This window comes from Periplaneta americana, chromosome 5 (assembly GCF_040183065.1).
Source record: "Periplaneta americana isolate PAMFEO1 chromosome 5, P.americana_PAMFEO1_priV1, whole genome shotgun sequence".
Lineage (NCBI taxonomy): Eukaryota > Metazoa > Arthropoda > Insecta > Blattodea > Blattidae > Periplaneta > Periplaneta americana.
In genome coordinates, this window is record NC_091121.1 from 79,164,241 (window position 1) to 79,236,329 (window position 72,089).

A 72,089-nucleotide genomic window follows, 5' to 3' on the forward strand; every position below is an offset into this window, starting at 1 on the left:
CATTGAGAGGATTATAGCATTCGTGGAGGGGGATGACGTACTTTGCTAGTTCATGGAATCTACACCGGTCAATTTACAACGGAAGGGTAGTATTCACGAACTTGATCTGTATTTGTTCTGTAGAAAAAAAAAAGTGTTTAATACCGCTTGATTGCAAAATGCTATTTTATTTTTTTTAGGTCACAGAATACATTACATTTACCCGATTCAAAAGTGCTGAATGTTTTCTACTCTTCTTACATTTCAGTTGCTTGTTCGTCAGTCATTGTAAAAATTGACCATGATATATACAGCTGAAGAGATGCGTATGAAAGCATTTTATGTCTAGCCTCTTGTTGCTATGTACATACACATGGCTCTTGGTACCTGTATTCAGGACACATTTTGTTTTTCAAAATGCACTTTCCGTTTCCGTGTGGACGTACAGCATTATACAACAGTGTCAACATATTTTTCTCGTACAGTATTGTTTAGAAAATAAGAGGAAAGCAATTTTATAATAGTTTCACAATACAACAATAGGTTGTTAATTGTTCGAGAAATGCCTATACCGGTTCTTACTTCGTGGCCTTATGCCTCGAATTTCGGCCATTACATAGTAGTGGTTCTCGTGTACTAATGAAGCTACCGTAAATGAGTAAAATTAATTGTGGCATATTATTGAATTGTACATTCCAGAATCATTTATTTACTAAATTGTTTCTTTGGTTTTGGTTACAAGAATAATTTTATTAACATGCAATTAGACAATGAACATAGCCTGAACAATGCTGGATATGCGTGCGCATAATTGAACGTGTACCTTGACATCTCACCAGTTTCAGATGGTCCAGAACGGACTGCAGCTACTAGATAAGGAGTAATAACAAGCACTACTAGATAAGCAATAGTAACAAGCAATGAAGAACATTACCAGGGGGAGTAAAGTAACTTTCATCCGGGGAGTATTATGAATAAAACTTTTTTCATGGTTTCTGAAACTGCAGAATTAAACTGTTTTACGTATATATAGGTAAAGTACCATACTCCCTAAAATTAAATGAGGAGGCAGGCCTTTTCTACTAATCTTAAAAAAATAAATATTTTGAAAGTTTAATACCTTCGCAAAAATAGCAAATTCCAATTCATAGAGGGAATATACGTATGAAGGTAACCCATTATTTTGTATCGCTTCGTATAAATAGGAATTAAAAAGACACTATAGAGTAACTCTTGAGATTAACTACACCATTATTAAATATTGATAGTAGGAACAGCGAACATAAGAGTAGAATTCTAATTATCCGAACTCCAAATATCCGTACCGCCAATTATCCGGATCACGTTTCAGGACAGTTTGAAATTGTTTATTCAAAAAAATTTGCATATGTTTAGGCTTTTTTATTTCGTCTATTGTACTGCCATACATAAGTAAAGTTCTGTTCTGTATGGAATATGAAGAGTGGGTAAATAATCTTAAATAGGCGTACATGTTTATTTATGTACTAAATGTTTCGTTTGATAACCCAATATGTGCTTCCAATTGTAAAATGATGCATTTAAAATGGAAAGATAATTAAAACATGCTTCATTTCACACTTAAATGAGGAACGATATCATACAGTATGCATATTTTAATGAAACATGCAAACACAATAATTAAGGCAGCATTAATATTCTTTCACACTAGGTGAACGTGAATTGAACTTATAATGTCTAGATTATTTTAGTACTGGAAAAATGAAATAAAAATGCTTCTTATTATAGCTGTTTAATTAAACATTACGTACATTCTTAACAGCATATACAGAGAATAAGGGAATGTAGGCCCATTACGTGCATTTTAAGATATTTCTAGAAGAGTGAAGAACAGTTAGGGATAACATTTATTTTTCTTTCCGAAAAAAACATATGTATGTATTAAAATATTGATTTTAAATTACACGAAATTATTCAAAACAGACTTTTTTGTACGGTAGTGTAGAAGCTATTTATCTTTATGTTTTTGTAGTAATTTAATTGTACAAAGTACATGAATTGAATATTTCCCTAAAATGAATTACAAATTTGACTTAACTCAATATTTTCAATAGATTACTGATCGTATCAGAAATATCATTTCGCAACATTTTTCGTAATAACCTGATGTATAATCCTTGCAAATTACTGTAATACATAGTAATACATTTTAAGCAATCCTGTTATTACACCCTAACATTGCAGTGGTACAGCAATGTGTGTTTTTAAGTTTTAAAATAGGAATGTCGCTTGTGAGATAGAACAGTTTTATATCAAGGGAAACTATTCTTCACATTCTGCTGTTACGAATACTTGTTTTAAATACGCAGTGTGTTTCAATGAGAATTCTTCTTCGTTTTATTTCAGATTTTTCTCACCACGAAGACCAGTACTTAATTTACACGATTTTTATTAGAACTAGAATTTTATGACAAAAGAGCCTTCAGTTTTATCTGAATTTCTGTCGCCGTTTTCCCAAGCGAATTCTCTCATTTCTTAATCGTATTTCTGAACAGATGACGACAGTACAGCGACACATTGTGATTTGAAATTTTGTAATTAACCAAGATATGGTGTTCGCTTTAGAGCAGCGGTCATCAGCACAGAGCACCCTGGGGTTAGCGTCTCTTACCTACGGAGAACACACTACACTATGGTGCACTCGTAGCTGCTAGCGGGTATGCTCTCTACCCCTTCCTGCTGCACGACGGGGCATACAGGACGGCTACGCTTACCCTTTACCCATTTCAACGAGTGCTGACGACCACTGCTTTAGAGTGTAATAAGTTCTCTTGCACTGCCTTCGTAAATATGACTTTTATGTTCACCTCGCTGTAGTTCATTTCTTCAAATACTGATGTTATTGTTTGAAAATAATCCTTGTAACAACACACAGTATAAGACCTAACCAAGTATCCCATGTGGTGAGGTTTTATTATGGGAGATAAGGTAATTTAGTGGCAAACTCCTCTAACACAAATTCAATTGGTTGCTTTAAAAACACTGTTCTCGTGGTAGTTTTACCGTTAATACTCAAAATTCGTCGAAACCGGTTTCAAGTAGTAAAAACTAGTTTAAACAAATGCAGAAAGATAGAAGCGACTTTTCGTAAGGTCTAGAACAGACATCCCCAGCCGGAGCAACTCTAGTCTTCAAACGAAGTGCGAGAGTGACGTAGAATATCTTTTATGCGTGTGTCTGTACAGTATTCTGAGATTCTATGTCACTATTGCACCTCGATTGAAAACTTTCAGATCTGCTCCGGCTGGGCATGCCTGGTCTAGAATCATTGACAGGTAAGGTTTGGTTTGTTTAGGCTTTTGATAGGCCTTTCATATACGCTTTTTGTCCATGTTTTTATTTGTTTAAACTAGTTTTTACTAGTTGAAACTGGTTTTGACTGTAAGAATATTAATTACTTTGTTTTTGGAAACCTATAGTCTGCCGTACAATTAATAAAATAAGATGATTAAGTTTCCTTCTTGGTTTTTATTAGGTAGCTTTAACCAATTAATTTCAATTACTACTACTTTGTAAATGTCGGAGTTTATTTGCTTGATTTTTGTTACCGGTACCTCAAGATCAGACAGCAGTGGCTTACTTATAAAATCTGATTTGGATCCCTTCTGTTAATTTTATTAAGTAACTGCTGTAGTTAAAGAAGTCTGTAAAACATAGCAAACTTTACGCTCTCGAATTCAATTTAATGAATCTGGAAGTAAATAAGATGAATGATATTGAATCATTGTGCCATTCCTGTTTCTCACATTTAGACTCTTCACTGCAGTGGAGGCGAACAACAAAAACTCGTTTATTTTTCACAACTGCCTCTTGATGTGACTAGTCTTCTATTGTAGAGTGGACTGAAAAGCAGGCACATCAAATGAGCAACGCTTTTACAGCTGTAGTATTTCTGAAGTGTACTTTACCGTGCCGTTGCCATTCAGCGGTGTGAAGTGTTTAGATTTAATTTTACCTGACCTTTACACGAAGTGCACAATTTCAATTCAAGATTATTTGCATGTTTGCATGATATGAAGACCGTTACTTTCCAGTAAATCTGAAATCGAACAACCTATAGTGAGCTTTTGTACCTCGATTGCTTAAATTGAAACAAATCTTAACCCATACATTAATCATGCCACCGTTCGACTTCTGTGATGTTCTATTAAGTGATCTCAGCTATGACCTAACTCAAAAATTACAGTTTGTCCATAATGCCTCTGTTCTATTTACATGTAATAAACTCTCTGTGATCATATCTGATCGTCTTTCAATAAATTGTCTTGGCTCTGATTCACGGTCACTTCTCTTTCTCGCTCTTGCTTAATTTCACTGTCTCTCACTCACATTAGTTCTTTGTCTCTCACTCACATTAGTTCTTTGTCTCTCACTCACATTAGTTCTTTGTCTCTCACTCACATTAGCTCTTTGTCTCTCACTCACATTAGCTCTTTGTCTCGCTCACATTAGTTCTTTGTCTCTCACTCACATTAGTTCTTTGTCTCTCACTCACATTAGTTCTTTGTCTCGCTCACATTAGTTCTTTGTCTCTCGCTCACATTAGTTCTTTGTCTCTCACTCACATTAGTTCTTTGTCTCTCACTCACATTAGTTCTTTGTCTCGCTCACATTAGTTCTTTGTCTCTCACTCACATTAGCTCTTTCTCACTGTCTCTCGCTCATATAATCTCTTTCTCACTCTCTCGCGCTCATAATAGCTCATTGTCTCTCGCTCACATTAGCTCATTGTCTCTCGCCCACATTAGCTCTTTCTCACTGTCTCTTGCTCACATTAGCTCTTTCTCACTGTCTCTTGCTCACATTAGCTCTTTCTTATTGTCTCTCGCTCACATTAGCTCTTTCTCTCTACCTCATATATTTGTTCTCTCTGTCGTCCTAATCCACTGTCTAGTCGTACCATTTCTTAAGGGGTTAGGTATAGCTTACAGCAGTAAAATTTTTGGAAATATTTAACATTTTTTTCCTCCATTACTGTATCTTGTACAATAATGAAAATTGGTGTGTGTAAAACACTATCCTTCTGCTATATGAAAAAAAAATGTTTGTGATTAAAAAAATATTTATATATTTTTTTTCAAAATTCAAAGTTCACTGTGCAGTGATGAAACGTTTCCCTCATAACTCATAAACTTGTTAAATTTTTCATCTTCTCTCTCTTTTATTTTATTGCTGAAACTCATGTTTACAATATCATGCTCATTCAACTACATTCCTTAATAAACAACATTTTTTATTTATTTTGTGTTAGATATTTGACCATTTTTTAAAATGGATTTATTGTTTACCAGACAATCTATCAAAGGTAGAGAAGTGATTTTTCTCCATGTTGTAGATATGCCATGCATAAATACACATAAAAAATTTTATCACAGAATGTTGGATACTTTTTGAGTTGATGGAAACGCTTCATCAGTGCACAGTGGACTTCGAATTTTGAAAAAAAAAAAATATATATATATATATAATTTTTTAAAATAGTATAAACAGGTTTATCATATAGCAGAAGGACAGCGTTTTACACAAACTAATTTTCATTATTGTACAAGATACAGTAATGGAGGGGAAAAAAATTGAATATTTCCAAAATTTTACTCCCTTAAGTTGCGCAATTGAGAAATTTGCAAATTCCTTGATATTTTGACCCATGTGTAAACGAGTTACTCGCCGTTCGTTAGGCTACTAAATAGTTAATTAAATTTTATACGAATTCAGAATTGTTTTTCATTTAAGTACATTGACAGCACTTCTTTCCAGGTACCCTGAAAACCCGGTACAAACTTACCTTCGCTGCACTTGGACTCCTGGGAGTAGCCATCTTGTATGCATTGAGAGTGAACATGTTGGTTGCTGTAGTAACCATCGTGCTCTATCGTTTGCTACCCGTTGTTTATATGTCTGCTTCCATATGCGTTTCATATGCCTCGACATTCCGAATTTTCTCTCTTCACTCAATTTCACTCGCGAATTTTTTCGATTTAACTTGTCGATTGCTGGTGATTGCTCAATTGAGATTGTGGCCTGGTTCATTACGAATCGTTGACACCACTGCGAACGTTCTGTCGCTTCGCATTCTCGAATTACTCTACCTCGGCTGCCCGCTCCAACTCAAGATCACGTTGGATATATTAATCCATCGTCTGTCGATCGCCGTTTACTTCATTGGAATATGTAGTGTAGTTTAGAAATGATATGCGCGACAAACCTGGCCTGAAAATGTGTCGGTTGACTTTCACGGATGACATCCTAGTACTGGATTGAACTTATACCTAGACATTAATAATTTTGCATTGCTGGACATGGACGTTGAATTGGGTTTTTCATGTACTAGTTTGTAGTTTGCTAGAACATATTTCTGTTAGAAACAGGTATTGGATAGCTGGTTGATTAAATTTTATTTCAGTGTGGTATATAAAATGGAAGAAAAAGTTACTTTCGTAAATAGTCCGATAGCAATATGACATGTTGAGTTTTTCATATTTTGATACGTCAGTAGTGTCATCCGACAGATTTGAACGCCTATGAACAGTTTAGATTATGTGAACTCAAAATGTTTTCTATTTTATCTCCGAAGTACGATTGATCATAAACTCGCTCAGAGCAGTAAATAAAAAAAAAATAAAATACAATTTTCATTTATGAAAGAATGTTTTGTGGAATTTTTGCCGGCTGCGAAAGCAAAAACGAATTAAAAATATGTTTGAAGCTCAGCTTGTCGAACGATGCTGTTCTACCTCGATAAGAGGAAATTTTGTCCTCAGAGATGAGTAATTGGTAAGGACAGTTTTTTTTATCAATTTAGTTTCCTATTTGTTATTACCTATTTGTTTTTTCCATTTATATTAAATAATAACACGATATCCATGATGTTACTATTGTAATAATGCAATTTATTCCATTAATAATTTTGTATGTTGCTTATCCCAGGTTTGTAATTCAAATAAATGTGAATTCCACTGCATTTTGTAGAACAGAGTGTTCAGGCATGATCGAACTGTGAGAATTGGCGAAGAGCAACTGTGCTCCATGTTAGGAGGGACTTCAGATGGTAGCCTACGTGTACCCCATTTGAGGGTAAAAAATCCGAGAAGAAGCACTATTTCCACTAACATGTGCTTATGGGTATTGTAATTATATTTGTAAAGGTAAATGAAAATGGTATTGATGACTATAATATTACCAGCAACCTGCGAATTCCTCTCAATGATAATCTCTGTTTAATGTACGTAGATAAGCGCATTTTGAAAGAATAATTTACACTTTTGCTAAGTGTCACTGTAAACGAGTTGCTTATTAAAAATGTGGCGTTATACAAATAATAAATTGCCTTTATTTAATACAGATAAAAATCATACTTAATATCCATCGCTGTAGCGGAGGTGTCGCAATAGCTGTGATCTCTATAACCAAGTTCAACTGTATTGTTTCAGTCAGAATTTTAATGTAGCCTACTGTGTCAAATATACAGTCAACTGTTTAAACGACTCTGTGCTTGTGGTAGTTTGTAGTAAGTTGCCTTAATGCTCCTCAAAACGTAATGTAAGTCCAGTTTATACGCGTTTATCAATTAGTATTAATTTTTTGTAGGATATTCTGGTGAACAAAATATTTATAAAAACAATGCAAGAAGCAATTTAGAAGTATTATCACAGTCTAGTATATACTGTTACGAAGCTCAATACGTAGAGAATATGCATCCATAGCTAGTTGCTAAACCACTAGGATCGCTACTATAGCCTCATCACAGACAATGCGAAATAGTACTCGCACAGTCTTTTGTTCCTAGTACTCTCAACAACTCAAGCTTCGTGACTGTATATATGCTAGACTGTTGTGTTATGATTATTGACCTTTTATTTAGAACAATACTTATTGGGGAAATAAAGATTTAGGTATGTACAAATAATGCGAACTTCGATAAGAATTTCATGGAATATTTGAAGGTCAAGAAATCCGTGTTTTAAATTTATTTTCATTTTTCTTTGCAAGCGTGATAATCACGTGATAATTCGTGATACCTCTATTGACTGAATAACCAACCATTTGAAGCCGGTTAAATAGAGTAGGTGTAGGGCAGCTATAGGCCAGTTGGAAGCTGAAGAGACTGCTTTGCAATTTCAAAGGCCCTTCTCACAATATCTAGTGGTGGCATTTGAAGTTGTTGCATCATTTGAGGGAATTGTCGAAATTGAGGTTCAATACTGGCGTGCTTCTTCAAAGGTTTTCCCAAAAGGAAGTCCACAATGTCCAATACGAGTCTCATTATATAACGGGCGTCGTCTGGAAAAAAAAAGAATTATTTTCATTGTATCATAATTAGAGTGCTCAAACTCGATCGAGGACATTAGAGTTTTAAGAATAATACAATCCTTTAGTATAGCTTTCTTGGAAACTAAGTTAAGCTAAGGACTGAGTTTCGAAAGTTTGGAACATGCGAAAAATCCTGTCTCTGAATCAGAGGGTTTTATACAGAGTTTACTGGTAGTTTCTTGCCCATGTGTACATTAAATACAGTATTTATAACCATCTTATTATCAGGGCTACCTATTTACTTCCGTTTTACATTTATCTCTATCTTGGAAATGGAATTTTTCCATACTGCTATTCATAAAGGTGCAAATAAGGATTTTTTTTTAAATTTTTATTGGGTTATTTTACGACGCTGTATCAACATCTAGGTTATTTAGCGTCTGAATGAAGTGAAGGCGATAATGCCGGTGAAATGAGTCCAGGGTCCAGCACCGAAAGTTACCCAGCATTTGCTCGTATTGGGTTGAGGAAAACCCCGGAAAAAACCTCAACCAGGTATCTTGCCCCGACCGGGATTCGAACCCGGGCCGCCTGGTTTCGCGGCCAGACGCGCTGACCGTTACTCCACAGGTGTGGACAAAATAAGGATATCTGGAAGTAATCGTAAATAACTGAGACTATATTTCTGCATTTAAAAGCTGTAGCTTTATATAATCATAATAAAGTAAGTCCATAAGAAGTTAGTAACGGTTTATGGCGAATACAGATTTCTGTGATGAGTCACTTGGCAAAACTTTTACAACTGTTACCTTATTTGACACGTGCATACACACGTACACATTTAGTATACAGGGTGATTCACGAGGATTTACCGTCCTTTACGGAACATATTTCCGAAGACATTCTGAGCAAAAAAGTCATATAAACATGGGTCCTATTCTCAATATTTACAGAGTTACGTTTCGTTATTGGAACGCATTGCTGTGAACGCGTGATCTTGGTCAGCGTGCAGTCAGCAGCCAGCGCGAGCGCTACGGAAATCAAAGATACCCGTATGCAGTTACGTAGTGTACTCAAGCGGACGGAGACATTTTTTAAAATGTGTTGTAAACTCTCCAAGACTGTAAATTAGAATGCAAAATTGAACTGAAAATAATTAAGTCGGTGGAAGTGGTGTGATTGCAATAATTGTTGTGATAAGTGCGTAAGAATAATGTAATTTTCTAGTTAAAATAGGAAAGGAAATTTGTACGAAGCAACTAAGAAGTTCACAGCATATTTTTAGTTACAAAATACAGAGTGATTTATATAGAACTGACACATTTCTTTCTTTAATTATTCCGTTGGAAATTCATTCAATGACCCAATTTTAGCACCAAATTAAGCAGAATGTTCTGGAGTTTCGATTCCTTGTCACTAGATGTTTATGTTTTATTCCTATTGTTGGCAGCTGTTTTCGACATTTTGTGTCGACGTGAAAATGCAATACACATTAAATCAACGACTCTTCCTTGTGAAGCAATACTGGATTACGAATTCAATTACAGCTACTCAAAGGGCATACCAGAGAGAATTTGGTGTTCGCAATCCTCCCAAAAGAAACACAATACTGGGACTGGTAAACAAATTGGAAACAACTGGATCTCTGGTGAGTGAAAAGGGCAAGCATCGTTCATCTAGGCTTCCCACGGTTGTTATTGTCGTAAGAGCACGACTGGAGCAGTCACCCAAAAAATCATTAAGACGTTTGTCGCAGGAGACAGGGTACACCTACTCAATGTGTCAGAGAGTCTAAAGCCATATAGGGTTACGGTTGTTCATCAGCTACAGGAACCAGATAAGGATAAAAGATTGAATTATTGTCGTTGGTTTCAGACGTTCATTGTGCAAAATCCTGCCATATTGTCCATCACATGGTTCACAGATGAAGCATGGTTCCATATATCCGGTTATGTGACGACCGAATAATTTCCAGGAACCTGTGGCCACCGAGATCTCCGGATTTGACAACGCCGGACAACATTTGCTATAGAAGTAAATAATCTCCCAAAATTCCTCTACATTTTAGGTATAATAAGTTATCGCTAGCACAATTCGTTTTGAAACAATTAATGCAAGAAATGTGTCAGTTCTATATAAATCACTCTATACTTGCCAATTAAAGAAATAATACTTCTGAATGGTTCATTCTCTATTTGTATTATTCTTTTACATTCAAACTAAAGAAAACACGTATTCTACAAACAACTTTAAATTAGTTTAACTCTAAGAATTTTGAGAATAGGAACTATGTTTATATGACATTTTTTGCTCAAAATGTCTTCAGAAATAAGCTCTGTAAAACACGGTAAATCCTCTGAATCACCCTGTAGTGTGTAGTGGGTGATTAAAAAGGTTGTGCTGGATTTGAAGAAGGTTATAGAGGAGTCCAATTGAAATATTTTGGAACAGGAAACAGTGGTCACTAAACTAACCCTTACTCAATACAAACCCGTAATATCAAGAACTACATTGCAAATGTAATGATTCTTTTCAAGTTATGTCCTACCATCACGTTTGAATGGGGAGATTTAGAACAAAATGCGCCCTTTTTTAAACCCCACTAACTAACTTAACAACAAATTTTTGTAACAAGTTGTTCCAGATCTGTTAGAAAACGTACCACGTATCGTGCATCAGCAGAAGTGGATGGAACAAGATGGACCACCAGCATACTTTACTTTTGCTGTACGAGACTTTATAAATCTCCCATATTCCGGGCGTTCGATTGATCAGCTCGCTACTCTGATTTATTGTCTCTTGATTACTTGTGTTTGGATTACCATTTTTTCGCTTAATGAATAATTGAAAGGAACAGAAATTTACGCGTATGTACAATGACAAATTTTTCGAAAGCATACGAATGTGCAAGTGTATTAAATATTCTACTGTTTAGATTAGGAGGTTTTAACAAGAACATTTAAAGATTATGATGCGATCCACATTGATGTGGATGGCAACGAAACAAGAGTGTATTAAAATTACCTTTGTATGGACTTCCACAGCAGGTTGTTGCAGGATCACTTACCTTCACTCAAATCTTTCAGATCTAAACCGAAAATATCATGCACCAGCTTCTTTATTTCTTCACTTATACGGATGTGACCTATAGAAAGAAAGCAAAATCCGAGTATGTTTTTATTAAAGATTTATGCGTTTGAATAAACATCTAAGCTGAACTTTAATACTTTCTTGATTTTCCGCTTGTTAGCTATATACTAATATAGTCATCAACTGTTGGTATTTTACCGAAGTATTTATTATGTGTAGTAGTCGATAGATCACTAAAAACAGGATCCTACACATTTCCTATATATTTCTCGCTTTATATTATAATTTTTTAACTTTTCCAGAGATACTAGCCTGCTATCCTGTCATTGTTGATAAGGATTCAGACTTAACGATGCCCCATTTCATGTATGAAATTTAAGTCGTCAGTCTAAGTTACATAATATGCTGACTTTTAACAAAGATAATGTGTTAAATGTTGTGAAATGAGTGCACTATTAGTGTATGTGACATGAAAGGACGATCATTTTCTAGAACAGTTGAACTGAACATTAATATAAATAGGACGTTCAGGATTTGATTATATGTGGAATATAAAAAACAACTAAACAAAGAACCTATTAGCAGCCAAGAATGAGAAAAGAGTCTCGGGAATGCCAAGAAATCAACGATATTCTATCTTGATAATATGAGAGTACCTCACTCTTGAAACTCATCATACTATTATTTAATGCAGGCCGGGGCACTAATAACTCAATTGAGTCACTGCAGATTTTGCTTAACTTCTCACTTCACTCCCCCCGGCTGATACGCGTAGACAGAAAGGTAAGCATTGCTCAGTGACGGATTGTATATGGCAGGCATCGTAGCTTTTACGAACTTTCGGCTGTCGCTGGTCGCCTGAAATCCATCAGTGATGTACAGTGCCTTTGTGCGTTTGTTTATAAGGCAGTGTAAGCGAAAAGAACATGGGCGAGGGTTTCTGAGTTTCGTTTCATTTCCCCGTTGTGAATAGGACTGATCTAATATAAAATTTCCGAAATAGTCGATAAATTCTTATCTGTAATATTTTTTAAAATTATTTTTATTTTTTGAAACGCACTTTTATGTCTTTTTCATCACCCCCACAAAAATGGTTCAGATATGTAGAAGATAATCCGCTATTTTAGTTAATGTTGATATATTTGCGGATAGAGGAGATGGCCTCCAGATATGGAGGGTAACTGCGAATATATTGAATAAGCTGTCGTGGACAGCCGTTAAGGAGTGGTGCTCCAGCTTGGGGGTTGGGCGAAGGGCTAACAACCCATCACCGTAAAAAACAGCTTGTTACGAATCCCTACAATAAGCCTCGGAATATGACTGATTCTCTGGCACGACCACAGCAAAGGAATAAGGTTTTGAGATTTGGCACTTGGAACGTAACTAGTCTTTACAGAACAGGAGGGGTAACATTAGTAGCAAAAGAACTAGCTAGATGTAGAATAGACTTCGTGGGAGTACAAGAGGTTAGGTTAGATGGGAATGGCATATCACAAATAGGAGATTACTTGTTGTACTATGGGGAAGGAAACAATAATCACCAATTAGGAGCAGGATTCTTTGTTCATAAAAGAATAAAATCAGCAATAAAAAGGTCGAATTTATCAGTGACAGGTTATCATATTTAGTACTTAAGGGTAGATGGTGCGACGTCATAGTATAAATGCTCACGCCCCTACAGAAGAGAAAGACGACCATATAAAGGATAGCTTCTATGAGGAATTGGAACATACTTTTGATCAGTTACCTAGATATCACATGAAAATGTTATTGGGGGATTTTAACGCTAAAGTAGGACGGGAGGATATTTTTAGACCAACTATTGGAAAAGAGAGCCTACACGCAATTAGTAGTGACAATGGAGCTAGATTAGTCAACTTTGCCACATCGAAAAATTGAATTGTCAAAAGTACAACATTCCCCCATAAGGATATACATAAATATACTTGGACTTCTCCAGATGGATTGACACACAATCAAATAGATCACATCTTGATAGATAGACGGAGACATACTAGTATAGTAGATATTCGAACTTTCAGGGGTGCAGACTGTAATTCTGACCATTATTTGGTGATTGGAGAATTAAGACAAAGATTATCAGTAGCCAAGCGACTAAAGCAACAAATTAATATTACTAAATTCAATATTTTGAAATTAAAGGACGAGGAAGCTAAGCAAAATTATCAGGTCGAAATTTCGAATAGGTTTGCCACTTTAGAAAGTTCCGACGAAGTTGAGAAAGAATTAGATGTTAATAGCGTGTGGGGAAATATCAGAGATAGTATCAAAATTGCAGCTGAGCAGAGCATAAGTTATTATGAAACTAAGAAAAAGAAACCGTGGTTTGATGAAGATTGTTGCATGATAGTAGAAAGAAGGAAACAGGCAAAATTTTGAAATTCTTACAGGATCCAGTTGAGAATAGAGATAATTATTTCAATGAAAGACGGGAAGCAAGTCGTACACTTAGGAATAAAAAGAGAGATTACTTGAAGGAAAAACTGAATGAGGTAGAAACAAATAGTAAGAATAAAAACATTAGAGATTTATATAAGGGTATAAAGGAATTTAAGAACGGATATCAGCCAAGGGTAAACGTGATCAAGGATGAGAATGGTGACTTGCTTGCAGACTCTCCATCAATCCTAAACAGATGGAAAAACTACTAAATGTACATAGGCCAAATAGAAATGATCGGGACGAAATTGAAATACAAACTGCTGAGCCATTTATACCCGAACCCACGCTTTCAGAAGTCGAAATTGCGATAGAAAATCTGAAAAAGTACAAGTCTCCAGGTATCGATCAAATTCCAGCAGAATTAATACAAGAGGGTGGAAGTGCATTATATAGCGAAATTTATAAACTTGTACTTGCTATTTGGGAAAAGGAAATTGTACCAGAACAATGGAAGGAGTCCGTAATTGTACCTATTTTTAAAAAGGGGGACAAAACCAACTGTGGTAACTTTCGAGGAATATCACTTTTGTTGACGTCGTACAAAATTTTGTCCAATATTCTTTTGAGAAGATTAACTCCGTACGTAGATGAAATTATTGGGGATCATCAGTGCGGTTTTCGGCGTAATAGATCGACTATTGATCAGATTTTTTGTATTCGACAGATAATGGAGAAAAAATGGGAGTATAAGGATACAGTACACCAGTTATTCAAAAATTAAAAAAGGCATATGACTCGGTTAAGAGGGAAGTATTATATGATATTCTTATTGAATTTGGTATTCCCAAGAAACTAGTTCGATTAATTAAAATGTGTCTCAGTGAAACATACAGCAGAGTCCGTATAGGTCAGTTTCTATCTGATGCTTTTCCAATTCACTGCGGGCTAAAGCAGGGAGATGCACTATCACCTTTACTTTTTAACTTCGCTTTAGAATATGCCATTAGGAAAGTTCAAGATAAGAGACAGGGTTTGGAATTGAACGGGTTACATCATCTTCTTGTCTATGCGGATGACGTGAATATGTTAGGAGAAAATCCACAAACGATTAGGGAAAACACGGAAATTTTACTTGAAGCAAGTAAAGCGATCGGTTTGGAAGTAAATCCCGGAAAGACAAAGTATATGATTATGTTTCGGGACCAGAATATTGTACGAAATGGAAATATAAAAATTGGAGATTTATCCTTCGAAGGGGTGGAAAAATTCAAATATCTTGGAGCAACAGTAACAAATATAAATGACATTCGGGAGGAAATTAAACGCAGAATAAATATGGGAAATGCGTGTTATTATTCGGTTGAGAAGCTCTTATCATCTAGTCTGCTGTCCAAAAATCTGAAAGTTAGAATTTATAAAACAGTTATATTACCGGTTGTTCTGTATGGTTGTGAAACTTGGACTCTCACTCTGAGAGAGGAACATAGGTTAAGGGTGTTTGAGAATAAGGTGCTTAGGAAAATATTTGGGGCTAAGCGGGATGAAGTTACAGGAGAATGGAGAAAGTTACACAACGCAGAACTGCACGCATTGTGTTCTTCACCTGACATAATGAGGAACATTAAATCCAGACGTTTGAGATGGGCAGGGCATGTAGCACGTATGGGATAATCCAGAAATGCATATGGAGTGTTAGTTGAGAGACCGGAGGGAAAAAGACCTTTAGGGAGGCCGAGACGTAGATGGGAGGATAATATTAATATGGATTTGAGGGAGGTGGGATATGATGATAGAGACTGGATTAATCTTGCACAGGATAGGGACCGATGGCGGGCTTATGTGAGGGCGGCAATGAACCTTCGGGTTCCTTAAAAGCCATTTGTAAGTAAGTAAGTAAGTTGAAATATTTACCTTTCTGAACCTTTTCAATTAATTCCGTCAGGTCGCCCAGTTTCTTAGTGTTATCTGCAACATAATATATTTGTTATATAAGTCACATTTCGCACAATATATGTGAATGGAATTAGAACAATTTTTCATGCAATTGGCCTTCCATAAAAGTTCAAAACTATTATGAATTTTAAATATTTTGGTATTTGGCACAGGGCTCCAGAAATTCACTTCCTTGCTAGTGACGAAGACATGTAGAAAGTGAATTTTCAACTTTTTCTAAATAAAGTTATATATATTTTTGCGTAATTGAAGTACGTTCAATTTCCTTTTCCAAGGGATAAAATTTATCCCTTATTTAATAATACATTACTGCTGCTGTTGTGTTATGAGTTCCATATTTCAAAATTAAACATCTATAAATATTTATAGCTCAGTTATTTCATTTATGAGGTGGGAATATACATGGCGGACTTCATTACGCGTGACAGTATTACAATAGCCAATAATGGTGCTAGCAAAATTCGTTCTTCTACGTGATATAAATTGACAAAATGAAATCCAAGCATCCATATTTCTTCTCACGATTTTTATTGTCCATAAAAATGTGTCTCCATGGGACGGGTTTGAACCCGTGAACCTCAGATCTCTTAGCAAACATGCTAATGGCTCTAACATCGGGAATGAGTAAAGTGTTTATATAAATTACTTGTACACAAGTAATACTACTTTTTGGCTGATAGGTTTAGGATATCTAGTTGCCCTCTATAATATTCTGTACAAGACTTTTCTCAAATTCTTATTACTTTCAACTTATTTGATTTTGATAATAATAAATAAGAGTTTAGTTGAGAACTCACCTTTGAATTTGCTCATTACGGTGACAAGATCTGTTATTTGTTCCACGATGTGTTCATTTCCTAAGGTATCATTGTTGTCTATACCCAACCGAGCTGTAAAGAGAATTGGATCTTTATGAACCGATACTTGTTGTGAACTACATCCTCATTGTGAATCATACCATCGTTGTAACGATGGAGTCAGAACTAAAATTTAAAATGAGGTTTTGCTTCACATAATTATAGCCTCGTAATTTCTAACGGCGATCCTGGGTTAGTGATTCAGGAATATAGGAAAAAGCCTTCCCTAGTACAAAGGCATACTAGAAATCGCCTATACAAGACCTTGGCGAGACCTGTACTTTGTTACGGCAGTGAGGCATGAACATTGAGGAAGAAAGACGAAAGCAGAATAACGGCCAATGAAATGAAATTTTTGAGATATACAGCGGGATATACGAAATGGGATCACAAGTGTAGAGATAGAATTCCAAAAGTAATTCTTCACTATCGTCCAAACAGGAAGAGATCTCTCGGTCGTCTAAAGAAGCGCTGGATTGAAAATTCAACTGTGAGATCCTAACAGGCCATATGGCCTTATACTTGAAGGGAAGAAGAAGAAGAAGAAGAAGGAGGAGGAGGAGGAGGAGGAAAAAGCTCAGTGTGTAACCTGTACCTGTAGAGAGCAGGTACATATGATGGTAATCTGAAGGAAAGTGAATGTGAAAGCAAATAATTTTCAACTGCATTCTCTGTAGCATTATAGATCGTGATTCTCTCTCTTTCTCAAATGTCAAAATGATTACTTCTGTATTCAAAACAATTGCAAAGCACATATGTGAGCAAACATTCTAGAAATTGAACTTCATTAAGAGCGACGATCGCTCTAAATTGACAGATGCACATCTGATTTCTCTCCTCTGCTATAGGCCTGTACATCTTCAGAATAACCTAATATAACGAAACTTGTGAACAAAAAAAGAATGCACATTGTAGTTGAAACTAAATTAATTACAGGAATGATTGACATTTATATTTACATGAGAAATTAGATTTGTCTTACTTTTCATTATGAGATCAATGTAGTCAATTTTACGTAAAATAGAAGACATGTACTTTTATACATTTCAAAATGTTATGGATGATTTAATTTTTACATACAATCTTATATACAGGCCTAAATACGATTACAAGGATAAGGTATTTAATCTGATTTTTCATAGCAATATGTTTTGAAAGAAACTAATTTTATTCATGACTGATGTTTCCCTGAACTGCTAAGACTACAACAAGAATATGTTTTGTTTAAACAATTAGTATTATTATAAGTTTATTTATAAAGTATATGATTATGTCTCGTGACAAGAATATTGTACGGAATGTAAATATAAAAATTGGAAATTTATCCTTTGAAGAGGTGGAAAAATTCCAATATCTTGGAGCAACAGTAACAAATATAAATGACACTCGGGAGAAAATTAAACGCAGAATAAATATGGGAAGTGCCTGTTATTATTCTGTTGAGAAGCTTTTGTCATCCAGTCTGCTCTAAAAAACTGAAAGTTAGAATTTATAAAACAGTTATATTACTCATTGTTCTGTATAGTTGTGAAACTTTGAGAGAGGAAAGAGGATAAGGTGTTTAGGAAAATATTTTGGGCTAAGAGGGATGGAGTTACAGGAGAATAGAGAAAGTTATACAACACAGAACTGCACACATTGTATTCTTCACCTGACATAATTAGGAACATTAAATCCAGACGTTTGAGATGGGCAGGGCATGTAAAACGTATGGGCAAATCCAGAAATGTATATAGAGTGTTAGTTGGGAGGCCGGAAGGGAAAAGACCTTTGGGGACGCCGAGACGTAGATGGGAGAATAATATAAAGATGGATTTGAGGGAGGTGGGATATGATTGTAGAGATTGGATTAATTTTGCTCAGTACAGGGACCGATGGTGGGCCTATGTGAGGGCGGAAATGAACCTCCGGGTTCCTTAAAAGCCATAAGTAAGCAATTAATTCATTTTAACCAGTTGGATTTAAAAGAAAAATTGTTCATTTAACCATTTTCAAATTTTTATTACATACAGGCGGATTGCATTTGTTTGGTTCTTTTAGACGGGCAGACATTATTGCTATTAACGGTCGCTTAAAACGGGCTCTTGTTCTTGACTCTACTATTCGTTTCGAAAGGAACCTACAGCTCGACCAAGTTAAGTCTGCGAGCCGAGAGGGGAAGTTGGAGACATTTCTGTAGTGAAAGGAGGCGGTAACGAGAGGAGACAGTCTCATATGACAGAAAAGTTTTCTTACTGCGCTTCAGTTCATAGAGCGGTAACAATTTAAGACGCTTTGAAATAGACTGTACTTCTACTTCTGCTTGACAGTGAGGTTTGGCGTTCTGATTGGCAAGCGTGGGCGTAGGAGAGAAAGTTGCATGCGGGGGAGGCTGGGAGACAGCGTAACTGTTGCCTTTATCTGAAGACAAGGACAAAAAATGCGTGCGCTCCGTAGTGTATTTTAAACGATGTGCACACGTTGAAATCTGAGCGTCAAGTGACCTATGTGGCAACTGTGTTTTGCCTCTACATTCCATCCCGATATCCCTACTCGCAGACTTGACTTGCACAAGCTGTAAATCAGTTTATTTGAGAAGAAGTCTATATATGAACCTTGTCTGCCTTATCTTACTCAAAAGTACAACGTCCCTCTTAAACAACGGTCTGTCATTGGTTTGCTGTTTGGCAGTAGAGGTTCTGTTACAAAATTCAGATTGAAGTATCTTAAGGAACTTCACATTTCTTTTGATTATGTAATGTATATTCTTATAAATAATATCAAGGATTCTCTTCAAATATTACATCATCATCTCTATTTCAATTAATCCACTTATATTTGCCTTCAACAATTAACTTTCTTTTTTCTTTAATGTTTCAAATCACATTATATTGTACATGTTTATTGTATTCAAGACCCTTGTGGTCACTCAAATTCTTTCAGCTGATATCTTTAATGCATAAATAAAATATCATTAGACATATAATGTATTTAATCCGAATTTGTTGGTTAAGTTTAAATGTTGTAATTATTGTGATCGGAAATACTTTCGTAATTTTGTCCATGAGCACCAATCTGTTGTAATCCCCCATATGATTGCGTATGGATTACAGAGATGTCTTTCAACGCTCGTGGATGGAAGGAGAACAAATTCTTTCCCCATTCTTCCACCCCCCCTCTCTCTCTGCATCCCTGGAGACAAATGACAGATTTGTTAGAGACAAACGTAAGTACATCGAGTACCCTAACATGAATATGAATTGATACGAGATTTCAGCCCGTATCCCTGACATGAACTAATTGAGTCAGAAATGCGCAGTATGATTAATAATTGACAGTATTATTATGTAATTAAAATCAAATAGAATTTTAATCCTAAACACAAAAGTTTATTTATCAAAATATTCTTTTTAGGTTTTCACAAATTCATATTTTGTAATTAAACGAAATTTCATTTACGCGGGAGATTATCCATTAAATTACAGTAGCAGATTTTACCGCAGAATACATCGCTGCCTGGAAATTACATTAATGAAAAATGTTAATCATTTTTATATCGATTTCTATAATCTGTGTATTTGCTTGATAGAAAAAAAACAACTGAAAATAATGAGCGTTGCATTACGCAAATAAATAGGCCCTACAGTAATAATTCTGTATGACTCGACCATGGATATCAAGTGTGAAATACGCAGTATGTGATGTGAATTACACGTGCGAAAAAGAGATGTGAATTAAAGAGAACAAATTTCAGGTAGTGCGTGAGACCACTCAAAGAATATTAAAACAATAAAAGAAAGAAGAACGAAAATATAGAAGAAAATGGCGGTTATGGTATCGAAGTGTGAGTACTAATACAAAAGAAATGAAGAAAAATATAATTGACTGAAATGAAATTCTTTAGAAGGCTCTACGAAAATAAATAGGATAAAGGATTAAGTTACAAGAACTAAATTATATACAAAATAAATAACAATAATAAATTAATTGATTGACAATATTGGATTAATCAACAATCCAGAATGAAATATAGTTTCGGGTGTTTTCCGGTTAAGTTGATCGGAAACAGCCGAAATTAATCTATGGTTCCGATGCAGTCATGGTCTGCCATCGCAAGTCAATCTAGCTGATAAACGGTTTCCTATCAGTTGAGTTCTGTGTATGGTGCTAGTTTGACACATTTATTGCTCTGTTAGTGGTTCATTGTGTAATATTGTGTAATTTGATGAGAATTAGATGTAATTTAGAATAACGTTGTATTAATTTATTACATTTGTGTGAAAACAATTTTTACACATTCTGCAAGAGGAAATTTCATTCATTATGCAAAATGTTCGACGAGGTAATAATTAGTAAAGATTTATGACCTCTTAGATCCTCGGACCTAACTTTCTGTGACTTTTATTTATGGGCTACCTTTAATCAGCTAGTAATTATTGTAAGTAATGTGGAAAATTTAAAGGAAAATATTCGTAAAGCGATTTTTGAAATACAGAAAAATAAACTTCACGCAGTTTCCTGCATTCTTTTCAACAGCATTGACGCATACTTAAGAAAGGAGAGTAAAAGCTTTGATCATTATTTTATTAAATTTGTAATAAGTAAATAAAGTAAGTGCGCCAATAAAGTGAGTTATCAGAATAATAAATCATATCAGAACGGCACAGAACTTTGCCGACGGCAAAATACTTCCGGATCAATCTGACTGATGGACACCGTTAGATTGAAGTAACATTGAGCTACACGCCGAAAGTAATATTGAAAAGGACGGTTCACGTAATGGTAGAGGGATATGCGAAACCGGATTTGGCAATTCTACTGGTTCCTTGATGAAAATAAAGTCAAATTATTTTCAGTTAATTAATAATTCTGTTTTCGCGTTATTATTTAGCTTTAGATTCTGTGAGATGTTTATACGATACGATGGAGCACTGGTGTTATGGGGATGGAAAATTCTGAAGGAAAATGTATTCCACGATAGTATCTATTGCATCTACATATAAAAATGTTCAAATGAAAATATCTGTAATAATGGAGCAATGGTAATGTGAAAATAAAGGAAAAGATCGAACTACTAGTAACAAAACAAATCTACTTGTAGCTATTTGGCAGGAGAGCTCCTTAATGTTGTAGCAAATTTGTGCTACAACCAAAAATGGTTTAAGCCAGCTGTCGGCAGAAATGTGATCGCGATGCCTGTTACTAAGTGACGTTGCAGGGGCAGGCAAGGAATACCCCCCTCCCAACCACCCTTTACAGGTACATTGTACAAGCAGCTACCAGTGGCGTAACATACAAGGTGCTCTAAAATTCCCCTTACAAACCTCTAGGACTTGTTAAGGGGACTGAGTAGATAATATTTTGAATTGGAACCCATGTCCGGAAACGTACCGTTTCCGTGCTACAGCCGTTTGAAAGCAAGCACTGCCTGAACGTACGTCAACAAATAATAGCTTCGCGATTCGTCCGCCTGCAGCGTTACATGATGAGGGGTGCTTACGTCAGATCATGTGATGTCAATTGACGTTTATCCTACCTCTCGGAGCTAGTTCGAGCCTCATTTACGTGTCTTTCAGTGTTAGAGCAACATGGTTCAGTACACTTTTGCAGAATACACCGACATGATCCTTCTGTATGGCGAAGCTCCAGGTAATGGAAGAGCTGCTCGTCGCCTTTATCGAGATCGTTATCCACAACGTCCGACTTCATCGCATATCGTTTTCGCCATAATTACGCAACGGCTTCGAGAAAGGGGTACCTCCACCGCCAGCAGTTTCCATTTTGTTTCTTTGGTTATTAATGAGTTGAATTGTAAAACAAGTGATGTACTGGGTCACGCCTCATAATAAAATAAATTACTTGTAAAAGTTGTCGCGTTAAAAACATGTTTTCAAACGGCTGTAGCACGGAAAGGGTACGTTTCCGGACATGGGTTCCAATTCAAAATATTATCTACTCAGTCCCCTTAACAAGTCCTAGAAGTTTGTAAGGGGAATTTTAGAGCACTCTGTATAGCTAGTTAAGCATGGCTCTGCCTAAAGGTAGGAAAGTGTATTTAAAGAAAAATGGAAGGAGATGTATTTCTCTTGTGCTTATGGAAACAATAATATATGTTCATTTTGTTCAAAAGTTTTAAAGGGCATTTATCAACACAATATTAAACGTCATTATAATGTAGCCTATGTCATAAAGAGCATCAGAACATCACACGCATTTATGAACATTTTAAATCCAAATTGCAGTACGAAGAGCAGTAGCAGAACGTAGTAGATATGTACGATATGGTACGATCATTCATTACAATGATAGGTATCTGGAAATCAAGTATGAAGGAAAAATAGTTCCATCATTTCCTACGCTTACAATCGAAGACATTATTACAAAAACAACCCTTGTCAAAATTGCTATTTTTCAGGAAAACATTAAAAAATAAAAGAATAACACATGGCAGCTATTTCTGTTCAACTGGTGTTTTATCCTTGTGTCTGTTGCACTTGACATGGGCTGTTTTTGTAATAATGTCTTCAATCTCTTTCTGATATTTCTGAATCAAATTTAAATAATTATGCTCATCTAAATCTAAAAACAGAATTTCAACAGCGGAGATTCGGTGATTTTAAAAATATTGCAAATGATTACTTTTTGCGAATCTTTAGACGAAAGACATGAACAAGGTTAAGGCAGAAATGCAGAAAGTAATAGCTGACTTACTGAGTGATACATATTTACAAACTCGGTGCAACAACATGGGTGGTTTAAATTTCTTTAAAATTTTGTCTACGGAAAAAAATGCTTCCTTTAGGTTATTTGCCGCCAATGTAGCGGCTATGTTTGGTTCCACTTACAGTTGCGATTTTTTTTTTCAAAATTGAAACTTGCAAAATTAAAACGAAGATCGCAGCTGAAAGATGAAAGTTTATTCGTTATCTTGAGATTGACCACTTGTGACATAAACTTAGAATTCTGTGGCACCTTAAAAGTTACGGTACAGTAAATATGAAGTTTGCGATGACTGCACGCCACTGATGACTGAGTGGGCCCTCAACCCTACCCATAACCATGCGACGTCATGTGTATTGCTGGTTGCATTGCCTGATATCATCGTGAGTACAATTCTGTCGATGACTGGTTTAAGCCACAAACTTTAAAATAAGAGTTGAAGTAATTTAGTTTGTCTGCTAGAACATAGGAACATGATTAGTTTAACTCATCTTTGACTCGCCGGAGCAAACGACCGTGAATCTTATGGGGACAGAGTTAATCTTGGGACCCTTCCCGGGACGAAGAAATGAGAGGAGTCTTCTATCACAGCTTAAGAGTTGTTGGTAAACTAAATTCTAGGTTCTGAACGTATACGACATGGAACAGAGTAGCTGTCAGCCAGATTAGAAGTTGATGGTGAGTGAGAGGAACAGAACACAATAGTTATGTGGCAGAACAAGACAAGTATTCAGACTTAAATTTCCTGGCAGCCTTGTGCCAACACGAAAAGCAATAATATATTAAAGTGAATGGTTATGTTTAATAAAACAAGTTCTGTGACTGATTGGATCATAGTCCTTGAAAATCTTCTTCCTGCTCTTGGTGTACGACTTCAACATGAATATATGATAAAGCAGTGAATATCTCACCATTGTTTTATTCTCTCATGAAATCTCACTCACGACTGCAGAGCACCGAACTTTCATGGGGGAGAATGCCAGCGATTTCATGGGGCTCTGGTCGCCGACCGGTCGAATCATCTATGTTTCGGGACTTTTTAACTGCCCGATTTATAAATCACAGTCATTATTTTGTTCTTTGGTTTTAGTAGATACGCTTAGGGTTTACGTGTTCAGGATTGAAGGTTATTGTGTGTTTTTTCTCCAAATTTCAGTGACAAGAGCAGGTAGTGAATTTCTGAAGTGAATACACTAGAATTCGGAATAGAAACACAAATTATGTTACTTTACTTGATTTTTTTTTTTTTTTTTTTTTTTGCTTTTGACGTGGGTTGGACCTGGGACGGATCTGTACACTTAGGCAAGATTTGGCCCATTGTGCGCCGTTATATGCGATGATTTTCCAAGTCTGATAGGTGGCCTGGATGGCATTCGTGAATCCGACGCTGACAGGTGAGCAATCCTGCCTCATCCCTGATAGAACCAGGTTCCGCATCGCTGACTAATAGCCTGATAAGCCCCAGGTGCCCGGAGCCCCAAACCCTTCCTGATCAGCCGACGCTGACAGATAATCCATCCTGCCTTAGCCCCTGATACAGACAGGTCCCACTTCGTGGACGAGTAGCCTGATGATCCTCAGGTGCCCGGAGCCCCATGCCCTTCCTATATCAGTATCGGAAACCCGTACAAACCCCCAAGACTTCATCCCAGCCTCTTTTTAATGTTGCGGATGATAGATGAAATGAGGGGGGAGGTGGAGAGTGTTGGTAGGGTGATAGAGGGAAATGGCAGTACCCCGAGAAAACCCCTTTAACGTCTGCGTTGTCCACAAATTCCATCACGGCCTGATCGAACCCTGGCCGCCTAGACGGAAGGCCTGCTTTGTAGCACTGTAGCCACAGATGTGACGGCTTTACTTTACTTATTACAGTAAGTATTTTAATTGCTTGATGATATGCATGCTGACATCCCTGGGAAGAACCTTACTGACATTTTTTAAAATTAGTTTGTATACATTTCAAGAGTTTTTCATAATGCAAATGAAAATAATTATCCTCTTGTTACAGCACGAATTACTGTGTTGTATCCTGTGAGAGTTTTCCAGTAGAATAAGTTAATTCTAGGAAATAAAATGCGTGATATATTTACCTTTCAGTAGTTCCAAAGCTGCGAAAAGACAAAATAAATCAAATGTATTATTTTACAAATTATAAAGTAATGTTTCTGATATAAAGATATAAATTACACTCTGTAAAAGATTCAATGTGAAACCTAATGTAAATTTTTCTAAATACTTCAGTGTCTTTGAAACGCAGAATGAAACATTTGTAACATGGAATCTTGCAATAACTGAAGATTCAGAATACTAGGAGATACAGGGAAAATTATTACGACGAACTAAGGAGAAAATTTTCGGCGGCATAAATAAGATAATGTTATAAGTAATTCAGATTATAATGCGGTAGGTTTTATATACATATACGTACTGTATATATCATTTTATGTATTCTTGCTTGAAATATCAGTAGGGCCTACAAATCAGAACAAAAACGCGATGACTTATGACAAAATGTTGTAATATTAGGTTACGTCTTTTGTTACCAGAGTTTGCGGGCCTCTCCAGGCTTTGAGTAATTAGAGCCAATGCTAATAATCAACATAAGGCAGCAAAGATAAGAGGCAGAGATCTGCGTCGATCAGGTTTAGTCGGGTTTCATTACGTCTGCTAGGAAAGAAGTGACGCAAACAGCATGAGAGTGCAGAAACACTTTGACGTTACGTATTGTTAATGTTGCAGTAGACAAGTGGAGTCTCGGATCACAAGGGATCTGTCGACCACCGGGTGGGTGCAGGTCTACACCATGGCTCCACTCGCTTAGAACTAGGCAGTTACTTTTTGATAATATGTGACCATGTCTAACCACAATGAGATTCCGTCTTTTGAACTTCAGGAAGACTTGAAATTGGAGATTAACTGGCATACCTAACCCCAGTTCTGGAGTAAAAAGAAAAACGTTTTTAGCGATAACTATGACATCAGTTAATTTCCAGAAATGTTTGACTTGAGGCTTTCCCGGCGTTTGATGTAGAATAATTTTCCTCGGGTTCTCAGCCAGGTGAGTTGGAGATTTGCTTCCAAGCTTTCGATGGCTAGCTCTGCCATCTTCTTCAGGGAATGAAGTGATGTGGGGCCATTTATAGCCGGTATATATATATACAATAGCAGGGCTTCCCGCTGCGGGCCAATCAGGAGTTAGTTTCTAGTCCCGACCGCCTGCGCATTCTGGTTGCCTATATTACCCCGATAAGTCTGCAGGAGCCCAACACAGCCTAGAAACGGGCCACAAGACAGATTTCGGCGCCACCACCATCTTGGACAAGACATCAGGTTACTGGGACTTGGATATCAAGGAAGCCATCGAAATCCAGCTTGATGGCAGTAATTTCAACAGAAACGGGGTCTACAGCTGAGTACAGCATGGAAACCTGCCATCAATACGCTTCGACCACCAGCACACGGCAGGCAGTGGGACCAGCAACTAGCTCCTGATTGGCCACCGCTTCCACCAACCAGTATGCGGCAGGCGGTCGGGACTAGGAACTAGCTCCTGATTGGCCCGCAGCGGGAAGCCCTTTTGTTGTATATATACCGGCTAGACACGACTCAACTCCATGAGACTCCTTGGATAGTGCAACCGCTGTAAAATGACCTTGTCTTAACTGGGCTAGACAAAATCCCTCCCTAACATTATCTACTTTTGTTGATCGATGGAAATATAATAGAGCCAATTGGCTAGTATATATCCATCGATTCATAGAGTCATTCAACCTAAGAGCCAACTGGCTAGTCTCTGATATTGAGACAACTCATCCTGCCTAAGGTTTTTCCGTGGTTTTCCTAAGGCGCTAAGACAAATATCGGGATGAGCCCTAAAAGAAATGGGCCACGGACCTGCACTCATATCCCCATGAATCTCCCTAATTAACTCTAAATTAATTAACAAATAAATCTCTCCCCCTCTTCGCAATTGAGCCATCATATAGCCAAATGGCTGGTCTCGAAATTGAGACAAATCAACAAGGCTCATGACCTCCTACATAATAGCCAAATTGGCTAGTCTCTTATATGAGACAACTCATCCTGCCTAAGGTATTCCGTGGTTTTCCTCAGGCTTAAGACAAATGTCGGGATGAGCCCTATAAGAAATGGGCCACGGACCTATATCCCCTTCCCCATATATATTCCACCTTTATTATAAATGATGTATGCCCTAGTTCAGATAATATTAATAGTCTATTAAATATACGAGGTCACTCAATAAGTCGCAAATTGAAAGGACAAGGACCTCTCAAATTGCAGATTAGATTTCACGGCGCTTCTTCCGACGGCCTTCACCTGCTTTGTCATCGAACAACAGATGACGGCGTCTTGCCATCCTAACGGCAAACACCAGCCAACTCCTCCTCGCCCCGTTCCGTGATCAATTGATCAATCTCAGCCCCCTCGCGTATGTGGTACCTAAGAGGTTACGTCTAATTTCGGCTTCCCCTTCAAAATTTTCTAGAGCTCCTTCAGGGGAGCAGCGTAACCCGGAGTGAGACTAGTGGCCAACAGGCTTGGAGCTCACATATTTAGTTTTGTACAGCCCCCAACCCCTTGCAAGGACGCGTTTTGCGTACCTTTTAAATTTTCCTCCCAATTCTCCTTCGATTTTTCGATCGATTTTCGATCGTCCACATCACTTCATTCCCTGAAGAAAATGGCAGAGCTAGCCATCGAAAGCTTGGAAGCAAATCTCCAAACCACCTGGCTGAGAACCCGAGAAGAGTTAATTTTCGGCAACTTCGCAATTAAATTCTGTGGTGTCATCCACAATTTTATTTTTCTTCAGTCTCTTCTCTTTACTTTTAAACTACGAATATAGACATGAATTTTAAATTTATCGTCTTGACTTGATATGGATTTACCGAGGTAATAGGTGATGGTAACTATAGAAATGAATTCAGTTTGTGTGAATTTATGTGGCATTATATGCATAATGTGATATCATTTAATATCATATTTAAATAACTGTTCCAATGACGTACAAATAATAAGACTGGTACTCACGTAGATTGCTAGTCCTGCTCGCTGTTTCTGCCTTGGCTGATGGTAATTCAGCGTCGAAAACTGAAGATTTTTGTGGAGGTCCTTCTGGTCCTAAGTATTCAATAGAAAAATATTTGTTACAAAATTCATCATCTTATCTTGAGGTGTTGGATCCTTGGATTAGTTTCTTCCTTATTGCTATTAAGATTAAGTTAAGAACAAACACCAGACATTCACACGTTGCACAGTTAGTTGAAAATGAGATTAGCATGACGCATGGTTAGAGCTCAGTAGAAGACTAATACATTACAAGGGTCAAATACGCATGCCCCCCTTTGATTTGATTACCTGGTTGGGTTTTTCCGAGGTTTCCCCCACCGAAAAGGCAAATGCCGGGTAATATTTTGGCGAATCCTCGGACCTCATCTCATCTCACTACATCTCGCCAAAATGTAAAAAAAATTGTACAACATTGTAAAAATTGTAGAAAATTACTAAATTGTAAAACTATAAAAATTTGTAAAAATTGTAATTGTAATATTGTAAAATGTTGACATGTTCCACATCTTAAAGCTTCATTGCTCATGTAAGATCTATGGAATAAAATAAATGAATGAATGAATGAATGCCGAAAGTCCGAGAAGTACAGTACAGAGTATCATTTTCTTGTTGGAAATAGAGCTCGGGTCCATTGAAATGGTAAGTAGGACCGCTACTGCGTGAGTTACAGCAGTGAACATAGAACTAAGAATGAATACAGGTGGAAGTGAAATAGCCTTGCAGATTTACAGAGCGAATAGCTGATGTATGTAACAAAAAACTATATCATATTGGTGGAAAGTTAGTTATTTTTCAGAAAAATAAGTTTTTTTTTTTTCCAAATTGTTAAGAATATCTTATTCGGTAACTATTACGAGTAGGATCGTGATTTTTGCCCTTATCGATAGGAAATCTAATAAAGAATAATTTATCCCTCTGGCGTATTTCAATAGCGTGCACGGTTTTCGTGTAAATTAAATTTTAAAAACTTCTAAATTTAAGCCATAGCACAATGCGAACACGTGACAACGTCTTGGCAGAGAGGAGCTCACCTACCGAGACACACCGAGTTCATTGACCCCTTACATCTGTATCACGAGTAGTGTGTGTTAGCGACGATGTTGCCGGACTGCTGAAACTTCAAACTTAATTTTCTAATTACCCGTGCATTTACTCAGAAAACGTAATACAGGTTTTCCATTCATTTACGTGTACCCTATCGTCCTTTTCAATTTTCAAGATTATTTCACTTCCATTCTGTATATTATCTGTTGTTGATCTAGCCTTTCTGAAACAATTCTGTTCCTCACTTAATAATGCTATTGATATAATTTTCAACGTTCTGTTAATAGTTCTTGCATTTATACAGAGTGTCATAAAAAGATTGGGGCAAATTTCGTGGAGTTTAGGGATGGAAATTTTAAGCAATTTGAGATAGAGGATATATATATATACACTGAAGCCTTCTTTTGGTACTACATTATTCGTAGGGAATATGTCGTTTCTTGACATACAGATAGATCATTGCTGCTATTTGACTTTATTCTCGGACCTCGAAGCTTAATATTTTTCCGTATGAATCTCGCGTAAATCCGAACGACAGGCAAATTTACGCTTCAGGAGAGCGATATTTTCCGTGTTAAAGAGTGTATAGTGTCTTTTGATTTTTTTTAAAGCCCTGAATACTTAACATTGTTATCTCAGTTCTCAGTTGGAACATTTTAGAGCCTTCATAACAGTGTTAGAGCCTTCCACTTCACCGGGGAATTACTCTCAAAAGTATGTTATCCATAAGCAACAAGCTTAGGAAATGTTTGAATTACTATAGCCAATTGAACTCTGTTCCACGTGAGGAGAAGCGGGACGTTTTAACATGCACTTATCTAAAAACTCACCTGATCTGTGAACGATTAGATCCCCTAGCGTGTCGTACATCATTCTGACTTGCGGAGATGTATCTGAAATTAAAAAAAAAAGTTTCGCAGCTTATGGAGATAGAAGATATTACACTTGGAAACTTTAGTTTTCATCAGATGCTCTGGAAATGTATATTTACAATAGCTGTCAGGCGTCGGAACACGGAAGATTTATTTTCACTTTTTTAACAGATTGTGTTGATTGAAGCGACTGTGATTAATTAATTAAAAGTGTGATACAAACCATTTTTCTACACGTATGAAATGCCTTCACTAGCAGTTCGTGTTTTATTGATGAAATAGTTTGAAAGTTTGTCTGCTGCGTAGAAGTTGCTAACTACGTCATACTTACATAAATGTTTTTCTTACTTCCAATTGATGATGTGCAGTTAGAATGAGGATCTCTGAAGTGAAGATTGTTTGATTGTGCATTTTTATAATAAAATATGAAGTTCAAAATTGAATGTGAATAATATTTTCTCAAGGAGGCTATTTTAAGAATGTAACGTATGGGTGTGGAGATACTGGTGAATATTTTATTTATTCAATGCAGTGGCACTTGACTAGAGTCATTGGCCGTACAATGGCGATAGAAACTAAAATGAAAGAAAACGAAATAAAGTGAACAATGTGCAAGTGAATCTACGAAGGAGAGGATGTCAGCACTGCTTCATATAGGTGACTATAAAATGGTTAAAATGGTAATAAGACGGAATTGAAAAGTCTTCTTTCTTCAAGTGGATCTAGTGACTCTGTTATATGTTCGAATTTCCTAACGTTACAAACGAAACGAACGCAGGTATTGTGAGTACTTTGTGCAGGGTGTCCGACAAGTCCCGCATTATAGGATAAATTATAATAATATGTGCTCAACCGACAAGTCCCGCATTATAGGGTAAATTATAATAATATTATGTGCTCAACATGAGCGTCTGAAAACGAAATTTCATGCTACTGAGAATACAGTGTAACATATCAGCTGTGGTTTTACGACACTTTTCCTCGATCCGTGGTCCTAGATGTTGCAGATCACGAATTTTCATTTCGTACACCTTTTCCTTGAGATAATCCCGTAAGGCAAAGTCAAGGAGATTTAAGTCTGGCGACCTTGGAGACCATTCTCTAGGTCCTCTGCGTCCTATCTACCGATTACGGAAGTTCTCGTCGAGCCAACTCCGTACACTACAAATTTTTTGATATCGCCTATGATGTGGACTTATCGGACACGCTGTAGTATGTGGACTAGGTCAGTATTTAGATTTGTGAATAGAGAATCGCAATAATCGAAGTGGTGCATCACTGGCGTTTACATGAGATTATTTTTGAGGTTAAGAGGTAGAACACTGGACAAGTGTTCGAGGGAATGAATTATAGAAAATGTTTCCTTATATAATGAATTCTCTAGATTCAAAACCCTCTGAAGACTATTTTTGCACAGTAGAGTTATACTCAAGAATAGATGGCGAAGGATGAGTTCTATTGATTTATAATTGAGTTTTTTTTACTATTTTGCTGTATGTAATTGAGGTAATATCTATTTTCATAATCTAGCCTATACAGTGGTAAGCTCTGTTTTATTTAATGCACATTGTTGTCCCATTCTTCGACTGTGCGTGAAAGCTATACTCCAGGGTTCGTGTTGTGCCTGGGGCATGGGTGTTTGTTGCTGTCAGTGCGATGTCCTGATGACCCCACGTCACTAACCTGCCGTTTATGTATGTCAGATACATGAATAGAACGCGCCAGGTTTATGAAGACCCTTGATGATGAATAAGATACTGGTATGTGGCATGTGGTGACAATGTTCTATTATGTAATAAATATTTCATTTTTAATTTTTAGATACAAAGAACTTGTTACTTATGGCAGAGTTGTAGATTAACTTCTGTGTGTTCATCTTATCTGTGACACAATCAAAGAACATCTGCAGGAAATTAAAAACGTTAATTGTATTACAGTTTTCAAAAGCTTAGAATGTCGGGAGTTAGAAAGCAGATTTGAATATTCATTCATTTCATTAATAGTGTTCTGTCCAAGGACAGGTTCTTTCACTGCAAACCCAGCACTCTCCAGTCTTTCTTATTTTCTGCTTTCCTATTTGTCTCCTCATTATGATCCATATATCTTAATGTCGTCTATCATCTGATATCTTTTTCTACTCTGAACTCTTCTTCCGTTTACCATTTCTTCCAGTGCATACATTCTCAACCAGTGACCCAGCCAAGGCTTTATATGAAAGAATGTAAACATAATTATCAAAAAACATATCTTCATGTTTTGTAATTAAATTTTAACTAGTTACAATAATTACAGCAAAAAGTCACTCTTGAACAATGACTGTTAAGTCCTTTTACATAAACACCATCGATATGATTAATAATAAAAAACCGTATGAAATAATTTACACGAAAACAAAACAAAAAATAGGCTTATGTTTTTTTTCGGCACATTATTGTAATTATTTATAATTAATACTGGTGAAGAATTGTTGAAATTGTATAATAAGTGAAAGACATAAGCAAGTGATTATTTTAATGTATACTGACAATATTACCATGTGAAATATTCGAACATTTTAAGGGAAAAGTAAAGCAAATGCGTGGTTTGTCATTGTTTAATTTCAGCCATAAATTTTGTTTCAGATATTTATATTCATATGGTATATGTAGAAGGATATTTCATGTTTATAAATAAATGTACATTGGATGAAATATTGTTCTATTGATTTTTATATTTGATTTTTTTCTAAAACAATGAATATTTCACTAACAGTTGCTGTGGACTTGCACCACTTGTGTTCTGAGTGCCAATCTGTATGAAGAAAATTACATGTAGTATTTTCACTAATGATCCGTGCCCTAGAATAATAGGATATACGTAACTAAATCTGAGGGACATATTAAAAGTAAGAGGGAAGGGCTATCTTATTCATAATTATTTAAAAATAGTGCATTCTACAATGTTCTTTCTTATGCGGAAGCTGAAAAAATCCAGTTTAAACATTTTTAGCCATCCCGTGTTTGTCTTGAACCTTAATATTCCTAGAAACTTTGATATTGATAAAGCTTTTAACATATACATTTCACTCGTAATAGCAAAACCAAATTTCCTGTAATCGTTCATGTTATCATACAACTTTTTCAATTTGTGAAAACTTTGGTTTTTGCCAGCGAAAATATCTGTGTTCACTATTCGTTTGTAGTAGACTCACTTTTTTTTACACAAATCATGAATAGGACAGCTTTTATCCAGGTCGTATTCTTTTTCTTCTCTCCGATTATCATTTTCGTCAGCATATTCAGTTTTTAGTTCTTCCTTCTCCATGAACGAACGGCAAGACCAGAAGTTGGACAACTGGTGCAAAAAAAAAAATGCAGCGCCACTGGCAGGATTTTGGTCCCCAGGTCATTCATATTACCCCGTTTCCTCGCATCCTCTTCTTCGGCGGTACATTTGAAAAAGTTAATACTTCTTTCATGCATAGTCTATACTATTATTCCCCTTTACAATACAATATTTACTTAAACTATTATTATAAAACAAATATTGTTACAACCTTTTTTGTAGTTTGCAAGTTCATCAACAACGTTGGAGAGTAATCTGATCACAACTTGTACAGGCTCTGAAATGAAGAGCAATAAAATCTAATTAAATGATGACGTTCAAAAATGTTTACAAACTTTATAACATAATTCATTATTGATGAAATTGGTGCAGTCCATACATAGAAAGAATCACAAAACCTATAGGTTGTCTTTGATATAATATGTCCGATATAACTTAGTCCTATTTTAAGATCTCTTTAAGACACACCTTTGATTGCCTACCATTCTACTAAATAAATCTTCACGCTATCTGCAGCACAGTTTCAGAATTTCGAATTTGAATTTTTATATCATAATTGATGTCCTTTTGTACAATTTATTTCTCAGAACACCAAGGTAAATAATGTCTGCAGTTGGAAGATACGATGGGCCTAAATAGAATATAGAAGGCATTTTTGTTTGTAGGAATTCTGATAGGCTACGTGCCCTTTATTTTGTGTTTTTTTAATGGAAGGATATGACATTTTCCGTTCGATTATTATTATTATTATTATTATTATTATTATTATTATTACTATTATTATTATTATTATTACTATTATTATGGGTGTTTGAGAATAAGGTGCTTAGGAAAATATCTGGGGCTAAGAGGGATAAGTTGCAGGAGAATGGAGAATGTTACACAACGTATTCTTCACCTGACATAATTAGGAACATTAAATCCAGACGTTTGAATGGGCAGGGCGTGTAGCACGTAACGAATCCAGAAATGCATATAGAGTGTTAGTTGGGAGACCTGAGGGAAAAAGACCTTTGGGGAGGCCGAGACGTAGATGGGAGGATAATATTAAAATGGATTTCAGAGAGGTGGAATATGATTGTAGAGGTTGAATTAATCTTGCTTAGGACAGGGACCGAATGGAGGGCTTATGTGAGAGCGGCAATGAACCTCCGGGTTCCTTAAAAGCCATAAATAAGTATTATTATTATTATTATTATTATTATTATTATTATTATTATTATTATTATTATTATTATTATTATTATTATTATTATCAATCGTACTTATTTTTGCTCATTTTTATGTTGCCTATTTAGAAAATGTTTGATAATATTATAATATAGAGTTATTCAAACGTCACGAAAGATTTGAAAGTACCGTAATTTTATTGAGAAAATAAAATTACAGAAAAATAACAATACATTTTTGCTCACAATAAATAGAATTATTTTCAGGGAAACTGTTCCAGTTCTTTCGCTCTTGTTGCTCTGGCAAATGAAATGAATGAACAGCAGCAATTCAAGCTGTTCTTAAGTTAGTGTATGCATTCATTCATTCATTCATTCATTCATTCATTCATTCATTCATTCATTCATTCATTCATTCATTCATTCATTCATTCATTCATTCAGCAAAGTCATGGGACAAGATAGTTGTTTTGTTTCAATGAATGCGAATTGTCCTTATTCATACTCGTAGTTACTGTTATCGTAATAGAGATTGTTCCAGTGCACTGAGAAGATTCAGAACTCCATATGGATTGAGATATGGACGCTGCAATTTATCATCATTCTGAAAGCTTGTGAAAGAATTTTATGAGCATTGTTTCGTGGCAGTTAAGAAAAAAAAAACGTTGTGACAGTCTGAAGTCCGTAGGAAACGATGTGAGTGCTTCGATGATTTTACTAGAAATTCAGAAAATTCGACAAAGTCCAGAATATGGAACATGTAGAATGAATTAAATTGAGGAAACAGCAGATAAGCTACAGCACAGTAGTAGTATGGCGTATTCACAGAAATTGATTTATATATGAAGGAGCCCACGTATTTTGGTATAAGCTTATTTCTTAACAAAGTCTGAGGACTTTTAATTATTTCGTGAATTTTGAACAACCCTGTAACAGGTGTATATGGGCAACCTAAATTTTGGCACTACACTGTCATCTGAATAAGCATATCTCAAATATGACCCATCTCACATTTTGCTGAATTATGCAAGTTAAGCCACATCAGGTATCGATACCTCGGGAAACTCATGGTTTCACCCGAGAAAATTCAGGAAATGAAACTCAGTATTATAGTGGAGCTGGCCATTCTCTGTGGCCTCCTAGATTGATTTATGCAGTATTTTATGGAGCGCAAATTGGGTCATTCGTGTCCAAATTCTTTAGTAGATGTATACGCCCTAATCGGGGAAGAAAATGAAAGAAGCTATGTAGAGTCTTGTATATATTATATTCCTTACCTTCGTTTGTTATGTTACTTCCAGCCGAATTTCCTAAGGAGTGCTGTAAATATAAAAATGTATTGCAATTATAAGAATGCATTAGCGTAATGGGATAAATAATTTGAAAATTATCTTTATTATTACAGAGTGAAAGGAGAGATGAATCAGGGCACTGAGTTAAAGAAAAAAGTCTATATTGTGGTCTTCTGTAAACGAATTTTTGAGGAAAGAGCACTTATAAGAGAAAGAGCATTTATATTTGAATTTTTTAATGCTTAGACTAATCCCAGGAAAAACAGAAGACGTTGGAGAGGTGATGTTGGAGGATTTTTTAGGGTATGTATACTTCATTGTATTGTATTTTTTTGCGTAACATTGACGGTTTGTACGTAATTTTATTGATGAACCTAACAAGGTGGGTGACAGGAAGACATGGCAACCTACCATTCAGTGATGGTAGAAGCAAGTTGGAATCAAGACTAGAGTAGGAAGGAGGAAATTCACAGTCATCAATGTCCCTCTGTGACGGGTTAGGTTACTGAACCATTTGTGCAGTTACCCACATAATTTTGCGACTTAATCGCTACTGTTATGTTGTCACGTATTGGAATGCTGCCGATTGTTCGCTTTTATTTGTATGAATAGGCTATGCAAATAAACCTTTCAGAAAGACTACAATGATATTAGAAGTTTATGTTTAACTCCACTTTCTGATTTATCTCTCAAGAAGGCCATATTTAGTCCTCTTCAATCTGGTATGTAATTACAATAATAATGACCAGGGAACGGATTTATATGGACTAAAAATATATGAAATATGTAAATATATATGTAGTTATTTTTACCAAAATATGGAATTAAATATGGATTTTTACCAAAATATGGAATTAAATATGGACTTAAAATTATAAAAAAATGACTATGTACGTTAAATATTGGTACATTTTAATCAAACTAAACAAAAAATATAATGGACGTACCTTATCTTCCAATGTAGTTTCAACAAAACACAATTTTTATTGTCTGTTACCATAACAATAGGTTACAAACATTTCTTTCAAGTGCTGAAAAGTGAATCTTCTTCTATTGTCTCTGAGGATAGATTTATACTGACTAAAAGAGCGTTCGACGTCACAAGAAGTAACTGGTACATAATTCAATTTCACAATGTCTGCTGGGGATAAGTCCAAGTTAATCTTCACTGTTGATTCACCACTCATCACAGCAACAACCTTTTGTAGTTCTTCATATCCAGGGTTTTTTGAAAGTACAGTGTCCACCTTAGCTCTTACTGCATCTGCAACTTTACCTCTACCACGATTCAGTTGTTCCACAGTACTATTTATAATTTCAAAACTTTCAGATAGTGAAAGGTGCCTATTTTGGAGACTTTTGAGCGTTTTTATGATGCATGAAAATGTATGCTGAATGTGAGCTAAGTCATTCTTCACACTTATGTCACAGGTAACTGTTTTCGCAGTATCAATTGAGACTGCATCTTCAGAGTCCAATGCAAGGAGAACATTGTTAATAGAGTCTATATGTTCGGCATAATATTCAACTGCTTCTAGCCATGTACCCCATCTAGTTAAAATTGGCTTTGGTGGCAATGGAATTTCAGGGTACATTTCTTTCAACACGTTAACTCTACTGGGAGCTTTGAGAAATACTTTTTTCACTGATGAAATCAACAAATCTACTTTAGGGAAATTGTCTCTGACCACTTCTGCCACACGATGAAATGCATGCGCCACACAAGTAAAATGAGTCAATTTAGGATATACAACAGATAATGCTTGTCCAGCTTTGACCATATAAGGGGCAGCATCGCTAATAAAGAATAACACATTATCGTACATAATACCCTTTGGCCACAGGATACCCATAGCTTCGTTGAACAGTTTAACTATAGTTTTGTTATTGCACTTTTCTAGAACATCACAATGTAAAAGAATTCGTTCAGAATATTGTTCACTTAACAAACCGATAACTACATTACCAACAAGTCTACCTTCTTTGTCGGGAGTCTCATCAATGGAAACCCAAATTGAACTATCTTTAATTTCATCTCTTATCTTCTGTATTGTCTCATCGTAGATGGATGGAGCATACGTCTTCCTAAGTGTTGACTCATCCGGGATTGTATGTTGAGTATATTTTTCAAGGAATTCCCTGAAGACCTTATTCTTTAGTTTGTAGAGAGGAATATCAGCAGAGATGAGAGAACGGCACAGGTCGATGTTAAACTCAGATCTTACATTCGATGTTGTTGGTTGTGTTAAAAACAATTGTCTCTGCTTGGAATTTAGTTGTTTGTTGGCCTGATGTTTACTAGTTGTAATGTGTTGTTGCACCAGGAACTTTTGTGTAGATGATACTGCACACTGACACAAATTACAAAATAATATTTTATTGTCAGTTGATAAACCATCTTCTTTAAATTCTGAAATGTAACTTGTTAGTTTTGATTTTAAATTGACTGAATGACGTACTTTTGGCATATTTACCGTCTTTATAGTATGATTTACAAAACTGAACCTATGTGTACTCTGACTGGCATTTAACTGTTGAGCTGCACAACTGAAGTCTGTTAAAAATTTTAAATTAAATTAATACAGTTTTGTAACTTACTTTCCCATTGTTGATAGGACTGCTAATCTTCAAATAACTCTGATGTTAAAGGGATTACTGAACATGTGTTTAAATCTCTATTGTTGAAATGTATTTTTAAAAGTTAATGGAATTTTGTTTTGTTTTATTGTTAAACCTAATATAATATGGACTGTTTTATATGAAATATGGAAAATATATGGAAATTAATGAAAATATGTACTAAACTCTAAAATATGGAAAAATATGGAAAATAAAAGTAGGATTTTTCAACCCTACACATTGTGAAACATAAAGATAATGCAAAATATAAATTATATTAGCTTTATAAGTAAATATGTATTTACATATAAATCCTTTCCCTGATAATGACTATTGTGCAAAATAATTCGAATAAAATGTTTAGAAAAATGTAATGTTACATTTAGTGAGAATGAGACGTGCAGAAAGAAAATTTCTCGGTCTAGAGCAGAAATATTCGTTTGAAATGGATGTATTACAGTAAAAACTCATAAAATATGTTTTAATTGAAGTTGAATTAAGAAGTATGTGATCTAGATAAAGATATTGTTAGATTTGTTAATATCCGGGCTTACACTGTTTGGAAATGTTAAAAACATAGGATCTTTACACAATATTATATATTATATGGAATAGTATTTTTCCACTAGTTTTCAATTCGGGCTCTGAAATGACAGTAGTAGAAGAATGCTATTCTGCAGGTAGTGATACACAATAAAAGATTCATATGTAGGTTAGAGTTGTTCTTCCCATTAGGCACCATAATTATTTTTCGGAATGGTGACCAATACTTTAAAGTAGAGTTAGTTAGTGGGATTTAAAAGGTCGCGTCAGCTGCTATGGCTATTTGCGCCATTATCTAAAATTCTTAACATAACCACTTTAAAGTAGAAATTCTATACTTTGTACTTTGTGTTAAGTTTGTAATTGCAACTTGTTTCATTATTATAGGCATGTTCAACTGTAATAATAATGAAAATAATGATGATGATAATAATAATAATAATAATAATAATGGAGTCAAACATTTTATAACGAAATTGGTGATTATCTTAATATAAACTCTCTTGTACATTATTGTTTAGTCAACTGTCCGAAGACAGGTCTGAACCTCACAAGTGATACCAAGAAGGTACCACTTATAAGAGAACTAGGTTAGGAGATAATGAGGTAGGTTGGCCAGTTCCTTATTAAGTTGAAAACAGTTTATTTGCAACATAGGTATAATGCCAGAATAATTTTTAAACTTTGAAGAAATAATAGTCTACACCTGTGGAGTAACAGTTAGCTCGTCTGACTCCGGTTCGATTCCCCGTCGGGGCAAGTTACTTGGTTGACGTTTTTTCCGGAGTTTTCCCTCAACCCACTATGGGAAAATGCTGGGTAACTTTCGGTGCTGGACTCCGGACTCATTTCACCGGCATTATCACCTTCAACTCATTCAGACGCTAAATAACCTAAGATGTTGATAAAGCGTCGTAAAATAACATCTTAAAAATAAAAAAATAATAATAATTGCAATGATTTTTTATTATTGAGCCAAAATGTCATTTCCATTATAGTGTCCAGAGATCTTGGAATATGTGGAGGCAAGGTTCTGCACATTCTTGACTCCGACTCTAGTGAAATGGAGTTTGGTCATCATTGTGTTTCTGTCGACTGACTAGAACTTGTTGCACGGCGGGATATACAGTAAATAATTTGTTTACGTGGAGCGATTTACATTTTAATAGCGTTTTACCGTGGAAAAATGTCTTGTACTGAAAAGGTAAATATTTAGTCTAGACGTCCCTCTCTGTAACTCTGTCGTTCAGAAACAGACATCTAGGCCTACATTTCTAATTAATATTTTTTTCTATGTCAGATTTGCAGTTATTATCTTAAAATTTAACGGCTCATAATATGCATGCTAGTAAATAGGCGCATTTTCAAAACGTTTAAGATAGTTTTTTTTATTGGATTCGAGTGATTATTCCAATTACTATATACGTTAACTATTACGCCACAGTTGTTAGTCGCCTTGGTTGCCGAATTGACAGCGCGGGACCGAGCTCAAATCCCGGATAAAGAAAGATTGTGAGGATTTTTCTCACAGTTCTCCCGTTTCCCCCCATCATTTCACCAACATTCCCCACAATTACCCTTCCATTATTATTTCATACTCGAAAAAAATAGGACACCACTTGCGTTTGCGTGACGCCGAATCGATAGCCCTCCATGGTGGATGTTCCTCGCGGTTTGTGCGAAGATCAGAAGATTGCATTCTATTCTAGACGACTCATAGGTCTGTGATCACCGGAACTCTCCGTGTCCTTGTTTGACTGACGGGGGCATGACTCGTGTAGATCTGTGAGATACGGCAGACTACCATCATAGGTATGGTGTATGAATTTTATAGCTGGAAAGGAATGAGTAGTGTGGCGTATGACGGAGCCGGCTTATCCGAAAAGCACAGTCGGTACGGAACTTATTCCATCACGGGTGCACAAGAAGGTTACTTGGACTGATGTGCATAGGAATGTTCCTTATCTCGCCGATAAGCACCTTTATAACACTTAATGCCAGAATTTTTAATGATGAAGATAGTAATGCAATTAATAATTAATGTTCATTTCGATGTTCACAATTAACCTGAGTGTAAGGAAATATTGCTACCAAATTGATCTCATACATTTCACTTAGTGTCCACACCTATGGAGTAACGGTTAGCGCTTCTGGCCACGAAATCAGGTGGCCCGGGTTCGAATCCCGGTTGGGACAAGTTACTTGGTTGAGATTTTATCCGGAGTTTTCCCTCAACCCAATATGAGCAAATACTGGGTAACTATCGGTGCTGAACCCCGGACTCATTTCACGGGCATTATCACCTTCATCTCATTCAGACGCTAAATAAACTAAGATGTTGATACAGCTTCGTAAAATAAACCACTAAAAAAAATTAACTTAGCCTATATTGAAGATTGCAATAGAATACATATTCGTATTTATGTTGTGTGTTGATTTCATTTATGAAAGAATTATTTGTAGCATTGCGTATTTTCTTTTGTAAAAAACTCTGTTTGCTTGAATGTGCTCTAAAAATCAACTCATTGGTTTATGAAAATATGAATCCTAACATAAAATGCTGGTTTATTTTACTAGATTGTGTTTGTGATAGCACCAGTTTCATTTATTGCTGAATAACTGTCGGCAACAGAAAGAGAAAAATGAATAAATATTGTAACATGTAAAACCGTTACGTTATGCCAACGTTCCGTAGTGAATTGACGAAACTGAGAAGTTATGTTTTTTTCTCTTTGAAGCGATATCTCGAAATGTACGGTAACGCGTACTGTTGGACGAAGAAAATTGAATACTGATAAAGTTCAATCAATAGGAGACGAAGGCTTAAAGAGTTTTTATGTTGACGAAACACTTGAGTACATAGATGCATGGTCTTTGAAGCGACTTCAAAACTACTGACAGACTTCCTGTTTCTTCAATATTCGTACCTCACGAACTTCTGGGCGAAAAAAGTAAACCTGTGCGAGACATTTCTTTCAGTAAATGCATGAAGGAAATAAATAATTCTGCTGCATACTCTTAAATTACTAAGAACTTTGTCGAAAGGCTGTATTATTATAGTTATATTTGGGCCATCTTTTATGATACCATGTCACAGACAGCGAATTTCTGTTCCCAAACGTACAGCGGATAGAGTAGATTCTTCTGGTACATTCATTACGTCACGTGGATGCATAAGCAGGATAGTAGAATTTTATTTTATTGCAAGCAGGTACGCATGAAGTCATTGAATAATAATGATGTAATATATTATAAATATGCCCCTGTAACGTCATATGACGTAGAAAAAATATTATCTTAGTTTACACAAATTTTATGTGAAGTTTGCAAAATATATTCATTTCATAACCTCAGAATGTATGTTTTCGTTCACTGCAACAGAATAGGTTTTGATAAATGAATTATTTGCATATATTGTGTAAAATGTAAATATTTCTAATTTGTATATTGATTTTTTATTATTATTTTGTCCCTGTAACGTCATGTGAAGAATATTTTCTTATCTTAAACAAATTTTTACTGGCAGTTATAATAAAAGATATAAATTTCATAAGTCTAGAATATATGTTTTTGTTCACCGTAACGGAGTTGATCCCTTTAAATGAATTAATTGTATATATCATATATAGAGTATTTACAATTAATGCGTATTATATTTAATAATATGTTCTATAATATGTATTGTATGGAATAGTTCAGTATTGTCATCGATCTAATTACATTTTCTGTCATATATAGCACTTATATTTTGTACAGTGCTAGTTTCGAAGTGTTAGTGCGTTTATATCGTTAAAAAGTAGCTGGACAGACCATTTCAATTTAGTAGCAATGCCACTTACAGTTGTCATGCTCCATTATTATTACATACCGAACTAGGTTATACCTTTCGTAGCGTCCTGACGTAAGCATTTAGGGTCCAGGATATACTAGCCGATAACTTTCCTAAAGTTGTTTGGGAACGAAAATGCGCTGCCTGGTCATAAAATAGGGCCACTGGCAGGTATAGTGTTAGTGAGCTGGACCTGTCCTCAGAGACTGTGAGTGTTTATTTATAAATCACCAATTTACTCTGTCAGGCATGTCAAAAATCAGACACTGAAAGTGCAGTGTATGTGCGCGGAACGCCGGTCTGTGCAGATTGCGTCATTCACGTGTTGTTCTTACCAGTTCTTAGCGGGAGGGGTGTACAAGAATCTATTCTACGCTTCTAGTGTTCAATTAAATTGACATTTTGGACATTGTAAACATACTTAGCATAAGGAAAAAACATAATTATTGTCGGTGTCTATATTTGACAATAATTGTAATACAAGAAACAATAGACTTACTCAGTTACAATTCACAATGCAGTCGTTTGTAAAGAATCATTTATTTACATGATTTGTATACAATATTTGAAGAAAATATAAATATTGCAGTAATTTCGACACAACAAAAAACGAACACAATATTTCATTTTACGTAGTAGGTACTGATTATTTCAAAGCAGTACTCTTTCATTGTTCCTCAAGCGTTATTGGGACCATTGGTGCACAAATGCTAAGAAGGAAAATATTTTACTCCCAATTACATGCAATAGGACATTGTGAGGCTTTTACACTGGAATCATTTCCTTGCTGTATATTAATATAAATTCACATTACTATTAATAAATTGGATAAATTAAGCTTGAATTTAAATTTATATATATAGTTTATTTGAAAAACGTTGAGAGCAAGTATTAGCAAGTTGGTAGCGTTACTGAATTGAGTTAAAAGAGTACTTCACAAGCTGTGAAGCGAGGACATTTTCTTTATGTCAGGTATAAAGATTTATTAACGTAAGTATATTAACATAATATAGTAACATGAGGTGAAAAATTCGCCATTATGTATTATTTTTCCAGAAAATTTTTCCGCCTTACAAATAGTTGCTTTCTTCCTTCCCTTACAACCTCAAGAACCTCACATGTATTACTCACTATATTCTCATCACTTATCAGCTTATCAAATAAAAATTGTAAGTCGTGTAACCATTGATGGCTGTGTTAGTACAGACTCCAAAACATAATCATTTTCATGTTTGTCTTGCCGTGAGAGTACTAATTAAGAAATAAGAGCAGGGGAATATCATATTTTGAGAACTTTACTAATCTGATTTAAATTCTCATATCACTATTAGGTCGACATGATATGATGAAAGCCTTTCATTTTAAAATAATTACTATTGGCTGAGGAAAACATCATAACAGTTATGTTATATGATTCGTGATTTCTCTTCTTCGTTATATCTGTGGACTCCTCACTTTATTTTCCATAACGCATTCACAATCACAGCTCAATGAGCACCCATTCTGATCTGTGTTACTGAAACAAAGCTGATCTGCTACTATAGGTACTGTACAGCCCTGTCGCGTTCCCCTCCAAGCCGATTCACTCCCTCCAGGTAGGGGAATAGGAATTGCACGTTGCACGGAGACCAGTGCACAATGTGCGCGACTGCACAATGTGCAGGGTTTTGACATGCCTGCTATATGTATTTAATGTTCTTAATCTTCCCGAATTCCTTTCTGCGTTTCGGATTTCTGAAGTGCAAATATCTGGTTAATGTTTACAGAATAGACACACCAACTTCAGTGTTAGTGAAAAATATGTAGCCTGTATTTTTTCCAACTAGATTGATGTTCTAGCCCACTGTTGCCTGGTGCGAAAAGTATTATCTCATGTTATAAACTGTTGGCGCCGATTGTCAATTGTTTATCAGATGTCATGGCAGCAATCACAACCGATCAATAAAGCAGTTCAAAGCTTTTGAAAATGATTGACTCTGTTTGGTTAAGAAATGCACATGTATTAAATAAATTGCTTTAACAACAATATTTTATTGATAACGTTTTACTACTGGTATTTACTCGCCATAATTCGGGAATTAAATTAGTGTTTGAAATGGTTATTGGAGGAGAAAAATTCTCTCCGGCGCCGAGGATAGAACCCGGATCCTTGGTTCTACGTACCAAGTGCTCTAACCACTGAGCTACGCCGAAGTTCAATCCCTCTCCTCCAGTGTTTTTCCCTTTGTGGCCTGACTCCAAGTTCGACATATATGTTAACATATATTAAGTCAATCCCGGCCACCAAGTCACTCAATTAAGTACGTTCCTTATATAATGGCATTTGACTTAATACATGTCAACATATATGTCGAACTTGGAGTCAGGCCACAAAGAGAAAAACTCTGGAGGAGAGGGATTCGATCTAGTGCTGTGGATTGAACTTCGGCGTAGCTCAGCGGTTACAGCGCTTGGTACGTACAACCAAGGACTCGGGTTCGATCCCTGGCGCCAGAACGAAGTTTTATCCTTTAATAACCATTGTTACCATAGCAGATATATCCTGCAGGACCAAAAAATTAATCTTTACGTAGTGTTTGAAACATTTCAATCACCGGAAAGAATCTCTTCGCTGTACTTGGACATTCCTTATCTTGCGCTATTCCATAAACATGTTGCTGCCTTGTTTTTTCTGGTGATTTCAATGCTACTCTTCCTGAAATTTCTTCTTTTTCTTCCGGTTTGCTTTCAGAATTATTGTTAATTTTCTAATGCTACTTTGAAACTACAACCATAACACTGGCCTGCGTTCCAAAACTTTTTTTTCTGTGGTCAAGGATTTTATAACTGATATTCTATATTCCTTGCATGATGAATTAAAAAATGTAACTCGTTTTGCTCAATGAAATCAGTTCTTTTACTACCGTAAAATGGAATGACTTTGATACATTGAGTCGACTTTGATCATTTACACTTAAGTTAAATAGTGCCGCCATTATGAATAAATGAATGTAGTTGTAACTGAAAAACATTTCCTGCCTTCATAGTCGATTGTTAAGAGGCAGTTGGCAGCAATTACAGATCTGTCTCCATTGTTCGTGAGGTAATGAATATTTCTATACATTGTCTCCTGCATCTTCTTAATTGAGTTGAAAATTGTATTTCATTTTATTATTTAAAGATTGATTCATACTTGCTATATTATTTTATAAAATGACACTTAATCTGTAAGTAGTCTACTGATAACTGCTTTTTTTAAAACTGTATAAGTAACATATAATTACAATATTAATTTAATGGAGTGAATTTGATCACTTTTATATTTCATTATCTTTTAGCGTGGTGAGATAGGCAGAACTTACAAAAGGAAAACAGATAGTAGAAACTGCAAAAATTATTCTTACGGCTCTCCTGAGAAGCTCTTTCAAAAATTGCCACCGAAATACTTTCAATTAGAATAACCTCAGAACAGTACAAAATAATTTTCTGCACGTTTTATAATAAATTGAAAGGTCCTCATACAAAAAACCCAGGTGGCCAAACCATAGTAACATATGTAGGAAAAATGCGTAGTGCATGAAATTTTACAGTTTAGTGACTGAGGTTTCCAATAATTAGTAGCTTGTGTTGGAGATTCGTATTTTTATAAAACATATTTAAATGGACAAGAACGAACCTGACCTTTTCTGAGAGATTAATCAGAAGCATAAATGGAGCATTAAACTTGAAGATGGAACATATATTCAGTCTGGAAAATTTGTTTTGATAAAATGCCATTCTAGCTCGAGGGAAAGTGAGACATACAAAAAACGTATCTAAATTCAGTTTATGAATGCCACAAGTGATGTGAAAATAATAGGCTTCAAATCATTTGGAAATAATTCTTCTATCACTGAAGTTAACGATGATGTGTCCATTGTAAATGTGAGAGGTGTTATAAGTGTGTTTCGAGATCCTGTTTTGTGTGCATTAGATGGAGATAAAAGTGTTTGATATTAAGGAACTGTGTTAATTTATGTTAAATTTCACAAACTAGTTGTGAAGTAATTCCTATACTATTTAAACATTTCACAGTTACATTAATAAAATAGGCCTACTTTCAATTGTGTAATTAGATTTAAATCCTGCGCCTTAGATGAAGGAAAATATGTTCATAAATTTGAATAAGATGTTGGTATAAATGAATTACGTTTGTGTTCAATGCAAGAAAGGAGGGAGGTGAGGAAACATCAATGAGATTGAAGGGACGAGCTCGAACGAACATGAGATATCTACTTCATTAAGTATTAATTTGCTAGCTTTATTTAAGAATGAATATTCGTAGCACATTCCTTTTTTGCTCAGAGTTTTTAAGCTATAATGAGAGTTCCATTCCATAGCAAAATACCTGTTTGAATTCGTTTATACTTTATCAAACCGATGCACGAATGGAATCTCGGGCATTTTTATACCTTATTTTAATAATATACGAAGTGTTGGATGACAGAAGGGACCCTCCATATATGACTAGTCTAGGATCGTAGCATCTTAAGGAGTGATGGAAGTATTCGAATAAAAGAATACGAATTATTCGATTCTTGTAAGTTCTCGAGATATATCTCGAATCGTGAAAAAATATTCGAATACATTGCTTAGAAGGTAGATGCTGCGAGAAGTGAAGAATGAGAACAAAAAGAAATAGTATAGAGAAGGGAGTTCTCGAGAACATAATACATTCGGCTAACCTCGCCCACAAACATGAGGTAGTCGCGTGTAATAAAAACTTGCTCCGGATCGTCTCTCTCTGTGTAACTTCTCTCCTCTTTTTTTCTCTCGTCTAATTACGGAACGCAGCAATAAAACATGTTTATGGGAAGTTGCAGATAGCTACAGTATGTGAGTAGAACAGCGGTGACCAAAACTCGAGCTGCAGTGATTACATGCGACAGACAGCCTATGAAGTAAGAAGACGGAGGAAAGATAGTTGGCATGAAAACTACAACCAGTGGTGGTTCCTGCACTAACATCTTGATCAATCCCGCGGATAAAAATCTCAAGCTTTAAATTATCAGTAATGTCACTGCTGTCATCAAGAGCCAGTGAATAATATACGATTTTTCTTGCTTCGTTTTTTCACTTCCTCTGGAATATAATTAGGAATTTTCTGAATTCTTCTCTCGATACTTGGTCGAGAAATTCTTAGTTCTTCAAAATGAAAAACTTCTTATGAACATGTTATTTAAACTATTTTAATCATTACTCTTTTTAGATATTCTGTTCTATTAAAAGGCTTTAGAGCACGAGATATTTCAAACCCCATTAGGCAGCTGACTTCCTTACATTTATTTATGTCGTCTTTCTCTTCCTGGCTCTGATTTAAGACTTACGTTTAACATTCGTTGGCACAATATTGAATCAGTTTTCTACAATATCATTATTAAATGAATAACTAATAAATAGTTACCCTCATCTAAAAATTAAGAAGATTAAAACTGAGATAAAACCTAATAATTTTATCCTTCTAAGGAGAAGATCTAAAAATATCAGTACTCATGCACGTGCAGAAGAATTATAGAAACACATACTTAGTGGTCAGTAATAATAATCATAATAATAATAATAATAATAATACATAATTCAGCAAAAACGTTGTCCTCATTCTTTACGAAATCACCTCTTACTGCTTGTAGAGAGAGAGTTTGTAGAGAGACATGATACCGCCACTGCTTGTCTTCAGTACGTGAATGAAACACACAGCAATGTATAGGAAACTCCTCGTACCCATTTGAATGTCTGTGATTACACTATGTAACCACGATACCCGCTTTGGCCACTGCTGGAGTAGAATAATAAAACATGTATACTCCTGTTCTTGCACAATACATTGCTGTCTTATCGCTGTCATGCTGGATGTTGGATAAGAGAACCGAGAAGCGAGAATCTGCCGGTGCGTAATGAAATCGGTATTCAAATGATAAAAGTATTCGAGAACTTTTATTCCAATAAATGTTCCAGTTCTTAATATTATTCGAGAACAGATTATTCGATTCTAAAAATTATTCGGTTCTGCCCATCACTAATCTTAAGATCACCATTAATTCATTTTGTACGTTAGATTAAAAGTGAGAAATTCTGCTGAAACGTGATCCACATGAACTGAGCCTTCTTATGAGACAACAGAATATAACTTTGTCAATGTGCAAACATCTATGCTGTAGACGGGATTTTAATTCACGAACGTTGCACAAAATCTGCGTAAAGAGTGGCTTTTAACTATTTTTTGGTTTATATATAAATCTCCTAACTGTGGAAACGAATTTTATGAGAACAGAATGGCTACTGTTATGAAGTTATGACGTTTCATTGTCGGTATGATGATAATAGTTGAAAAATTAGTGTAGAAACTCACCAGACAGCCAAGCAAAACAAGGAAAACCGACAGGGGAGCCGTGTTGCCCATCATTGCTTTCGACAGGAGAATTGGTTTATTTCTGCCAGACAGTTACGTGTATTAGTATATTATATTTGCTAGCTGTGCACAATTCTACGGTGGGAGGCGATAGCAATGAAAATAGAGATTATAAAAGCATTTAAATAATATCACAAAATTCCAATCGATGCTTTATTATTTCACGTGCAAACTTATATAAGTGTTTTTGAGATCGGAATGTTAACGCATTTCAGTCTTTTACCGAATGAATTGTTCGGAATTCTCAACCGTAGTAATCTAAAATCCGACGTGTTTTCAAAATCAAACAGTAAAATTTCCTCGAAATGTAATGGCACACGCTCTCTGAATATTCAGATACAATTACTATACAGTTGTAATGTTAATTAATTTGTTTATTCTGTTTCATTGCAATACTCAATAAAATTATTATGCTATTTTCGTTTGTGAAACTTTACGTCTGTCGCCAAAGAATGTCTTGAATAACAATAAAATGATCCTTCTACTTCTCAACACGCTTATTGATATCCGCATATCACAGAAACGGATAAGATTAGAGGTGCTGAATTTACGTAAAAATTCAAGTACTAAAATGATTTTTCGGTGATTATTACTGTAAAATGAAATGCAGTTTTAGTTTCTTCTTCTCCTCTGTCAAATTATTTAACGTCCTCTTTTATACCGACTTACAATCAAGCACAATATACGGAGGGTGTATTTGGATTAAGGTCAGGGGAACGAGCAGGCTGACGTACTGGACCTCCCAGACCAATCCATCGCCCATTGAATGTTTGTGTTAGGTTTTCTCGGACATTTCGGTGAAAATAGGCGGTACTCCATGATGCATGAACTACTTCTCTAGCCTTTGAAGGTATGGCACTTCCTCCAACAAGATAGGCAATTCGTTTGTTATGAAATGATGATACCTCGCACCATTCGTACGCCCAATATGGAGGAGCGAGTATTGCAATGTTGGTCGTCATCAGTGATGTACAAGCATTACAGGAGCGCGTTATCAATGCCTGCCAGCACATTCGAGAACAACCAAAAGTGTTTCATAGAGTGCGTGATTCCGTGAGACGTAGGGAAGAAGGATGCATTACTATGAATGAACATCACATTGAGCACCTCCTATAGCGATGGTGAACAAGTGCTCATAGTTCTTGAGGTATGAGATTTAGGTTCAGTGTTTGTTAGATATTTTTCTTGTTGGTGCATATTACCTACCCTCAAATTATGGAATACTTTTTATTGTTGTGTAGTCAACTGTCCGAAGACAGATTTGAAACTCACAAGTGATACCAAAAACAACTTATGAGACAATTACGTTCGGTAGTATAGAGGAGGTGAGCGACCGCCCGGTCTCGTAGTATAAGCAGTTCATGTTAAGAGTTGTGACCGTCCAAATAGATAGAGCAGCTACAGATAATGTATACCTATATAAGCACTTGTTTTTGCATTACTGTGTTTGGAATAGTCAAAGCTTAACATTTGTTCAGTGCAGACAAGAATTCAATCAAACATACTACAATGAGAGTTCCAAATAATTGCCCCTGGAATACTCTCACCCCCGCAGCCAGTCTTGACCCGTTGGAAAACGTGGTTGAATGCTGTTAATTATTATGCAGAACATTGCGGCAAAATAATGGAAGTAATTGATGCATTGGATAGCACAGACAGTTCCGCTGTTGCAGCTGTAAAATCATTGCCTTCTGAACAGCTATTGGAAGATATTCTGTTCATTGATTCTAATTTTAAAATCGTGTCCAAAAGCATCATCCTGTTAGGATCGTCTAAACTACAACTCTCAGAAGCCCTTAATATAGTGGTCAAAGTATCACAAACCGTTATCCAAAATAAAATTCACTAATTTCAGAAAAAGTGAAATGTAAGTTGCGAAACATTATTGCTAAAAATTCTGCCTATTCACATATTCGTATTATAAATGATGTACTATCAGACCACGACAAGACATCTGAAGTTGGTGTACTAAAAAGTAGTGACTTCCCGTTCTTCAAATATGCACCTATTACATCGTGTGATGTTGAACGTACATTTTCCCAATATAAAAACTGTTTGAGTGACCATAGGAGGAGGTTACTCTGCAGTCGCTCAAAATGTACGTAACTCTTCACTGCAATGCACATATTCAAAGATGATGTGAGTATCTTACATTAAATTTTAAGAGTTAATATACCTCACTATAAAATAATTGTGTACTTACATGTTTAGACATTTCCTACTTCAATGATCATTATATTTCTTGAATGCAGGATATAGGTTTTATTGTAACCGCAGTATACTGCTCAGTGCTTACATCGGAGGCATACTCCATCCGTTGCATGCTCCCTTCTCATACAGTCTATACTGTGTGCGCAGTAAACCTTGCGATTCTCGTGGCAATTCCACTAAGTCTACTAATCAGACTTCAGATGTATCCCGAAAAGACAAAGTATATGATTATGTCTCGTGACGAGAATATTGTACGAAATGGAAATTTGTCCTTTGAAGAGATGGAAAAATTCAAATACCTGGGAACAACAGTAACAAATATAAATGATATTCGGGAGGAAATTAAACACAGAATAAATATGGGAAATGTCTGTTATTATTCGGTTGAGAAGCTTTTATCATCCAGTCTGCTGTCAAAAAATCTGAAAGTTAGTATTTGTAAAACAGTCATATTACCGGTTGTTCTTTATGCTTGTGAAACTTGGACTCTCACTTTGAAAGAGGAACATAGGTAAAGGGTTTTGAGAATAAGGTGCTTAGCAAAATATTTGGGGCTAAGAGGGATGAAGTTACAGGAGAATGGAGAAAGATACACAACACAGAACTGCACGCATTGTATTCTTCACCTGACATAATTAGGAACATTAAATCCAGACGTTTGAGATGGGCAGGGCATGTAGCACATATGGGCGAATCCAGAAATGGATATAGAGTGTTAGTTGGGAGGCCGGAGCGAAAAAGACCTTTGGAGAGGCCGACACGTAGATGGGAGGATAATATTAAAATGGATATGAGGGAGGTGGGATATGATGATAGAGACTGGATTAATCTTCCTCAGGATAGGGACCAATGGCCGGCTTATGTGAGGGCGGCAATGAACTTGCGGGTTCCTTAAAAGCCAGTAAGTATAAATATTTTTATTATTATTATTACACTAGTCAACAAATTTTAACCTTTTGTCTGTCACAGAAATGAAATCAGCTGATTTTTACTAAATGGACCCTGCTGATTACGAAAATGGCAGCGAAAAATCTGTAACACGTAACACTTTTTGTGACAGAAGGGGAAATATTTTGATTAAAAAAAACGTTTTCGCGGATTTCAAAAGACGTAATTACAACAGTGAAAATAAATAAATTCCTAAGATGCAAAATTTATACACAAAATACACTGACGTTTCACAGAAAAATAGTAACGTCGCATAAATAATAATTACAATAAGAAAAAAATGGCATTATGTTCATTTTTTTCCCTTCAAAATAGGCTTTTACTTTATTAATTTAAAACTGAATCAAAGTAACTATAATTTTTTAAGGTTTATAAATTAAATTGATTAAAATCTCAAATCAAATAATTTAGGAGCCCTACATTGAAGTAAACAACCATATACAGACTTCTAGCTAGATTTTTAAAAAAAGTATTTAGTTACTTAGAGTTATTTTTTCCTCTTGTAGTTTGAGTCACCTTCTCTGAACAAAAACCAACAGTAGTACCCCATCATATTTGAGTCCCACCTTCCTTGATATCGTTGTTCCATCCTGTGTATATCTTGATGGAATCTCTCCCCTTTTTCATCGCTTACAGCTCCTAAGTTCTCTAGGAAAAAGTCCAGATTGGAATGGAGGAAATGTATTTTCAATGACATTCGACAACCAAGCTTCTGGTAACTATGGAGGAGTTCTTGTACAAACTGTTGGTAATTGTCAGCTTTATTGTTACCTAAAAATCCACTAACAACAGTTACAAAGGCATTCCAAGCTTCTTGTTCCTCAACATTTAATTTTTTTTCGAAGCTCTCATCTTTCAAAAGTTTCCTAATTTGAGGGCCAACAAAAATTCCCTCTTTCACTTTAGTCTCACTGAGTTTCGGAAACATATTCCTTACATATGCAAAACCTTCATTTTTATGCATAGCTTTAACAAAACTCTTCATTAAACTAAGCTCGATATGTAAAGAAGGAAGCAGTAATTTTTCCGGTTTTACTAAAGGGACATACTTGATATTATGTTCCCCTGGGACATAGCTTTCTCTGGGAAGCCAGTCTTCACTCTGTAGTGTTTTTCAGTCGCTCTACTACCCCACAAACAGAGAAAGCAACAGTATTTTGTGAATCCATCCTGAAGTCCGAGTAATAAGGCGACAATTTTCAAATCTCCGCAGAGTTGCCAGCAGTATATTTTATATTGGACTGCATCTAGTAACAATGACAAATTTATATAAGTTTCCTTCATATCTACTGAATACGCCACTGGAATTGATGGTTTAGTGTTTCCATTGTGCAATAACACTGCTTTTAAACTTATTTTGGAAGAATCTATGAATAATCTCCATTCCTCTGGGATGTGTTGAAATCCTAGTTCTTCCATTAAGCCATCTATATTTACACACATTCACATAGAATTCTTCATTATAAAATACTTTGAAAACCGTTCATGTCTCTTCCTGTACAATGGAATTTTAGTATCTGGTGCTAGCAGGTTCCATTGTTGCAGTTTAGACCCTAAAATCTCAGCTTGTTGTTTAGTGAGATTAAGATCTCTTATTAAGTTGTTCAGTTCACATTGTTGAATTAAATGGGGTTCTTTATGATGTTCTGGGCTATAGGACGAATCAGAGAATGTTGATGGTTGAGCTAAATCATCTGTTTGTTCTATTGGAAGAACCAATTCGTCCAATTGCGAAGGAGGATTAGGAACAGGGAGTTTTGGTCCAGGTGGTACAGGTCTTATTGCAGATGGAACATTAGGATATTCAATTTTAGATCTTGTTTTCTTTGAAAATCCCGTAATATTTGTTAAACAGAAATAACAGTCTTCTGCATGGCTTGCCGGTTCACGCCATCATTGGAACTGCAAACGACATACTTCGAGTCTTCTCTCCGTTCATCCAGTTTATCAGTTTTGAGTAACATGTTGTGCAGCACATATGGGGAGCCCATGATTTGGCCTCATCACACACATTACATTCAAAATAGTAATAATATGCTTGTTTTAACTTATCTGATAACGGCCACTGCTGCGATTTTGCCGTAAATTCTCCACATACGTAACAAAAGCTGTCCGGCGAATTTACAAACGCACGACGAGATTTTTTCATTCTGAGAAAGAGTAAATGAACGCAAAGATAAATACTTAAAACCAGCGATACAACTTGTCACAAGCTCAAATAATATTCAACTAATCCTAAAATGCAATCTATTTCACTCTAAAAGCCCACCCTCTCAGTGCTTTCTGTCGGTCTAGCGTCATAAAGCAATAAAATAAAACAGGTATATATCATCCACTACGCGCCTTATTAATGCAGACTCATGTATTTGAAAGAACCTATTCCTTAAAATACACTTTTAGTATATCCTGAGCAACAATAAGTTATAAAACGTATGAATATAGTGTGTAACCGTTTAAATAAAGTCCATAGTTCGATACCCGAGTTCTTTGGTAAATTCATTCTTATTTTTTCACAATTTCCAATTTTCCTCATAAATGGTGCGTGATGGAAAATTTTCAAGTTTAGATCTAGTATCAGCACACAAAAATTGATCTAAAATGACCATTTTCACCCTTGTGACAAAAACCTTGTTGACTAGTGTTATTATTATTATTATTATTATTACTATTATTATTATTATTATTATTATTATTATTATTATTATTATTATTATTATTATTATAAGCCTCATAAACCATGAAGGCTCTTCGCTGTCAAATGAACACTATGCTTTCATTGATCTTCCAATGTGGATATTCAAAAACGTTCATATACAGTATTCATTAATATTGTCCAAATATCGCAATCGTGCCCGATTGTCGTTCTCCTTTATGAACTATGCGTTATTTTTTTCTATGTACAGTACACGTTCAATTCATTTTATTCTTATTACTTTAATTTTAGCCACAACGTCTTGTGCTTTCCTAAATCATAAATTTTCTGATTATCTAGAATACGCCACTGTTGAAATAAAGGATAAAATATTGGCCTGAATGGTCTTCTTAATATCTGTCTTTAGGGAAACATAAGAGTCTGTTCATAGTTTCTTGTGAAAGTCCACGTTTCACTACCTTAAGCCAATACTAGTATAATCAGTGATTTGTAAATTTACAACTTTGTATTTATAGAAAGCAATTGACTCATCAGTAAATGTAGTAGTGTATAATAACATGTACCGGTACCGGTAGTCTACAAAGTTGGCATATGCTCATTCAGCGAATGTACCATATGCAGAGAACTCAGCAAAATGGGTAACAGCCACTTACTGGTCTTTTCAGGTCTCTATAAAGGATAATGTTGCTTTGCGAGTGGCTTTTACTTCAAACTGTCAGAATTAGTTCTAACTCAGTGCATTCTACATGCTTTAGGCGTAACTTACTTACAAATGGCTTTTACGAAACCCGCAGGTTCATTGCCGCCCTCACATAAGCCCGCCATCGGTCTCTGTCCTGTGCAAGATTAATCCCGTCTCTATCATCATAACCCATCTCCTTCAAATCCATTTTAATATTATCCTCTCATCTACGTCTTGACCTCCCCAAAGGTCTTTTTCCCTACAGACTCCCAACTAACACTCTATATGCAGTTCTGGATTCGCCCATAAGTGGTGCTACATGCTCTGTCCATCTCAAACGTCTGGATTTAATGTTCCTAATTATGTCAGGTGAAGAATAAAATGCGTGCAGTTCTGTGTTGTGTAACTTTCTCCATTCTCCTGTAACTTCATCCCTCTTAGCCCCGTGTATTTTCCTAAGAACCTTATTCTCAAACACCCTTAATCTCTGTTCCTCTCTCAAAGTGAGAATCCAAGTTTCACAACCATACAGAACAACCGGTAATATAACTGTTTTATAAACTCTAACTTTCAGATTTTTTGACAGGAGACTAGATGAAAAAAGTTGTTCAACCGAATAATAACAGATATTTCCCATATTTATTCTGCGTTTAATTTCCTCCCAAATGTAATTTATATTTGTTACTGTTGCTCCAAGATATTTGAATTTTTTCACCTCTCGAAGGACAAATCTCCAATTTTTATGTTTCCATTTCGTACAATATTCTGGTCACGAGACATAATCATATACTTTGTCATTTCGGGATTTACTTTCAAACCTATCGCTTTACCAGTTGATTTAGGCATAAAAGGAGTAAAAAATAAGTTGTTTCTTTTTATATTCGATAACTACGTCATAAGCTCTTGCTAATCATGTAGAAATATCCAATATTTCTTTCTGACAACTCCAGTATTTCCCTTATTAGATTAAGGGACACGAATCGATAAACGCTGGAATTCGTAAGTCAAAAGAAGGGTTTTAACGGAACAAAAACTCGACGAAATGGGTGCAGTAGTGGAACGTTCTCCAAAAAAATCTCTGCGCCGTGTTTCACAGGAACTGGTAGTTCCAAAGAACCTTAGCCCATACGACTACTAAACTTTTAAGACTGAAACCTTGACAAGAATATGATCAACTTCTGTAACGCAGGCTGGTCTTCATTATGAAATATTAAATTGTTTGCGTCTTAGTATTATTGAAGGTACTAAACTATGCGGGAGCTTACAGACCAAAATTGCCGGTTTCTACGCCGCTCACTGCCTGCTTTCGCTTTATCGGCCCAGAATCGAGCCGAACATCCTGATCATTTGTACAGTCAACAGTCATCTACTTTGGAACATTTTTCGCATGAATATTCAACGACGGAAAATAAGGATGGACTAAGCGATGACTTTACAAAAATCTTGTTTTTATTGTTACAGTCATATTAAAATCAACTGCCCATTGTTTCTTGCATTTTTGTTTTATGTATGTAGTAAAAATTAAAGCATCGTAAAACACCAGGCAGAGATTGCGTTGAGTTATATAAATTAAATGCTAAATCTCTCAAGCGCATAATAAGATTAAAGTTATGATGCATATACATAGTACCTAAAGATAGGATTATTACTACTTAAGCGACCCAGGAATAATATCGCAATACAGATAAGTGACAAAATAACTTATGCAAATGTGGCTGAAATTATTAAAATCAGCTTTACAGGGAACTATATCTGAAAAAGGCAGATTTGTATAAAACGCGTTATTGTTTCGATAACAGAAAACCACAAATTTATGTCACCCAGTAAATGTGCACTCAATGCTGGGCTCTGATGATCTGTCAACCCACTTGACGTATGTGGATGTAAGGGGAAAATTGACCCGGATCTGGTATAATTCCTGAGTTGGTCAATCGGTAGAGCGTTGGCGCACTCAATCAAAGGTCCCGTGTTTGATACCCGGTCCTGGAACAATTTTCCCTTGAAATTATTCAAAATAACTTATGCTTTATTCAGTATGTAGCAATATCATATAGAGCAATAGTAAGGGCATTCGTTATACATAATATAGAGTTATTATAAAGTGACTAACGTAGTTGAAATTAATATAACTACCAAATAAAGTGACCAGTCAATATGAACTAAGCGGCTATGAAATGTGTTAAGAATGGGATTTAGTCTGTGCACGTGGATTGTCTGTTGTTCGTATTCGACAATTGCGAACATTCACAGCCTCTTTCAGAGTAAAGTGGGGCCTCATCTGTCCACAGCATTCCAGATGACAATTCCGGTTCAGTTGACATCTGGGCTAATACACGAAATGAAAATTTGTATAACCAGCTTTCACCAAATAAAACATCATTTCCAGTTTATAAGGATATATTTACCTCTGATTGAGGTAATGTAGTTGAAATGTACAATCTTAGAAACAATTGATGACGCGACTCTTGGTGGTGAAGAGCGATTCACACCAGTAAATTTGCATGTGTGCTATCTTCTTTGAGTTCAAGTCGGGAGTCTGTAAGCTCTTTTTGTGCCGTCTCTACGTTCGCACGGGTGGAGCAATCAGTAACATACGTGCTGGTTTGCAATGTCGGAGGTTCGGGTTCAATTATTTTTTTTAATAACTTCGCCAATTTTTATAGATGTTACTTGTCTGCATTCAGATTTTTTTAAGTGTAACGACTTATACCCAGCACCTGTGGGATAGTACTTGGCTCGACTTGGAGCATTTATCACCGCCTGGAATCTTCGGGGCAGGGCGAGATCTTTCCAGGTAGCCAGAACTTGATCCCACAACTGATCTGAATTCCGAGGTGGGTCATTTAGATATTTTTCGATCCCCCTACGTTTCAGTTCAGCCCATACATTCTCGATAAACATAATATGAGCCGTTTAGAGCAAAAGTGGTGTAAGTCAAAATTGGGTAACGAGGTTTAAAGTAAAAATTCTGTAAAATACAGCGCAAAGTAGTAATTAATATGTCCTTCTCGCTATCCACTGACTACTAATAGTTTAAATAAATTGAATATTAATTGCTACTTTGTGCTGTATTTTACAGAATGTTTACCTTAACCTTCATTACCCATTTTTGGCTTACACCACTTCTGCTCTGAACGGCTCATAGGCCTATATTAGTAAAAGGAAGTAGGTCACATACAGCAAATTAATAACTATTTTCACGTTCATTACTTCATTTATAAATTACAGGGCATAACGAGATGGTTTATTTTCATAACTAATGCAAAACCCGTCTCATTAATTTAAACTAATGTTGAATTTCATGATCTAAATACGTCCTGAAGTATTGAATCGCTTCATTTACAGACCATTTCTATCACGGACGGATTCAGTTTAGTAGAGAGAGCGCATGTCTCCCATGCAGTCACCTGTTCGATTCTGCTGTCATGCATTCCTTGGAATTGATTTTTTCTCTTTATTATTCCTTTTTTGTTTTGTTGCATTTACAGTCTTTGTCGCACTACTTATTTACGCTAAATTATTTTCTCTGGTACTTGCTCTAGCTACGTAGGGACGAACTACAACGCAACAGAACAAATGTTATTATCTCAACTAGTGGTTTGCTTGTGAACCTACTCGTTCGTCCTCTGATCGTGCGCAGCGCTTCCTATCTAGAACTTTGAAAATATCTGTGCGTCATCATTTGTTTGTAAGACTGTACATCTACAGGATGTTAAAAAGTATCCAATATTTTAGGAGGCGGTAGTATGCATCAAAACAAAAAAAAATAATGTCTAATAAACATGGGTCCTACAACACATACTTTCTGAGATCTGAACACTTGTTCGCAGGAGGTACTCAATGTGACGTCCATTCATGGCAATGCATTGCTCTGCCCTTCGATATAAAGAATCATGCACTCTTTGAAATTGACCTGGTTGTTTTTGATAACCAAAAGTCTAGGGGATTTAGGTTTGGGGAACGAACAGGCCAAGATGTGGGGCCTCCCCGATCAATCCAGCGTTCCTGAAATGTCAGCGTCAGGTGTTCAAGCGGAGAAAATGTGCTGGTGTGCCATCATACATGAACCACATTTGTAGTCTTTGGTGACATGGCACATACTCCAGCAAGGTAGGCAATACGTTAATAAGAAAATCCTGATAACGGGCCCCAGTTAATCTCTGTGGTAGCACTATGGCTCTTAATCTATCGCCAAGAACGCCTGCCCATACGTTGATTGACAATCGGTGCTAATGCCTTATTTCTTCAACTGCATGGAGATTTTCATCAGCCCACACATGCTGATTACGAAAATTCATAACACTATCTCTGCTGAACCCCGCTCATATCTGCAACCAGATTTTTGTTTTCAGTATTCCTTGCGAAGTATCATTATTCCATCAACTACGGTATGATTATCTGGTAGTCTGCTGTATTGTAAGGCAGAAAAATGCATTGCCATAAATGGACGTACATTGACACCTCCTATGAACAAATATTCAGATCTCAGAAAGTATGTATTGTAGGACCCATGTTTATTAGGCATTATTTTCTTGTTTTGATGCATACTACCACCTCCTAAAATATTGGATACTTTTTTTTTAACACCCTGTATTATTATCAGGCAGTACATCTCTCTTGACGATGTGTGTCGGAGGAAAAACAATTTGTTTATATGCATCTGGTCTGATTATTGTAATATGTCGTTAGCGATGTATGCAATGGAGAGAGAAAGGAATTGGTCTTCCTATCCCATTATCTCCTGGCTTCATTGCTCCCAAGAGTGATGCCTTATTAGTGTCATGAAGTTCAAACCTGTCTTCGGACAGTTAACTGAACAACAAAGTTACATTTTAAGAAGTTTGTGTGTTTCAAAACAGTGTTGAATAGCTTTTGTTGACTGACAACTTGTCTTTAACTAGGTTTTGGATTTCATGAAGAATCTCGCTCACTTGTATATCACTAATTTTTGGTCTTCCCGATTTCATTTTATCATGAATTGAACCAGTCTTTAAACTTCTTAAATAATGCACGATAAGAAAGCTTGGACCACCCCCCTGGTATAGAGGTCAGCATGCTGGTCTCTTACACAGAGGGTCCAGGTTCGATTCCCGGTCGAGTTTAATTTCCTGGTTGAAGTTTTTGTCAGGGTTTTCCCTCAACCGTTCGGGCCACAACATACCTGAATATCACCGGCCTCATTCATCACCGAAATCATATTCATAACAAATCAGTAATACATAATATATACAGTCACCATCTACTGTAGTTCACAACAATAGAACCAGTCTCAACAATAGTACACAGGCCTTCGGATTTCACACAGAAACTCGAGATGTTTAAGAGAGTGTAAATAACACAAAAAAGGAAAAAAAGTAAGCTGGATACAAGGGCCGTCTGCCTGATAAATTCTTGTCCCACTAAACGAATTCTTGTTTGAAGATTTAAAACCATTTTTTAAACTTAGAAGATCTTAGCAATAAACAAGCCAAATGCCTAACGAAATTTTGCTTATTGTTCTATTCTTAATTATTAGGCTTACATCATAACCAGGGAAAGGATTTATATGTAAATACATATTTACTTATAAAGCTAATATAATTTATATTTTGCATTATCTTTATGTTTCACAATGTGTAGGGTTGAAAAATCCTACTTTTATTTTCCATATTTTTCCATATTTTAGAGTTTAGTACATATTTTCGTTAATTTCCATATATTTTCCATATTTCATATAAAACAGTCCATATTATATTAGGTTTAACAATAAAACAAAACAAAATTCCATTAACTTTTAAAAATACATTTCAACAATAGAGATTTAAACACATGTTCAGTAATCCCTTTAACATCAGAGTTATTTGAAAATTAGCAGTCCTATCAACAATGGGAAAGTAAGTTACAAAACTGTATTAATTTAATTTAAAATTTTTAACAGACTTCAGTTGTGCAGCTCAACAGTTAAATGCCAGTCAGAGTACACATAGGTTCAGTTTTGTAAATCATACTATAAAGACGGTAAATATGCCAAAAGTACGTCATTCAGTCAATTTAAAATCAAAACTAACAAGTTACATTTCAGAATTTAAAGAAGATGGTTTATCAACTGACAATAAAATATTATTTTGTAATTTGTGTCAGTGTGCAGTATCATCTACACAAAAGTTCCTGGTGCAACAACACATTACAACTAGTAAACATCAGGCCAACAAACAACTAAATTCCAAGCAGAGACAATTGTTTTTAACACAACCAACAACATCGAATGTAAGATCTGAGTTTAACATCGACCTGTGCCGTTCTCTCATCTCTGCTGATATTCCTCTCTACAAACTAAAGAATAAGGTCTTCAGGGAATTCCTTGAAAAATATACTCAACATACAATCCCGGATGAGTCAACACTTAGGAAGACGTATGCTCCATCCATCTACGATGAGACAATACAGAAGATAAGAGATGAAATTAAAGATAGTTCAATTTGGGTTTCCATTGATGAGACTCCCGACAAAGAAGGTAGACTTGTTGGTAATGTAGTTATCGGTTTGTTAAGTGAACAATATTCTGAACGAATTCTTTTACATTGTGATGTTCTAGAAAAGTGCAATAACAAAACTATAGTTAAACTGTTCAACGAAGCTATGGGTATCCTGTGGCCAAAGGGTATTATGTACGATAATGTGTTATTCTTTATTAGCGATGCTGCCCCCTTATATGGTCAAAGCTGGACAAGCATTATCTGTTGTATATCCTAAATTGACTCATTTTACTTGTGTGGCGCATGCATTTCATCGTGTGGCAGAAGTGGTCAGAGACAATTTCCCTAAAGTAGATTTGTTGATTTCATCAGTGAAAAAAGTATTTCTCAAAGCTCCCAGTAGAGTTAACGTGTTGAAAGAAATGTACCCTGAAATTCCATTGCCACCAAAGCCAATTTTAACTAGATGGGGTACATGGCTAGAAGCAGTTGAATATTATGCCGAACATATAGACTCTATTAACAATGTTCTCCTTGCATTGGACTCTGAAGATGCAGTCTCAATTGATACTGCGAAAACAGTTACCTGTGACATAAGTGTGAAGAATGACTTAGCTCACATTCAGCATACATTTTCATGCATCATAAAAACGCTCAAAAGTCTCCAAAATAGGCACCTTTCACTATCTGAAAGTTTTGAAATTATAAATAGTACTGTGGAACAACTGAATCGTGGTAGAGGTAAAGTTGCAGATGCAGTAAGAGCTAAGGTGGACACTGTACTTTCAAAAAACCCTGGATATGAAGAACTACAAAAGGTTGTTGCTGTGATGAGTGGTGAATCAACAGTGAAGATTAACTTGGACTTATCCCCAGCAGACATTGTGAAATTGAATTATGTACCAGTTACTTCTTGTGACGTCGAACGCTCTTTTAGTCAGTATAAATCTATCCTCAGAGACAATAGAAGAAGATTCACTTTTCAGCACTTGAAAGAAATGTTTGTAACCTATTGTTATGGTAACAGACAATAAAAATTGTGTTTTGTTGAAACTACATTGGAAGATAAGGTACGTCCATTATATTTTTTGTTTAGTTTGATTAAAATGTACCAATATTTAACGTACATAGTCATTTTTTTATAATTTTAAGTCCATATTTAATTCCATATTTTGGTAAAAATCCATATTTAATTCCATATTTTGGTAAAAATAACTACATATATATTTACATATTTCATATATTTTAGTCCATATAAATCCGTTCCCTGATCATAACATTATCATGGAATAACTAACTGCTTACTTCCTTTTGATTGCTGAATTGTTTAGAAATTGTATTACACGTCTATATTGTTACTTTATTAATTCATAAACGAGCATCTCTATTGTGGCTTTGAATTCTATAACGTTAATAATTTATTTTTCTTGAAGATATGTACTATCTTAAGTTTTTTATACGTTTACTTTCCATGGTGTACTACTACTACTACTACTACTACTACTACTACTACTACTACTACTACTACTATTACTACCTACTACTACTAACTACTACCTACTACCACTACTACCACTACTACTACTACCTGCTACTATTGTTACTACTATTGCTACTAGTTTTGAAGTCATGAACGCGTCTGTAATTCGAAGTTTATTGCCATTGAAAACAATTTTACAGATTCAGTAGCCAGTCCCCTCTGGTTCTGGTGTGGCACAATGATTTCATCTGTCGTACTGTTCTGCAATCAGGAGATTAACTGTGAAAGGAATGTGCTTACTATTGCGTCATCTATTGGAGCGAAGTAGATAGATAATATTACCGTTACAACGTCAGTTTAAAAAACATGCGCTCTCCTGCATATGTTATTTCCTGTATGGAGGGATTAAAAGACCAGGAGATTAACAGTGATCTAATTTTGTGACTAGGGTAGTATAAATATGTGCGTATCATTGTTATCGTTTGTGCTTTGAGAGTTAGCCAATGGAGATCCGTGTACCCACGCGTGTGACCTTATGACATCTTATGACATCAACATTCATTCACAGCATTATCCCGCTGCGTCTCATTCCCCTGAGACTTTCTCCTAGTTGGAGTACAGTAGTCAGATCTGTCAGCCAGTGAAGCAGTTTTGAAGTGCTCGCTTCCGTAAGTGTTTTGTTCTGTACTATTCCTAGAAACATGCTTGGTTAACTGTGGTATTCGGCAGACAAACTTCCCGTGATATGTGGTAATAAAGCGACTCAATAGGCCAGCATAATTCTACTTGATCTATAGAATTCTATTTGAGCGCAAGAGTGGCTTCTAGCACAATAATCAGTCATTAGGTGTTCAATAAATGCCTCTGTTTGCACATGAAGTAAGTTTCGCACTTCACTGCTTTCCCCTCTAAATTGTCTTTGAAAATATCTTCTAGAGGTCTTATACTGTATATCATAAAACATATTATTAGTGTGTCATAATTACATTTAACTTTCATTTGAATTATTTAAATTTAGAGTTACGAAGTGTTTTGACTTCGATGTCGAAAGTTTTTAAATTTACTACGAACAGAGACGTATCATTAAGTTACAAATAAAATTAGTCATCTAAGTTTTTGGAAGAGGCACCTGAATCTATGACCACTAGAAGGCAATATTTTCCAAGTATCAAGATCTATTATATACAAACGACACAAGCGAAACTAAGAAGCAACAGTTTCAATATGGTGACACCTTTTTACGAGTGTGTCATTGTCAAGCTGCTCTCAGTTTCAAAATTTTTATGGGTAAAGGTTCTGGGAGGAAAAGATATTCATGAAGAAATGCTCCCCGTGTATGGTGAGCATTGTCTGTCACGTCAAGCTGTCCACAAATTGGGCGCAGAAGTTCTCTGAAGAGAGGAAAAATATCGGACATCGATCCGATCAGTTCAATTCAATTTATTAAGCCATTAAACATATAGGGGAGAGTCGGGTAGTATCGGACAGCGGGTAATATCGGACAGTGAGTTTCTTTCGTATACCATACGATGATAGTACCTGATTGACATGGTTACGTTTCTGTGATGTCGCATAGAGAAACGTAACCATGTCATTCAGGTACTACCATATGGTGGTAGATGAAAGAAACGCACTGTCCGATATTACCCCATGTCCGATACTACCCGACTCTCCCCTAGTGATAGGCTTCCTCACAAATACAGAAGGAAAAAAAAATCATACATTTTAAAATACACATATAATTGAAAACAGTCAAGTTTAATTAGAATGAAAACACAAAACATTTTGAATTTAATGAAAACAGTTCACTTTTAATGTATTTGTAACTAAATGCAAGTAACTTCATTTATTAAAAAAACAATTTCATATGAATTTATTTTAACAAACTCATCTACAGAATAGAAAGGATTAATTAAAAACCAATTATAAAATCTAGTTTTGAAACTATTGGTTGGTAACTTATAATATTGACTGGGAAGCTTATTATATAATTTCATCCCCATGGCAGAAAAATGTGTACTAGTTTTATGTAGTCTACGGTATGGAATATTAATTTGTTCACTATTTATAATTTCATGATCATGTATATTGGCTACTAATGAGTAATTGTCTATATTTTGTCGAGTGTAAAGTACTAGGTCGTATATATATATATATATATATATATATATATATATATAAATGTATGACAGTTAATATCTATGATTGTTTGAAAAGTGGTCGACAATGTTCTAGATCAGGCCTGCACAAACAGCGCTCAATGAGCGCGCGCGCTCCTTCGGAGTGGGAGAGCGGTGTTTACCGCTTGCCGAAACGGAGAGGAAAATACGTCAGAATGACATAGACTTGCTATAGGTAGCGGAGAGGGAAACGACCACTCAGTTATCTAGTGGAGTGCAGTGTGTAGGCCTATTCTCAGTAACTGTTTCACGTTGCTTACCTACTGCTACAGTACAGTATGGAGGAATCTAAAAAACGAAACAAAACATTTAACATTTAACGATTTACAGCTCGAACTTATTGATCTTCAATGTGACCTAAGGGCTAAAGATCGTTTAAATAGCCTAGTTGAGTTTTACAAGACTAAACATTAGCAATAATATCCACGACTACACAGACTGGCTGTGAAAATGATTGCTATGTTTGGCTCAACATTTATAATAATGAAGAGTCCAGGGGAAAAAAGGGGGATGTCCACTTTTAAGCAATTCTCAGGAAATCAATTTTAAAATTTGTTAATTCTATCATTCCAAATATAATACTGATAATTTAACCAGCATTTATTCGGTAACTGAGAACTTTCTTCCCCTTTTCTAAGTATAGAATGAATACACTTAATATGAAGCGAATGGAAATCTGAATTTTGCCTGTAAGTGGACATCCCCCCTTTTCCCCAGCAACTGGTTTCTATAATCAACTTTAATAAAGGCAGACATCGAACATCTGTAACTGATGTTTCATTATGATCAGTAGGCTAATGTTCCTTTCAGCTGCCAACAGCATAAAACCTCGTTTTGATGTACTGATAAATAAAAATATAACAAAATGATATTGTACATTTAGGTAGCTATGGAATTTCTATTATTTATGTAAAATAAATATTTCTTTATTAATTAATAATAATCCAAGATAGTTTTGCAAACACTGAACGTGAATTCATTTCATAAGCATTCGTAATAGTACTTCCTTTTGTGTTTATTTTGTACGAGATCACCCCTTCTTCCAGTCCACCCTTATACAGAGCGCAGCTAATATCTGCATTCCGCTCATGAGCTGTGAGCCGGCTCGGAGAGCGTAAACCTTGTGCAGGCCTTCTTTTTCAAAATCAAGACACTCCCAATTTTGGTACTGTACCATTGCCCCAGAAAATTAAGGGATAACGGATTATCGACTGAAAGAACTAAAAAGTAGGCACAGCTTAAATAATTTTGAGAAACGCAAGTCACTAATTTCTTTAATAAATATATAACTCTTGATAACTTTGTGCATGTAGGCATTCGATATGTTTTTCTCATGTTAAATTGGAAACTATAAAAAGTCCTAGACATTTGGTATAATTTTGTATGTTGTCCTTTTTTATTAGATGATTTAGGCTAAAATTTATGTTGATACTTGATTAAGCAAAAAACCATTAGATTCAAACATAAAGCCATCTGTGATAGAATATCTTTGGTTAGTGCATGTAATTCATTCAGAGCAGAGCTAGAACATAAGAATGTAGTGTCATCAGCATACATAATTGTTGTAGCTTTAATGGCAGACAGTGTAGAGTGTAAAGGAGGCAAATGTGCATCTGGTTGACGACTTGATCCGAGTAGATAGAAGGAATGGACGAAATGCTAGCTCGAGTAGTGATAGGTGATGACTGATGAGTCTAGAGTGCATTATTACCAGCCAGAGACGAAGAGTGCATCAATGCTCGCGTCAAGTCGCCATGACACACTGTGCAAAGGTGCCGCCTTCTTGCAAGTGCTGCTTCTTTGTGTGCACATCGACAATGCTGGCAGCTAGCGGTGATAGCTTTAGGCGCCTCATTAAAAATGTACAGAAGGTCGCTACTTCAATTTGTACCCTCTTGACTCTCCCTGTTTCATTACTGAAAATACAGATACTCTATTCAAAAGAAGAATGTTGAGTTGAATTACGTCACTAAAGCCTTGGTTTTTCTGAACCGGCGCATTCGATTTGCGAGTTGCGAGGCCCGCCTCGCACAAATCCGGACTACAAGAGAGATAGTGAGTGGCTTTTATAACTGCGAGATGAGAGGTCGGCGCACATCGCAGTTAAGCCTTGGTTTTTCTGAACCGACGCATGCTACGTGCGAGGTGCGAGGCCCGCCTCGCACAAATCTGGACTACACTAGAGATAGTGAGTGGTTTCTACAGCTGCGAGATGCGCAGTCTGCGCAGCGTCGCCTCGGACAGATTCGTCCGGCCGAATTTGCGCGAGGCACGCACTGCGAGGCTTCAGCAAATAGCTTTGCATCTAGAGGGAAGAAAAAATGGTGGGTTGTATAGGAGAGATGTAGATTGGATTATTTTTACATTGCTTAATTGTAAATGAATTCACAACGTTTCGGAGAATGGTTTTATCTTCGTCATAGGTGAAAAAAGGAGAGTGAGAAGTTGAAGATCAATATGAGAGTTTACATAAGCAGATAAATGAAGAAAATAATGAAGTATATAGGAAAATAATATTATTATAATTTAGATATGTTGAGTAGGAAAAACCTCCATTCACGTCCACGTCGTAGTCCCCGGGACAGTGTAATCTGTGGTTACACAGAACAACAAATTTTTACTTTTTCTCTTGCTCCGAAACAAAAATAGGTGAATATTACTAATATGTGTACCCTAAATATGAATTTAAAATCCAAATTGCCCTATCACGCACCATTTTCCGAGGAAAATGAATTGAATTTTTTTTTATGAAAAACTTATTATTTTTAATTTTTCACTGCTTCTGGTAAAATGACAACACACTTGGGATTCAAAACGCCTCATAATACTTGAAAAATGTGTACTGGATACAAACATGATGTTATATAGCTTAAAATAGAACAATAAAAATATTTCATGCATATGGGAAAAATTTCGGAATTTGAACTTACATTAAACGAATTTTCTGGATCACTTCTGTTTATAACTAGACCCGATGCTGTCTTTTACAATGAACCAACAATAGTTTCCAGGCATCCTGGATTATGATCTTCCTTTATATCGTCTTTCCATTTCAGATATTTCTTGATGAACTCTTTTCCCATGCTCGTCGCTTGTTGCTCCAAGGTTGGGAGAAAAGAAATCCAAATGAGAATGTAAAAAGGGTGTTTTGAGAGATATATTACACCCAATTTTCTCATATGCACGTGACATGGCTTCCACAACAAGTTCTATGTAGTTGTCTGCCATAGAATTTCCAAGGAAATTTCGGCACACATCTTTGAAAGTGCGTCATGCCATTTTTCCTGTAACGGAAAGTTTTTCCTCAAACAAAGAGTCAGCCATAACTTTGTGAATTCGTGGACCGATGAAAATGCCCTCTTTTAATTTGTTTTCACTCAAACTGGTAAACTTTTCTTTTAAATACTGAAAACCACACCCTTGTTTATTCATTGCGTATACCTCATGTTGAACTGTCCTAAAATTTATTGAATAGAAGGGACCAATATCTGTTTATTTATTAGGAGTACAAAATAAAATGCCAGCAACCATAAAAAACCGTAAATAAGTTATAAACTCATAAAATGCATTAGCTTTAGTTTTGGTTTACAACCTCCAACCCGTGTCAGATGTTTCCTAGGACAACGCTGACCGAAAAGTGAAATCATAGTATCTCTTAAAACCCTTATGTGATACGAAGGAAAGAGATGCATTTTCAGATTCAGCGCACACAAAACCATAAGGAACACATTGTTTTAAGACGGAGCAAAATTCTTGTTGTTCAGTGTTACAGCAAACGGGAGAGAATGAGAGCGTAGGTCCATCCCTCACAAACTGGAATCCTCTGGCTATGAGGTCATACCTAGATAGAAAAGCAGGCAGGTTTAGAGGCCTTAAGGTAACAGTCCCACCACGAAACTCACTCATTGAGGGACTAATGCCCTATTCTGAGGATATTTTCAAATACTCGAAATTTTCAGGCGAAAAGTCGGAAGCGGTGGAGAGACCAGTTTTTAACCAGCGTTCAGTCTGAAGCGGAACAGACGAGAAGGCCTAATCCAAGATAATTAATGATCAGGATAGTGATGATTATGACGATGATGGAGGAGCAGGGAAATAGTGTCTACTGAATGCAAATAACCGTGAATCTAGTAGTAGAATAGCATAGGGAAGCGTAAATCTGTAGAAAATGTGTAAAAAAAAACTGCCAATCATACCTCAGGAAGGTTTAAACTCGGCCGAAGTTTTCAGATGTCCCCATCAAGCAACCGAGTTTAAACCTCCCTGACATGTGCTGAGCTATCATACAGCAAAATAAAGCTAAATAGAAAATATTAACTTACAACGCCCTCCCACGTGATTCGTTTCGCAGCCGGAAGATGTAGGTTAGTTTATTTTACGACGCTTTATCAATATCTTAGGCTATTTAGCGTCTGAATGAGATGAAGGTGATAATGCCGTTGAAATGATTCCGGGGTCCAGCACCGACATTTACCCAGCATTTGCTCATATTTGGTTGAGGGAAAACCCCGGAAAAACCTTAACCAGGTAACTTTTCCCGACCGGGAATCAAATCTGGGCCACCTGGTTTCGTGGCCAGACGCGCTAGCCGTTAATCCACGGTGTGGACCACAGATCATAGAGAACTACAGTAAGTACATGGGTTGATTGGAACATGATACCTGGTTAGCAGGCAAATATGCGACTTCAATCCATGGAAAAGAATGGTCAGAAAATTGGATATGGATATAGTAAATGGTTGGATTATGTACAGAGAAATACATGGACGAGACTCCCTGGACCTACTAGAATTCCGATGATACTTGGCTGTTCAATATCTCAAGATGTTTTCGAACTGCAAGAGAATGAGGCGCCCTATTTGATCACCTCGAGGAGTGAAATTTGATATGAGGTTTGATAATAGAGGTCATTTCATGGCAAATCGACCCTCTCAGAAACACTGCCGGATGGAATGGTGTAAATGCAGACCAGTAACATTTCGCAAGAAGTGTGATAAAACTCTCTGTCAAAGATGCTTTGAGTCTTACCACACTCGGTAAAGACAGATATTAATAAAATAAGTGTGTTTCATTATTGCTGCAGCATTGTATTTTTGCAATAAATACTAAAACCGTTATAAATAAATTTATTTATATTGGTGTAAATGTTTCTGGTTACAAAACATTAAATATACCGGTACAAAAAATATATTTACTTTATAGCAAATGAATACAGAGATATCATAAGTGCCCAGCGGTCTATGTATAGACAGGGTGATATTCAACTACTTGGTGCACGGCAGAAGAAACAAAATATAATATTCTTGACATCTTATGGATTAAATTTATGAAATAGATACATTGTTTTAATTTTTAAATAAAAATAATTTGGTCTTTAATGGGGTAATTAAATACAAAATTCTATAGAAGAGGTCCCTTGAGACTCCAAAATAAATTTTGAATTTTGTTTCACTATCAATCAAATGGCGGTTTACAAGAATATTGTAAGCACCCTCGCTTTTCCTATTCTTGAAGATATCACTGTCTTCACCAAAAAGAATGCAGGATCAGGGTCATTTTCCTCTTCATTATCTTCCTCTTTCAGCATTAGCAAACAGGTGTCGAGATCCACCATGCGCTCAGCGACTGATCCACGCGATCTCGCAGCGTGACAAACCACAAGCCTCGCAGGGTCATTGCGAAGATGGTTCGCAGCGGCGGCCTCGCATCTCGCACATCGCATGCGTCGGTTCAGAGAAACCAAGGCTTTATAGAAACCACTCACTATCTCTCGTGTAGTCCGGATTTGTGCGAGGCGGGCCTCGCACCTCGCACGTCGCAAGCGTCGGTTCAGAAAAACCAAGGGTTAAAATGTTCATTACTGCAGCTACGTTCTCAACGGAATTGAAATAAATATTTATGGCTTATATCTTAGTTCATCTTTCAAACAAATTAATTATTTTTTTAACATGAAGACTCTCTCTTAGAATTAGCCTATTTGAAACGGCGACACCCCTCTATT

The 72,089-nt window shown here is 35.9% G+C and overlaps 1 protein-coding gene across 1 annotated transcript; it reads right to left on the reverse strand.

Annotated features, from left to right (window-relative positions):
- Positions 1-6,868: 6,868 nt before the first annotated feature.
- Positions 6,869-49,534, reverse strand: LOC138699860 (uncharacterized). The gene is made up of 10 exons (XM_069826054.1): positions 49,421-49,534; positions 36,048-36,090; positions 33,813-33,878; positions 30,236-30,298; positions 28,323-28,412; positions 25,361-25,378; positions 16,512-16,604; positions 15,673-15,726; positions 11,336-11,413; positions 6,869-8,298 (listed from the first exon to the last, which is right to left on the reverse strand). Exons 1-10 carry the CDS (start codon positions 49,472-49,474, stop codon positions 8,096-8,098), a joined length of 762 nt encoding a protein of 253 aa, XP_069682155.1. The 5' UTR covers positions 49,475-49,534; the 3' UTR covers positions 6,869-8,095.
- Between the last annotated feature and the right edge of the window lie 22,555 nt (positions 49,535-72,089).

Excerpts from the sequence above, each read along its gene's own strand:
- LOC138699860 (XM_069826054.1), bottom strand. The coding sequence starts at position 49,474 with ATGATGGGCAACACGGCTCCCCTGTCGGTTTTCCTTGTTTTGCTTGGC. Across the intron at positions 28,413-30,235 it reads TCTAATCGTTCACAGATCAG|GACCAGAAGGACCTCCACAA; the intron begins GTGAGTTTTTAG and ends TTGAATACTTAG. Across the intron at positions 8,299-11,335 it reads TCTGAAAGATTTGAGTGAAG|ACGACGCCCGTTATATAATG; the intron begins GTAAGTGATCCT and ends TTTTTTTTCCAG.